The following is a 72,089-nucleotide window of genomic DNA, read 5'->3' as shown; positions in this document are numbered from 1 at the left end:
CTATAGAACCATAGAATTCCTACAGTGCAGAAGGAGGCCATTCGGCCCATTGTGTCAGCACTGATCCTCTGAAAGAGCACGCTACCTAGGAGCACTCCCCCGCACTATCCCTATAACACCGTAACCCCAGCTAACCTGCACATCTTTGGACAGTGGGAGGAAACCGGAGCACACAAAAGAAATCCCAGCAGACATGGGGGGGAGAAAGTGAAAACTCCACGCAGGCTCAAGGCTGGAATTGAACCCGAGTCCCTGGTGCTGTGATGCAGCAGTGCTAACCACTGTGCCACCGTGCTGCCCATTGCCCCCGTTCTCATTGAAGAACAGGACGAGGGCCAGAGGGTGGAGTCCAAAGCAGGGAGAGAACATGCGTTTGATGCCATCGCTCCTGTTTAGAGCTGTCACCCAAGATGATTTCTACCACATTAAATGAGGTCAGATGGCAGCATTCATATAGCCAATACAAGCTGCCTTCAGTATTTGACACGGCAAGTCTCTGATGGAAAGCTCACATTAGTGACAATAATAAATAAGAAGAACAGCCCTCCTGGTTCACGGGAGTGTCTGGATTTCTTTAAGCCCCAAGCATAATTTATTTTATCACACCACTGCCATGGGTTACATCAGCGCTGTGACATCCAAGTGCAGCCGTGACTCATAAATCTCACGCTTGTTAATCCACGGCCTTAAATTTTAGCACCATGTTGTGAAAAACAAACGTCTATAACAGGATTAAAGGAAGATCAGGAGGAAAGTCAAGGACGTGAAAAGGCCAGCCAGCTCCCCGCAACTCTCTCTGGGTGCCCTGGGTACCCCATTCAGCTGTTCGGTGAATGTCCGACCCTGAACTTGACACATTATTTTCATGAAGATATTTCTCTACTACTTGATCCAATTTATTTCAACTGGAATATGCCTCATCACCATTCATCCTTTTATTTACTTTAATCTGAAACAATATTTCAGATTGGCCCTGTTTAAAAAAATGGGATATTTGATGTATTTCATTGACCACACCTTGTTTATCAGCGCAGTAAAAGTGGGTGTGCGCGTGCACGCTGTTATACGGTGTATTGCTTCTATACTGTCCATGTGCTCAGAGCTTGTGTGTGTTATATACAACATGCCCTCAAAATGCTTGACAACCAGCGATTTACTGTTTTTTGAAAGGGACATGCAGTCAAAGCTTTTCATTTTGCATTCATCACGACAGAATCACAAGAATGCTAAATCTCAAGGGGAACAACAATTCATACTGCATGTTAAAATTGTACTGATTCAAACCCGGCAAGTTGATTCCAATTGGTCACGGCATTGCGATGCACCAGGGAACAGTTGTTCCCCAAGCTTTTGTTTAGTTTAAAGAGGCCCAATGTTTGGACATGTTCTTTTGTTTGCCAATGATAAGACCCTGCATGTGAATGTATCTAGCTTCTAATAAGCGTAAGAGGGCCACGCAGCGAACACAGCTGACAATCTTAAATTGATGTGGAGATGCCGGCGTTGGACTGGGGTGAGCACAGTAAGAAGTTTTACAACACCAGGTTAAAGTCCAACAGGTTTGTTTCAAATCACTAGCTTTCGGAGCATTGCTCCTTCCTCAGGTGAATCTTAAATTGGTTGTCATTATAATCTTAGCACATGGGCGGCACGGTGGCGCAGTGGTTAGCACTGCTGCCTCACGGCGCTGAGGATCCGGGTTCAATCCTGACCCCGGGTCACCGTCCGAGTGCAGTTTGCAAATCTCCCCGTGTCTGCGCAGATCTCACCCCCACAACCCAAAGGTTTGCAGGGTAGGTGGATTGGCCACGCTAAATTGCCCCTTAATTGGAAAAAAAGAATTGGGTACTCTAATTTTAAAAAATAAATAATTCTCAGCACAATCGGGATTGTTTAATAAGTGTAATTGTATCTAATGTTGAACACGATGCCTGAAATCTTCTGCCCTTGTTCACGGCTGGCGCTTTCCAGTGGCACTGATAGCGAATGGGGTTTCGGCTGGAAAATTCAGGAAGCGCAGCACGACACACACTCCCGTCTGCATCAATGGCTCCGAAGTGGAGATGGTCGCTAGCTTTAAGTTCCCGGGGGTCACCATCACCAACAGTCTGTCCTGGTCCACTCGCGTTGATGCAACAGTCAAGAAAGCCCAACAACGTCTCTATTCCCTACGGAAGCTAAAGAAATTTGGCATGTCTGCATCGACTCTCACAAACGTCTACAGATGTGCGATAGAGAGCATCCTATCGGGCTGCATTACAGCCTGGTATGGCAACTGCTCGGTCCAAGATCGCAAGAAATTGGAGACTGTGGTGAACTCAGCCCAACGCATCACACAAGCTCGCCACCCCCACATTGATTCTGTATACATCTCCCGCTGCCTCAGGAAGGCAGACAGCATTATCAGAGACCCCTCCCACCCAGGCTTTGCCTTCTTCCAGACCCTTCCGTCAGGCAGAAGGTACAGAAGTCTGATGACCCGCACATCCAGACATAGGAACAGCTTCTTCCCCACAGCTACAAGACTCCTCAACGACTCCCCCTCGGTCTGATCTGTTCCCTGTAAGAACACTATTCACGACGCCCTGTGCTGCTCTTGCTCATGTATTTGCTTTGTTTGGCCCCTTGTTCCGCACTGTAACCAATCACTGTTTGTCGATGTACCATTTGTCAATGTTCTCTGTTGATTATTCTTGTGTCTACTATGTACGTACTGCATACGTTCCCTCGACCGCAGAAAAATACTTTTCACTGTACTTCGGTACATGTGACAATAAATCAAATCAAATAAAATTTTCCATTGTCGATCACAATGGTCCTGCCATGAATGTGACCGGACAATCCTACCCTATGGCTGTGGAGGCGGTTCACTATTTTTTTTAAAAAATAATTTTTATTAAGGTTTTCACAGAATACCAATAACAAAATGAAAAATGAACCCAATAGGGTTAAGTACAAAACACAGTCCAAAAAAGCAACCCTCCATACCCCCCTCCCCCCTGACATAAATTAACACCCCGACTTAACACAAAGTAAACATAGCAAATATATACTCCCCCTCAGACCCCCCAGTGTAAATAAACAAAAACATAAATAAAGTAACCCCCCCCCCCCTCCCGAGTTGCTGCTGCCATTGACCAATGTCTACCGTTCTGCCAGGAAGTCTAAGAATGGTTGCCACCGCCGAAAGAACCCTTGTACCGACCCTCTCAAGGCGAATTTCACCCTCTCCAACTTAATAAGCCCCGCCATATCGTTGATCCAGGATTCCACACTTGGGGCCTCGCATCCTTCCACAGAAGAAGAATCCTCCGCCGGGCTACCAGGAACGCAAAGGCCAGAATACCGGCCTCTTTCGCCTCCTGCACTCCCGGTTCCCCTGCAACCCCAAATATTGCGAGCCCCCAGCCCGGCTTGACCCTGGATCCTACCACCCCCGACACCGTCCTCGCTACACCCCTCCAAAATTCCTCCAGCGCTGGGCATGCCCAGAACATAAGTGTGTGATTCGCTGGGCTCCCCAAGCACCTAACACACCTGTCCTCGCCCCCAAAGAACCGGCTCATCCTTGTCCCGGTCATGTGTGCCCTGTGCAGCACCTTAAACTGTATGAGGCTGAGCCTCGCGCACGAAGAGGAAGGGTTCACCCTCCCTAGGGCATCTGCCCACATCCCCTCCTCAATCTCCTCTCCCAACTCCTCCTCCCACTTACCTTTCGCCTCCTCCACCGAGGCCTCCTCCTCCTCCTGCATCACCTGGTAAGTTTCCGAGATCTTCCCCACTCCCACCCACCCCCCCGAGAGCACCCTGTCCTGTACTGTGTGTGGCAGCAGCCGCGGGAATTCCACCACCTGCCGCCTGGCAAACGCCCTTACCTGTAAATACCTGAAGGTGTTCCCGGGGGGGGGGGGGGGGGAGCCCATACTTCTCCTCCAGCTCACCCAGGCTCGCGAACTTCCCATCCACAAACAGGTCTCCCAACCTTCGTATCCCTGCCCTGTGCCACCCCAAAATCCCTCCATCTGTTCTCCCTGGGACGAACCGGTGGTTCCCCCGTATTGGGGTCCACACCGAGGCCCCAACTTCGCCCCTGTGCTGCCTCCACTGCCCCCAGATTTTGAGGGCAGCTGCAACTACCGGGCTCGTGGTATACCTCCTTGGAGGGAGCAGCAGCGGCGCCGTTGCCAGCGCCCCCAGACTCGTACCCACACAAGACGCCGTCTCCAGCCTCTTCCATGCAGCCCTCTCCCCCTCCATCACCCACTTGCGCACCATTGTCGCATTGGCGGCCCAGTAGTACCCATAGAGGTTGGGCAACGCCAGCCCCCCCTATCTCTACTCTGCTCCAGGAACACCCTTCTCACCCTCGAAGTCCCTCGCGCCCACACAAACCCCATTATGCTCCTGTTGATCCGCCTAAAAACGGCCTTCGGGATAAACACGGGAAGGCACTGGAACAGGAACAAAAACCTTGGGAGCACCGTCATTTTGACTGACTGCACCCTACCTGCCAAGGACAGCGGCAACACGTCCCACCTCTTGAACTGCTCCTCCATTTGCTCCACCAGCCTTGTGAAATTAAGCCTATGCAGGGCCCCCCAGCTCCTGGCGACTTGGACCCCCAAATACCTGAAGCTCCTCTCCACCCTTTTTAGTGGGAGCTCGCCAATCCCCCTCTCCTGGTCCCCTGGGTGAACCACGAACAGCTCGCTCTTCCCCATGTTGAGCTTGTACCCCGAGAAATCCCCGAATTCCCTAAGGATCCTCATTACCTCCGGCATTCCCCACACCGGGTCCGCCACATATAGCAGCAAGTCGTCCGCATAGAGTGACACCCTATGCTCCGCCCCACCACGCACCAACCCCTTCCAGTTCCTCGACTCCCTCAGTGCCATAGCCAGGGGTTCAATCGCCAGTGCGAAGAGCAGGGGGGACAGGGGACACCCCTGCCTCGTCCCTCGGTGCAACCAAAGTACTCTGACCTCCTCCTGTTCATGGCCACACTCGCCATCGGGACCTCATACAACAACCTAACCCACCTGACAAACCCCTCCCCAAACCCAAACCTCTTCAGCACCTCCCACAGGTACCCCCCACTCTACCCTATCGAAGGCTTTCTCAGCGTCCATCGCCACCACTATCTCCGCCTCCCCCTCCCTCGCCGGCATCATGATAACATTCAAAAGCCTCCGCACATTCGCGTTCAACTGTCTCCCCTTCACAAACCCCGTCAGGTCTTCGTGGATGACCTGCGGCACACAATCCTCAATCCTCGTGGCTAAGACCTTCGCCAGCACCTTGGCATCTACGTTTAGCAACAAAATCGGCCTGTAAGACCCACACTGCAGCGGATCCTTGTCCCGCTTCAGGGTCAAGGAGATCAGTGCCCGGGACATCGTCGGGGGCAATGAGCACCTTGCCTCATTGAGGGTCCTAACTAGCAATGGGCCCAACAGATCCATATATTTTTTATAGAATTCGACCAGGAAACCGTCCGGCCCAGGTGCCTTCCCCGCCTGCATGCTCCCTATCCCTTTGGTCAGCTCCTCCAGCCCAATCGGGGCCCCTAATCCCGCCACCAGTCCCTCCTCCACCTTCGGGAACTTCAGTTGGTCCAGAAAGCGGCCCATCCCTCCCTCCTCCAGTGGGGGCTCGGACCGATACAATTCCTCATAAAAGTCCCTGAAGACCCCATTGATGCCCACCCCACTCCGCACCACACTCCCTCCCCTGTCCTTAACTCCCCCGATCTCCCTAGCTGCGTCCCGCTTCCGAAGCTGATGCGCCAGCATCCGGCTTGCCTTTTCCCCATACTCATAAATCATCCCCTGGGCCTTCCTCCACTGCACCTCCGCCTTCCTGGTGGTCATCAGGTCGAATTCGGCCTAGAGGCTGCGCCTCTTCCTCAACAATCCTTCCTCAGGCACCTCCGCATACCTCCTGTCTACCCTCACCATCTCCCCCACCAGCCTCTCCCTCTCCCTCTGCTCCCTCCGCTCCTTGTGGGCCCTAATGGAGATCAGCTCTCCCCAAACCACCCCCTTCAGCGCCTCCCATACCATCCCCACTCGGACCTCCCCGTTATCGTTGACCTCCAGGTACCTCTCTATGCTTCCTCGGACCCGCTTACTCACCTCCTCATCCGCCAACAGCCCCACCTCCAAGCGCCACAACGGGCGCTGGTCCCTCTCCTCCCCCAGCTCCAAGTCCACCCAATGCAGGGCGTGATCCGAAATGGCTATTGCCGAATACTCGGTATCCTCTACTCTCGCTATCAGCGCCCTACTCAAAATAAAAAAGTCGATCCGGGAATAAGCCTTATGGACATGTGAGAAGAATGAAAATTCCCTCGCCCCCGGCCTTGCAAATCTCCAAGGGTCCACCCCGCCCATCTGGTCCATAAACCCCCTCAGCACCTTAGCCGCCGCCGGCTTCCTACCCGTCCTAGACCTGGAGCGATCCAGTGCCGGATCTAACATCGTGTTAAAGTCTCCCCCCATTATCAGGCCCCCCACTTCCAAGTCTGGGATCCGACCCAACATACGCCGCATAAAACCTGCATCGTCCCAGTTCGGAGCATACACGTTGACCAGTACCACCCTCTCTCCCTGCAACTTACCACTTACCATTACGTACCTACCGCCATTGTCTGCCACAATGCTCAACGCCTCGAACGACACCTTCTTTGCCACCAAGGTCGCCACGCCTCGATTTTTGGCATCCAGTCCCGAGTGAAACACCTGACCTACCCACCCCTTCCTCAATCTTACCTGGTCTGCCACCTTCAGGTGTGTCTCCTGGAGCATAACCACATCCGCCTTCAGCCCCTTCAGATGCGCGAATACGTGGGCCCGCTTGACCGGCCCGTTCAGTCCCCTTACATTCCAGGTTATCAGCCGGATCAGGGGGCTACCCGCCCCCCTCCCCCGCCGACTAGCCATAACCCCTCCTCGGCCAGCCACGCGCCCGCACCCCACGCCCGGCCCATTCCCCACGGCGGCAGACCCCCGTCCCAACCCCCTCTACGCGCTCCAGCTCCCCCTTGACCATAGCAGCAGCAACACGATTCCCCCCCAACCCCCCCCCCCCCCCCCCCCCCCCGGCTAGGACCCATCCTAGCTGCTTTACTCCCCCCATTTCACTTCCGCAAGTCAGCTGACTCCTGCTGACCCCGGCCACTCCCGCCTCTCCTTCGACTCCTCCCATTGTGTGACATACCCTCCTCCGCCATACCCCATCCGCAGGCTCTCCACCTCCCCCTTCCATCCCAAGCGCGGGAAACAACCCTCGCTTCCCCGCCCCGTCCCCGCCCCCTCCAGCCTTCAGCGCTGGAAAAAGCCCGCGCTTTCCACCTACCCAGCCCCGCCACCTCTGACGCAGCTCCTTTTACAGGCCCAGTCCCCTCACCCCCGACTCGGGCCTCCCCCGCCCCCGCGGGGCCCCATCTCACTGCCGGCCATCCACCCCTGTTCCATTTGCTTACACCCCTCCAAGAGACCCTCCAACCAACCCAACCAAAACAGTGCCCAACCCGCCCTAACCACCCTCACCGAACCAGAAAGAAAAACACAAGAGCAAAGGACCCCCCCCCTCAAAAAGTAACATATAAACCGCAATCCCCAAATGCCCATCCCGACCCTCAATCTGTGTCCAACTTCTCGGCCTGAACAAAGGCCCACGCCTCCTCTGGAGACTCAAAATAATGGTGCCGGTCCTTGTAGGTAACCCACAGTCGCGCCGGCTGCAACATGCCAAACTTCACCCCCTTCCTGTGCAGCACCGCCTTCGCTCGATTGTACCCGGCCCTCCTCTTCGCCACCTCCGCACTCCAGTCCTGGTATATTCGAACCTCCGTGTTCTCCCACCTGCTGCTCCTCTCCTTCTTGGCCCATCTGAGCACACACTCCCGATCAGCGAACCGATGAAACTGCACCAGCACTGCCCGCGGCGGCTCGTTAGCCTTGGGCCTCCTCGCCAGCACTCTCTGGGCCCCTTCCAGCTCCAGGGGCCCCTGGAAGGACCCCGCTCCCATCAGCGAGTTCAACATGGTGACCACATAGGCCCCCACGTCCGACCCCTCCAGCCCCTCCAGGAGGCCCAGAATCCGCAAATTCTTCCGCCTCGACCGATTCCCCATCTCCTCGAACCGCTCCTGCCATTTCTTGTGGAGCGCCTCTTGCGCCTCCACCTTTACCACCAGGCCTAAGATCTCGTCCTCGTTGTCGGAGATCTTTTGTCGAGCCTCGCGGATCGCCACCCCCTGGGCCGTCTGTGTCTCCAGCAGCTTATCGATAGAAGCCTTCATCAGCTCAAGCAGGTCCCCTTTAATCTCCCTGAAGCAGCGCTGGATAACCTCCTGTTGCTCCTGCGCCCACTGCATTCACGCTGCCTGGTCCCCGCCCGCCGCCATTTTGTTCTTCTTCCCTCGCACCTTCTTCGGTTCCACCACCACTTTTTTAGTCGCCCCGCTCCTGGTAAAAGCCATATACTGTCGGGGAACTATTGTACTGTCCTTCCCACAGTGGGAAACATTTAAAAAATGCCATTGGGGGCCCTGAAAAGAGCCCAAACGCCCATTTTGTGCGGGAGCTGCCGAGTGTGCGACTTAGCTCTGCATAGCCGCAACCAGAAGTCGAGGCGGTTCACTATTGGCCGCCAGTGGAATCTTCCGGTCCCACCAAAGTCAATGGCCACCTGTGATGCTCGACGGCCCCGTCGCCAGGGGACCGGCGGCAGGAGGTCACCTTCGGCAGGACCAGAAGACCCCACCAGCGGAAAGGGCCGGAAAATCCCAGCCTGTGTTCCGGGTTTGACAGGACAGGGCAGCACCTCGACCAATCAGAGTCCACTGGCCAACCATGCAGTTGTTTTCTTTGAAATTTGGCATTCTGGTGATTCTGTCCTGATGAATGCAAGGTGAAAAGCTTTGACAACATGTCTCTTTTTCCAAGCAAAAAGGTGTATTATGGGAAAAGATATTGCAGAGGACCAAATGAAATATGCAGATATTTTTCACAAGTAGATTGCTGTAAAACAAATACTTTACATATAACAACTGCACAGATATGATCCCACTCCCAATGCTGCAATTTACACTTTATCCACACTCTGAATTGTCAAAAAACCTGAATTTTCAATTTTCAATGCAGCTGGCTAGGAATATCAAGTGGAGCAAGGCTGCTGGAAGTTATTCTTTTAAAGAATACATTTAAAACAACCATCCATTTAAAATAAAATAACAGAAATGTATGACTCGAGGAATTAAGGGCTATGAGAGAGAGCGGGTAAATGGAGCTGAAATCAGCCATGATTGAATGGTGGAGTGGACTCGATGGGCCGAATGGCCTTACTTCCGCTCCTATGTCTTATGGTCTTATGGACTCTCATTCAACACAACCATTGAAAGAGGGTTGGGGAATTCTTGCCGATCCACCAGGTTTATTTTGTCCAACCGGAGACATTCCCTCCCTTTCGGCAGATATTCAAAGTTTGTTTTAAACTGGACTTTTCTAGAAACAAAAATCAACATCAATGCTGCTCCCAAATATTTGGCCCAGCATCAAACTGAAGCTCAAAGAGCATTGCAGATGTCATCGGTAACAATGTCTTTTATGCAAACAGTTCAATTGCTGTAATTCAAGACAGGGTCAGAGCAGACGCTGGCGGCCAGAAGGTCTCACCCAGTGGAGGAGAGAGGGGTGTGTGTGTGTGGGGGGGGGGGGGGGGGGGGGTCGGGGGTTTGCGGCATTTGAGGTCCACGTCGGTCCAGGTTTAACTTTCCACTGGAAACAATTACAGCATTTGAACCATAACCCTGACAAGGAATAAAGATGTTAACAGCATATAATGGGAGGAGCAGGAATATTCCTCCCAACCCATAATAATCATAATAATAATCTTTATTATTGGCACAAGTAGGCTTACATTAACATTACTGTGAAAATCCCCTAGTCGCCACATTCCAGCGCCTGTTCGGGTACACTGAGGGAGAATTCAGAATGTCCAATTCACCTAACAAGCACGTCTTTCGGTACTTGTGGGAGGAAACCGGAGCACCCGGAGGAAACCCATGCAGTCACAGGGAAAACATGCAGACTCAGCACAGGCAGTGACCCAAGCCGGGAATCAAACCCGGGTCCCTGGCGCTATGAAGCGACAGTGCTAACCACTGTGCTACCATGCAACCCAAAAATCGGGGAGGACTGAAAGCTGTGATCTGATGGTAAGGGAACAATTGAGAAACTTGCCCACGATCCTGGTAATCACCAGAAACACTTGATTTTTATTAAAATTCAAAAGGTTTCCAACAATTGTTAGGAACTGAGTTAATTTTACCAATTCGAGTAGGTAACTCCTTATCACGAGTATTATATTGCCTGGTGTAGGAGATATTTACCATGAACTAAAGTTACAAGTGCTTCAGATACTGTGAAGGAAAAATGTAGTGAGTCAAAATATTTTACTGATCCCATAGGTCACACACAAATTGTGTGGGGGAGGATGTGAATTACAAGTCACGTAAAAATGTCACCAAAATCCTACAAAGAAGCATGAAGCCTCTACTACCGTATGACTTATTGATTAACTAATAGTGTGTGATCATGTGGAGAAGACTTACATCTAACTCTATCCTTGCAGGATTTTCTGTTTAATGCGTTAGTGCAGAATGATGGATACTGCTGTCCAATATTGTGGATCTCAAGGTTCATTACTTCAAACAAGGTGACCAGACTTTCGAACTAAAAAACACAGCTAATATGCATGTATCGTTTTGATGGTCACACCTCTTCCAAAACCAGTACTTTCAATCAACCTCTCGGACATCACACAACAAGCAATCAGGATTGGGAGACAGACCCATTTTTTAAAAGTATTCTTACATGAGACATGGGCATTGCTGGTTGGGCCAACATTTATTGCCCCTTCTTTAATTACCTCAGCCTTTGTACCAAATGGCTTGTGACACCATTTAAGAGTCAACCGCATTGCCAGACCAGGTAAGGACGGCAGATTTCCTTCCCTAAAGGACATTAGTGAACCACATGAGATTTTATGACAATCGGCTACACTCATCGCTAAACCTTCACTTCACCGATTTTTACTGAATTCAAAGTTTCATCTTCTGCCCGGGTGGGATTTGAACCCGGGCCCCCAGAACATTACCCTGGGTGTCTGCATCACTATTTCCGTGACAGTGCCACCCTGCCACCCATCTGAGAAATCGTCCCAATTTAGTCGGGGAGTACACACAAAGACAGATAGAGACTGGGAATTGATGCTCTCCCCAGCAAGAACTGGAACGGAAAATGAGACAGAATGAGTGTGTTACATCTCCACCCACAGCATGAAGAATGACACTTTCATACCTCTGCCTATCTTTGTCAGGCATATTGAAAGGACATTTAAATGACAGAAGTACATCAACCAAAATTTTTTTTTTGTGATTTGAGGCTGAACAATGCCCACTCACCCCTGGCACCCAGTGTAACGATATGGCAGTAGGGGACAGTCTGGTGTTTAGAGTTTGAAAACTTGCTCAGTTGATCATGGAAAGGCACCCCAGGTAATCATCAATGTGAAGGTAAGGTAATGCTTTATTTTATTTCCGGTGCTTGTCCATCATATCTGATCACAGGCTCTGAAACAAAAAGTCAGTCACTTCATGCAGGGCTCTCCAAACTGAAATTAGCATCTTTTTTTAATTGACTTCAGGCGTTTACAGGTCACTCCAATTGCCTGGATTTACCTATTCAGGCCACTTTACCAGATGGTTCTATTGAACAGCTAAACATCACAACTGTGCTCGGCACACCAGCTTATGCATGAACCATGTCACAGGAGATCAGTTACTATTAATAAAAATATATCAGGTTCAGTGATAATGATTGTTTTCACTTTTGGGATCATATAGTTTTTCAGACACTGGGACAGAGGTCCTAAAGTATGTGTCAATATTAGTGTGCGGGCCTCCACAATATGTCAATATTAGTAAGGATAGCCAAGTATGTGTCAATATTTGCAACGGGTCCATAAACAGAAAAGTTTGAAAACCAATGGCCTAGACTGCTGAGTGGCAATGTCCAATGCGGCTCAATCATTATAATTAGACACAACTGCTCTAAAAAATGTAGTGACATTTATTAAATGACCTCCCATTTAGTGTCCCATTTGATTATGCTTCAGAGGGCCGCACGGTGGTGCAGTGGGTCAGCCCTGCCGCCTCACAGCGCCGATGTCCTAGGTTCAATCCCGGCTCTGGGTCACTGTCCGTGTGGAGTTTGCACATTCTCCCCGTGTTTGCGTGGGTTTCGCCCACAAAACCCAAAGATGTGCAGGGTAGGTGGATTGGCCACGCTAAATTGCCCCTTGATGTAATAACCACTAAAGCGAGGTTGTAGTCCAACTGAAGGCTTTAATAAGATAGATGTTTCCCCCAGCAGCTCAGGTACAGAATGAGGGCTGCTGGGGTGGCACGGGCTCTTATACCCCGCCTATCAGGACGGAGCTATTATACACTCTAGCAAATAGCAAGCATACAGATTCTACCAATGGTACTTTCGCCTCTCAGGTACCGTAATACCTATAATACCACATTCACCCCCTGTTAAAAAAAGTCCGGCGGAGTTGGTGATTAGAAACTACAAAACATAACAACATGGTATAATTAGTTTTGGAGGTACCGTAATACCTCCGTACAGTGTTTAGTAACTATTTACAAGTCTGGTAGCTATGTACATTTGGTGGGTTATATTTACGGATTACAGTTAAAATGAAGCAATCTGTCGATCGGGGGCCCTGGTCGTCCTCTGTGATCGTCAGAGCCTCAGTGGTGACTCCGGTGGAGGCTCGGGCGTCTGTGACTCTGGGAGCGTGGCTTCGCTCTCCATGGCAGCTTCAACACCCCAAGACGGCGCTGGTGGGGAAAACGGCTGACATGGGAAGGAAGCGCCTGCGGGGGGCATCGGTGGGTGGGGGGGGCCTAGACAGGGGTGTCGGAAGGACCAATCCTCCTGTAAGGTGCTGCGGTGGAGGGGAGGGTGAGACTGGTGGCTGGAATGTGCGTGGTGTTCCGGCGGGTGCCAGGTCCCGTAGGGAAATCGTATCTTGTCGGCCGTCGGGGTATGTCACGAAGGCGTACTGGGGGTTAGCATGGAGCAGATGGACCCTCTCGACCAACGGGTCCGACTTGTGCGCCCGCACGTGTTTTCGGAGCAGGATGGGTCCGGGAGCTGCCAGCCAGGTCAGGAGCGAGGTCCCAGAGGAGGACTTCCTAGGGAAGACAAGGAGATGTTTGTGAGGTGTCTGATTGGTGGTTGTACAAAGTAGTGACCGGATGGAGTGGAGGGCATCCGGGAGGACATCTTGCCAGCGGGAGACTGGGAGGTTCCCGGACCGTAGAGCCAGTAGGACGGTCTTCCAGACCGTTCCGTTCTCCCTCTCTACCTATCCGTTACCCCGGGGGTTGTAACTGGTCATCCTGCTCAAGGCGATGCACTTGCTGAGCAGGAATTGACGCAGTCGTCGCTCATAAAGGAGGACCCCCTATCGCTGTGTATGTAAGCTGGGAACCCGAACAGTGCAAAGATGCTATGGAGGACCTTGATGACGATGGAGGCGGTCATGTCGGGGCAGGGGATGGCAAATGGGAACCGGGAGTACTCGTCAATCACGTTCAGGAAGTACGTGTTGCGGTCGGTGGGGGGGGAGGGGCCCTTTGACGTCCATGCTGAGACGTTCAAAGGGACGGGAAGCCTTTATCAGGTGCGCTCTCTCTGGCCGGTAGAAGTGCGGTTTGCACTCCGCGCAGATTTGGCAGTCCCGACCTCCTCGATGGAGTAGGGCAGGTTGCGGGTCTTGACGTAATGGAAAAAGCGAGTGACCCCCGGGTGGCACAGGTCCTCGTGGAGGGCAAGGAGGCGGTCCACTTGTGCGGTGGCACATGTGCCGCGGGACAGGGCGTCAGGAGGCTCATTTAGCTTCCTGGGACGATACAAGATCTCGTAGTTGTAGGTGGAGAGTTCGATCCTCCACCGCAAGATCTTGTCGTTTTTTATCTTGCCCCGCTGTGCATTATCGAACATGAAGGCAACTGACCGTTGGTCCGTGAGGAGAGTGAATCTCCTGCCGGCCAGGTAATGTCTCCAATGTCGCACAGCTTCTACTATGGCCTGGGCCTCCTTTTCGACTGAGGAATGGCGGATTTCGGAAGCATGGAGGGTACGGGAGAAGAAGGCCACGGGTCTGGCCGCTTTGTTGAGGGTGGCCGCCAGAGCTACGTCGGACGCATCGCTCTCGACCTAAAAGGGGAGGGACTCGTCGATGGCGTGCATCGTGGCCTTTGCAATGTCTGCTTTGATGCGGCTGAAGGCCTGGCGGGCCTCTATCGACAGGGGAAAAACTGTGGATTGGATCAAGGGACGGGCCTTGTCCACGTAGTTGGGGACCCACTGGGCGTAGTGGCTAAAAAACCCTAGGCAGTGTTTTAGGGCCTTAGAGCAGTGAGGGAGGGGGAACTCCATAAGGGGGCGCATGCGTTCAGGTCGGGGCATACAATTCCATTTCGCACTACGTAGCCGAGAATGGCTAGACGGTCGGTGCTAAACACGCATTTATCCTTATTGTATGTTAGGTTAAGGATTTTCGCGGTCTGGAGAAATTTCTGGAGGTTGGTGTCGTGGCCCTGCTGGTCGTGGCCGCAGCCGGTGACATTATCGAGATACGGGAATGTTGCCCGTAAACCGTACCGGTCAACCATTCGGTCCATCTCGCGCTGGAAGACCGAGACCCCGTTAGTGACACCAAAGCGAACCCTGAAGAAGTGATAGAGCCGCCCATCTGCCTCGAAGGCAGTGTATTTGCGGTCACTAGTACGGAGGGGGAGCTGGTGGTTGGCGGACTTGAGATCCACCGTGGAGAAGACCTTATAATGCGTGATCCTGTTTACCAGGTTTGATATGCGGGGGAGAGGGTACACGTCCGGCTGCGTAAACCTGTTGATGGTCTGACTGTAGTCGATGACCATCCTATGCTTCTTCCCGGTCTTTACCACCACTACTTGAGCTCTCCAGGGGCTGTTACTGGCTTCAATGACCCCTTCCCTCAGTAGCCTTTGGACCTCTGACCTAATAAAGACCCGGTCCTGGGCACTGTAGCGTCTGCTCCTGGTGGCGATGGGTTTTCAATCCGGGGTGAGGTTCACAAACAGGGAAGGCGGGTCGACCTTAAGGGTCGCGAGGCCGCAGACAGTAAGGGGGGGTACAGGGCCACCGAATTGGAAGGTCAGACTTTGAAGGTTACACTGGAAGTCTAAACCCAGGAGTGTAGCCGCGCAGAGGTGGGGAAGGACGTAGAGACGGAAATTTTTGAACTCCCTTCCCTGGACTGTGAGGTTTGCTAAACAAAACCCCTTTATCTCGACTGGGTGGGAACCGGAGGCCAATGAGATTTTTTGATTAACGGGGTGGATGAGGAGAGAACAGTGCCTTACCGTGTCGGGGTGTATGAAGCTCTCCGTGCTCCCAGAGTCAATTAGGCAGGACGTCTCGTGCCCGTTGATGAAAACGGTCGTCGTAGCTGTTGAGAGTGTTCGAGGTCGAGACTGATCCAGAGTCACCGAGGCCAATCGCAGTCGTTGGGAATTCTGTTCAGGCAGTGTGTGGTCGGCCGAGCTAGGGTCCTGGGGGTTCATCCAAGATGGTGTCTCCCATAGGTCGCACATGGCCGGGGGTGCACAAAATGGCGGCGCCCATCTCTCAAGCATGGCGTCCGCGGAACAAGATGGCAGCACCCGGGGTCCGCACGTGGCCCTGGGATATGGGAGTGGCGGCAACCGCTGGCCACACGAGGCCCGTGGAGAAGTTTGTGGTGGCAGTCCGGATTTGCCGCTGGAGACCGTGGCCACCGCTCGGGCCTGACATACCCCCACGAAATGGCCCTTTTTGCTGCATCCCTTGCAGGTGGATGCGCGGGCTGGGCAGCGCTGGTGGGGGTGCTTGGCCTGCCCGCAAAAGTAGCAGCGAGGCCCCTCGGGGTTGCCAGGCCGCCTTGCAGCGCAGGCCTGTGGGGGAACGGGGGAAGTCTCGGGGTCGGCCGCTGCAGGATTCCACGCAGCCCAGGGCGCTGCTGCGCGGTCAGGCACGTAGGCGCGGGCGTTCCTGGAGGCCATGTCCAGGGAGCCTACAAGGGCCCGTGCCTCCCTGAGACCCAGGGTGTCCTTCTCTAACAGGCGCTGGCGGATTTGTGATGAATGAATACCTGCCACAAAAGCGTCTCGGACTAAAAGTTCCGTGTGTTCGCTCGCTGAAACCTGCGGGCAGCCGCAGCTTCTGCCCAGCACCAGGAGTGTGCGGTGGAATTCCTCCAACGATTCCCCAGGGGTTTGCCGTCTTGTTGCAAGCAGGTGACGGGCGTAGACCTGGTTTACCGGGCAAATATAGAACATAGAACATAGAACATTACAGCGCAGTACAGGCCCTTCGGCCCTCGATGTTGCGCTGACCTGTAAAACCACTCTAAAGCCCATCTACGCTATTCCTTTATCGTCCATATATCCTTTTAGCAGCTCGATTGCTGCATCAAAGTCTTCCGCTTCTTCGATGAGGGTGTAAACCTCCGGACTCACCCTTGAGTGCAGGACGTGCAGTTTCTGCTCTCCCGTGGGTGCGTTTTCGGCCGTCTCGAGATACCCTTTAAAGCACGCCAGCCAGTGCTTAAAGATTTCCGCAGAGTTCGCCGCATGGGGGCTGAGTTGCACACACTCCGGCTTGATTCGGAGATCCATCCTGTCTTCTTAAAAATCTAGCTTATTAAATTGATGCACGATCAGTGACCACTAAAGCGAGGTTGTAGTCCAACTGAAGGCTTTAATAAGCTCGATGTTTCCCCCAACAGCTCAGGTACAGAATGAGGGCTGCTGGGGCGGCACGGGTTCTTATACCCCGCCTATCAGGGCGGAGCTATTATACACTCTAGCCAATAGCAAGCATACAGGTTCTACCAATGGCACTTTAGCCTCTCAGGTACCATAATACCTATAATACCACACCCCTTAATTGGAGAAAATGAATTGGGAACTCTAAATTATTTTTTAAAAGATTATGCTTCATATTCCTTCATGGGCTGTGACCATCGCTGACAAGGCCAGCATTTATTGCCCATCCCTTATTGCTCTACAGAAGTTGTTGGTGAGCTGCCTTCTTTAACCGCTGCGTCCATGGGGTGTAGGTACAGCCACGGTTCGGACTGTCAGGTTTTGTACTGGCATCAGAAGGGGAGGCGGTGGTGTAGTAGTGTTGTCACTGGACTAGTAATCCAGAGGTATTGCTCTGTGGTCCCGGGTCCGAATCCCACCAGGGCAGATGGTGTAATTTGAATTCAATGAAAAAATCTGGAATTAAAATGACCATGAAGCCATCGCTGATTGTCATAAAACCCATCTGGTTCACTAATGTCCTTCAGGGAGAGAAACCTGCCGTCCTTACCCGGTCTGGGCCACACACCAAAATGGTTGACTCTTAACTGCCCGAAGTTTATATTGGCATCAGGCAGCAATGACCAGCTTTGGGTTCTGACAATGGACCCACAGCTGAAATATCAACTCATTTGTTCTCTTCACTGGTGTTTACTGACTTGCTAAGCGTTTACAGCATTTTCTGCTTCAGTTTCAACAATTACATCATTTAGTGTCCCATATTTTCCCAATAGTTATGACCGTAAAACACTCAGTTGTCTATCTGCCCATGTAAGTTGGCGTTCTGGCATGCTGGAATGTGTTGACAGTTCGAGCCTCAAGAACATTTGTGCATGAAGGTCAAATAGTTATGACTCTGCCACTATTTTTGTCTCTGCCCAGCAGATTACCATCATGGCTGCTCCCACCCACCAAACATGGAGGGTAGAAGGTGGGCGTCAGCCTTGTCCATTATGAGCAACCAATAAAGAGATCCTTCGCGAGAGTCAGGGAATGATGTATGGATCTCATTCCAGCTTCCATTCTGAGGCTCATTCCATCAGCCTTAAAAAGTGTTACATCCCGCATGGGTCCAATGGAGTGCCTGTCTTCCCCATGCTTCTCGCAGAGTACGAGCTCTCCTGCTATGGGCGGGGTATCTCGTTAACCGCTGTGTAAAAGGTTGGCCAGTAAGGCACCAACCAGAGGAGAACCTGGTGAGGATCTACGGGGTCGTGTACATATCGTTCTTGTAAATAAACTTTGTTTCTTATTTTACTCAGTGTGGACTCCCCGTGTCCCTATTAGGGTGGCGACGAAAAGTAAACTGGTTTGCTCTGGACGCTGCGATCTACCCAGCTGAGCCGTCACCCTCATTTCTGGCCCCAGGTTTGGATTTCTTTGACTCACCGTGCCTCTTTTGGACGGTTAGATACATTTGACGCTGGTGTTGAAGACCGGAACCAATACGCTGAATGATGGCATTATTTCTTTCGGGCCAACAATATCTCGGAGAACGAGTGCCAGACGGCCATACTGTTGCCGGCCTGTGGACCGCATACATTCGCGGTAATCCAGGGTTCACGTACCCGGTGACGCTGAATACACAAACATTCGACCAGCCCGTGACACTTATTGTGCAGCATTTTAGCCCAACATCGTCGATATTCATTCAAAGTTATTGGTCTAATACGGCGGAAAGATCCACCAGTGAGTCTGTCACCAAGTTCATATCTCGGCTTCGGAAGAGAGCCGGGTTTTGTGAGTATGGAACTGTTTTGCCTGATACGCTCTGCGACGGTTTAATTTGCGGTGTTAATAACATGGAGACGTTTGGGTGATGTCTCCTTCACATTTAGCAGATCTCCCTGCCCCAGGAACGCACGGAACGTGGCGCCCAAGATATACACGGTACGGAGGTGAACGTTTTAGGGCGTCGTCCCTCACGTGGTGTCCCCACAGCTCGGACCAAACGCCACTGCGGTTCCCGTCTCTGGGCAAAGAATCTGGCCACTGTGCCTCATCCCCGGATTGGGGTGAGGGCAACTCTGGCCCGTGAGCGACATGTGGACGCGAGTCTCGGTATTCCCGCTGGTCTGGGTGTCCCTGCATACAGCTGGAAGGCCAGTGCTCCAGGTGCCCTGATCAAGGTAGGTGTCAGCCCCAGGGGCCGAGCCCTGCATTTGGATGACCCAGAAGAGGGAGCGGATAAGGCTGGGATGCTGCTGAGCTATTCGGGCAGCGCCCCTTGCGGCCCCTATTCGCGTTCCGATACGAGTGAATGGTCATGTGCTCCAAATGGAACTGTTATGGGAGCGGCCATTTCTGCGGTGGTGCAGAGCACCTTTGGTCTTATCAAGCAAGGAGCGCATACTTTGGACGCGATTCTCCAGCCTCGCTACGCTCTCGCTCAAGGAAAACGAGGCCGGTAGATAGCAGGAGAGGCTGAAAGCGAGACCCGCGCCAGGCGGTTTGCGATGCCTGCTCCCCCAGGTGAAATTGGAATCTTGCCATAGCGTGGCGAGAAACCAATTTTCACTTCCCAGGTCACCATCGAGTAATTGCGCATTTTGTTTTTCACACATGGAGTCCCTGAGGGACTGTAACTGATAATGGTACCTCTCTTACAAGTGAAGAATTTGCTGCTTTTGTAAAAAGCACCAGTATTCGCCATATCCACACCACCCCATACCGTCCGGCATCAAATGGTTTCGCAGAGTGGGCCATGCAGACGGTTAACGGGAGCTCAAGAAGCTGACGTCCGGCAAGACTGGCAAGACTTTTATTTCCGTACCGACTGATCCAACCCACACATAGTGACTGGGGTTTCCCCCTCGAAATGGTAATGGTTCGTAGGCTTCACCCACGGCTGCGTTTGATTATACCAGACATCAGGGCAAAATAACGGTTCGGCGCCGTCCTCTTCGATACTTTGCTCCTGACGATGCGGTGTTCATTCACAACTTCAGTGGCGGGGCTCGCTGGCTCTCTGGCATTATCGTCCGTCAAATGGGACCAGTTTTGTACCAGGTTCAGGTCCAAGGGCAACTAATGCAACGGCACCTGCCTCACCTTTGCTCGAGGAGGTTGCTCCCTCGGAAGTGCCTCGAAAGGAGCCTGCCCGGGATCTTCCAGCTCCATTTCCAAACCAGATGCTGTGACTCCTCCAGCCTCCCTCGATGCTGACATGTCCGACGTCATGTCTCCTGACTCTGTGATGGCGGGGCAGAGCTCTGAAGTCTCGGACGCCGACTCTGTAGTTCAGACACGTTCTGACGATCGTCCACCATGATGTTCCTGTTGTAGGCGGCATCTGCCTCAGGCAGTGTTCACCAGCACGGTAAACAGCGACTGATCCGGCATATCAGCTTCATGAAGACTTCCCGGAGCTGAAGTCTCCGCCTGCTTCTCCTTCTCCGCCTCATCGCTCGTTCACCGGGTCTTCAGACTTTGGGGGGGAGGAATGTAATATCTCGCACAGGACCTACGGGTGGAAATGCTTGTCTTCCCCGTCCTCCCTGTGGAGTGCAAGCTTCCCTCAGGAGGGGTGGGGTATCTCGTTAACCGCTGTATACGTCAGGCAGTAAGGCACCAACCAGAGGAGAACCCTATAGGGAGCTACGGGGCAGTGTACATATTGTTCTTGTAAATAAACTTTCTTTTTTATTTTACTCAGTGTGCACTCTACTTGTCCTTATTAAAAAAAAGCTTCAACATTTAATTTTCTCACTGCATTAAAATCTCCGTTAGTTTTGCCGGCTGTTCCAAAATGGTGATCCTTTCATTGTAGTATGTGGTTGGTCTGGATTCCTGAAAGGAAGAGCCATAGGTAAAACTACTTAAAACTAGTTTATTTACACTATTTACACTATTTACAGTATGTACAAAGTGAGTTATAGGGAGGGCACATTGCCCCTCAGGGCTGCCTGTCTGCTCTCAACAGGACCTAGCACATGATTGTTGACATCATCATCACAGAATAATACAGAACAGACCCTTCGGCCCATCGAGTCGGCACCGACACATGAAAGGCACCTGACCTGTCTAACAGTTCCCATTTGCCAGCACTTGGCCCATAACCTTGAATGTTCTGGCGTGTCAGGTTCTTTAAAGGATGTGAGGCAACCCGCCTCTCCCACCCTCCCAGGCAGTGCGTTCCAGACCCTCACCACCCTCCGGGGAAAAAAGATTGATCTCAAATCCCCCTAAACCTCGTGCCCCTCACCTTGAACTTGTGTCCCCCTCGTAACTGACCCTACAACTAAGGGGACCAGCTGCTCCCTATCCCCCCTGTCCATGCCCCTCATAATCTTACACACCTCGATCAGGTCGCCCCTCAGTCTTCTCTGCTCCAGCGAAAACAACCCGAGCCGATCCAACCTCTCTTCACAACTTAAACGTTCCATCCCAGGCAACATCCTGGTGAATCTCCTCTGCTCCCCCTCCAGTGCACTCACATCCTTCCTATAATGTGGCGACCAGAACTACACACAGTACTCCAGCTGTGGCCTCACCAAAGTTCTATACAACTCCAACCTGACCTCCCTGCTTTTGTAACCCATGTCTCAATTGATAAAGGCGAGTGTCCCATATGCCTTTTTCACCACCCTATGAACCTGCCCTTCTGCCTTCTGAGGTCTATGGATAAACACACCACGGTCCCTTTGTTCCTCGGAACATCCCAGTGTCAGGCCGTTCATTGAATATTTCCTTGTCACAATCCCCCTTCCAAAGTGTATCACCTCACACTTTTCAGAGTTAAATTTCATCTGCCACTTTTCTGCCCATTTAACCATCCCGTCTTTATCTCTCTGTAACCCCAGGACACTCAGCCTCACTGTTTTTTTTAAATAAACATTTTATTGAAGTATTTTTGGTATAGAAACAACAACAAAATAGACAAGATGCATGAAACCATAAATATAGTGTAAAAGCCATTTTACCTTTCATACAGGTCCCACCCTTATTACCCCCCTACTCTAACCTAAACTACTCCCCCCCCCCCCCCCCCCCCCTGTCTGCTGATGATTAATTTTTCTGCAAGGAAGTCAACGAACGGTTGCCACCTCCGGGCGAACCCTAACAGTGACCCTCTCAAGGCGAACTTAATTTTCTCCAAACAGAGAAAGCTAGCCATGTCCGATAGCCAGGATCCCCGACTTCGGGGGCTTTGGGTCCCTCCATGCCAATAGTATCCATCTCCGGGCTACCAGGGAAGGAAAGGCCAGAACATCTGCCTCTTTCTCCTCCTGGATTCCCGGGTCTTCCGACACCCCGAAAATCGCCACCTCTGGACCCAGCGCCAGCCTTGTTTCTAATACCGTGGACATGATGTCCGCAAACCCCTGCCAAAATCCCTGAAGCTTTGGACATGTCCAAAACATGTGGACATGGTTCGCTGGTCCTCCCGCGCATTTTGTGCACCTGTCCTCCACCCCAAAGAATCTGCTCATCCGGGCCATTGTCATGTGAGCCCGGTGCACAACCTTAAATTGTGTCAGGCTGAGCCTGGCACATGTTGCGGACGTGTTGACTCTACTCAACGCGTCCGCCCATAGACCATCCTCCATCTCACCTCACAGCTCCTCCTCCCACTTACGCTTCAGCTCCTCGGTCTGCGTCTCCTCCGACCCCATAAGCTCCTTATAGATGTCTGAAACGCTCCTCTCCCCTACCCACCTTCTGGAAACTACCCTGTCCTGAATCCCCTCAGCGGTAGGAGAGGGAAGGTTGCCACCTGTTTACGAAGGAAGTCCCGCACCTGCAAGTATCTGAATTTGTTTCCCCTCGCCAGCCCGAACATTTCCTCCAACACCCTCATACTCGGAAAGCTCCCCTCTATGAACACATCCCCATCCTCTCAATCCCCGCTCTTCGCCATAACCGGAACCCCGCGTCCATACTCCCCGGGGCAAACCGGTGGTTATCACAGATTGGGGCCCAGACCGATGCTCCCACTGCTCCCACATGCCGCCTCCACTGGCCCCAAACTCTCAAGGCCGCCACCACCACGGGGCTGGTGGAATACCGCGCCGGCAGGAGCGGCAGAGGCGCAGTTACCAGCGCCCCAGACTGGTGCCCTTACAGGAAGCCCATACGCACCCACGCCTCCCCCTCCCCCACCACCCACTTCCTGATCATGGCTATGTTAGCCGCCCAGTAATAATTACTAAAATTTGGCAGCGCCAGCCCGCCCTCTCCCCGGCTCCACTCGAGCATTACCTTCCTTACCCGCGGGATCTTGCCTGCCCAGACGAAGCCCATGATCACCCTGTTGACCCGTTTAAGAAAGGACCGCGGAATAAAAATGGGGAGACATTGAAATACAAATAGGAACCTCGGGAGGACCGTCATTTTCACCGTTTGTACCCTCCTGGCCAGCGACAACGGGAGCGCGTCCCATCTCCGGAAATCATCCTTCATTTGGTCCACTAGCCGGGCCAGTTTCAATTTATGCAGCCGGTCCCATTCCTGAGCCACTTGGATGCCCAGGTACCCCCTACTGACCTAAACGGCAGCGTCCCCTCAACCTCACTGTTAACCACTCAGCCAATCTTTGTGTCATCCGCAAACTGACTGATCCTACCCCCCACATAGTCGTCTATGTCATTTATATAAATTACAAACAATAGGGCGCCCAGTACAGATCCCTGTGGTACGGCACTGGTCACCGGCTTCTAGTCACTAAAGCAGCCGTTTGTCATCACCCTCTGTCTCCTACAGCTAAGCTTATCAAGTTTCCCTGTGCATTTACCTTCTTTATAAATCTCCCATGTGGTACCTTGTCAAAGGCTTTGCTGAAATTCATGTAAACAACATCAACTGCACTACCCTCATCTAGACATCTGCTCCCATGCTCAAATTGGTTAGGCATGACCTCCCTCTGACAAAGCCATGCTAACTATCCCTGATCAAACGCTGCCTCTCCAAGTGGAGATAGATTCTCTCCTTCACAATTTTCTCCATTAGTTTCCCTACCACTGACGGGATAGTGGGACCACATTAGCTGTTCTCCAGTCCTCTGGCCCACGGCCAGATAGGATTTTAAAATTTGGGTCAGAGCCCCTGCAATCTCCCCCCTCGCTTCCACAGCATCCTGAGACAAAATTCACGTGCCCCATAGATAAACATTTTCATTCTTTTAATCCTTCACTTTACTCCCAATATGTTCACCCTTCTCCTTAAGGTACTGCTGTCTGATGGTCCTTCAAAACCAACTGTCCTGTTCGATTTCTGACCCCCACCCCCCACCCACCCCACCAACCTTGCTCCCAAACCCCTCAACCCCCAGATCAACAACCAGACCAGGATTCTCCAAAATCCCGACTAAATGTTGACGGTGGCGTAAACAACGGAGTGTTTCATGCCGGCGTCAACATGCCTCTGGGCCCAGCGATTCAGTGGCCCACAGGGGACCAGCATGGCGCCGGTGAGCTGCACGCAGCTCTGGCTCCGATACGCGGCCCTGCACTGCCGGCGCTGGTCCACACACACATGTGGTGGCTGTTTCCGCGCCGGCGCCACGCAGCACGATGGAGCCACACATCAGGCCTGCGCGGAAGGAGCTGGGCCCCCCTCCAGATCGTGCGCGCACGCCGATCGGTAGCCCCCCGATCGCGGGCCTGGCCATCGTGCAAGCCCCCCCCCACCAGGACGGCCACTGCAGCCGCGGGTCCAAGCTCCCGCCGGGTGGTACCAGGTTGGAACCACGCCAGTGGAAGTCGCCGGGACCTCGGTCAGTCAACCGTGGAGAATCGCCGTGGTAGCCATTGAAAACGGCCCCCGACCGGCGCCACGTCGACCACGCGCATGCGACTGGGTCTGATTCTCCGGTCGCCGGAGAATTGCGTCCCAGCGTCAGAGCGTGAATTTGTGCTGTGACCGCCGATTCTCCGACCTGGCGCAGGCTCGGAGAATCCCGGCCACTGTCTTTCACCTTGGCAATTCAACAACTATTGTCCTGCCTGTCTCAATGTTTATTTGGGATATTTCAAGTCATTTCAGATCTGCGTGCATGTTTCATCGTGTTACCTGCTTCGTCCGACTGTTAAATTGACACTAATCTATGTGACGCTCCCAAATCATTGGGGATAATTGCATTGCCTCTTTTCTACAGTCAGTGTTTTATGGCTTGGCATTTGGAACACTTGTGAGGTTTTTGCTTCTGCACAGATATGTTGGAATTCAGGATCCTAGCTGAAAATGTCTGGCGAGGTGCTGCCTGACAACTGTTACATGAACATTTGTCACTTTGGGTTTTTAATTGCAAAATTTACTAATTGGCAAAGAAGAAATTTATCACCAGGTTATCAAAAACTTAGCCTGTGACTTAGAGGCAGTCAGGGAGAAGTGAGTAAATACTACCGGTACCATTTCTGTTACAGTCATTTTTCAGTCTGAATCTAGAAAATATCTTTCATCCGCATGCAGTTACATTCAATTAGCAACTTTGACCATTCTCACTCTTCTATTCATTCTTGGGATGTGAACATTGCTGGCAAGGCCTGCATTTAGTGCCCATCCCTATTGCCCATGGGAAGGGGGGGGGGGGGGGGGGGGGGGGGGTTGAGTCATCTTCTTGAAGCACTGCAGCCTGTGTGGTGAAGGCACTCCCACAATGCTCTGAGTTTGGACATTAGGGGTAATCAAGTAAAGATGATAATTGTGCAAGCCAGCATGATGTGTGATTTAGAAGTATCCAGAGGGTCATCACAAACAGTCTGCAGTGTCATGCTCCAGTATTTTGTGAACTTTCTGGGAATGCTTTTAAAATGTTGGACAGTGTTAAAATGGCCACTGCAAACCATGTGACCTTTGCCAGTGTGAGCCAGACAATCCTGAATCCCAAGCAAACATCAGATTGAGAATGGACATTCACAGTCAGCTAGGTAATCAACACCCCCCTTCGTGTCAGGATGGGCAGTCAACAAAGAACTAGAACAGTTCAGCCGACTCATCTTTCTGTTTTACCATGGGACAAAAGAAACATTAAAACTCTATGCATGTTTTAAAAGAACAATTATTTTATTTTTTCCCAATTAAGGGGCCAATCCACCTACCTTGCATCTTTTTGGGTTGAAGGCATCCGGGCGGGGCAAGTGTAAGCTAATAAATAACCTTCTTTATTTTAAAGTTCACAAAAAAGCTTGCTGCTGGAATTATTTAAATTGGGACGCTCACTCTGAGGGTAAGAAAATACACTCACTTGACAGACAAAACACATTCATCGCGCGGACAGTAAGACAACACATACATTATATTTGTGATAGCAGGTGCAGCAAGTGATTTGAAAGACAAATGGAAAGTTGCCATTTAATGCATGGGGAATCGAATATTAAAATATTGAAGTGCTGCGACAGCTAGACAGGGCTGAGTGAACAGTATCTGGAGTGCTGTTTGTAATTTTGGTCCCCTTCCTTAAGAAAGGATATCATTGCATTAGCTGTTCAGGAAAGGTTCACTCGACTGATTTCTGGCATGGAAGACTGAGCCAATGAGGAAAGGTTAAGCAAGTTGGGCCTATAGCTATTGTAGTTGAGAAGAATAAGAGGTGATCTTATTGAAATATATAAGATCCTGAGGGGACTTGACAGGGTGGATGCACAGAGGAGGTTTTCCCTTGAGGGGGGAGTCTAGACCTAGAGGTCTTCCATTAAAAGCTGAGATGAGAATTTTTTTTTTCTCTGAGGATCGTTAGTCTTTGGAATTTTCTTCCCACGAGAGGTTGGGCCATTGTTTATATTCAAGGCAGAGTTGGACAGATTTTAGATTGACAAGGGAGTGAAGGGTGATGCGCAGCAGACAGGAGTGCAGTTGAGGCCACAATCAAATCAGCCATGACCTTATTGAATGGCTGAGCAGTTCGATGGGCCGAATGCCCTATTCCTACTATGATTTATTTTGCTCCTTAAGTAAGACTCTAGCTTAGAGATCCCGAGATGTGTCAGCTGTTAAGCCGATGAGTGAATTTGGTCATCGATGTGCGTTGGCCTTGGTTGGAATGCTATAGAATTATAATAATTTGTTACTCGGCACCTTAGGGCTCAAGAGGGTTTGTGTTCCAATCCCCTGAAGGGAAACCTGTGATGGCAGAGCCAATATATCAGTTTCAGCTCAGGTCAAAAGTACCTCAGCTGTGATGCCCATGGTAAGCAAATACTTGCTGGCACACATCTGGGCTTGAACACTAAGGGTGGCTACATGGACACGTGCGAGAGGAAGGGAGGAACAACATCTTTGGAGCCATGTTCACATAAAATATTAACACATCCAGAGGTGGAATTGACAGAAAAAAGGGAACAAAATAAAACTGAATTTTGACCGCTGAGCAATAGGCCGTGCGGTCCATAGCCACACCTAACAGACCAACTGGGCAGCACGGTAGCACAGTGGTTAGCACAGTTGCTTCACAGCTCCAGGGTCCCAGGTTCGATTCCCGGCTGGGTCACTGTATGTGCAGAGTCTGCACATTCTCCCCGGGTCTGTGTGGGTTTCCTCCGGGTGCTCCGGTTTCCTCCCACAGTCCAAAGATGTGCAGGTTAGGTGGATTGGCCATTCTAAATTCCTGTTAGTGTCCAAAATGTTTGGTGGGGTTACTGTGTTACCGGGATAAAGGGGATAGGGTGGAGGCGTGGGGCTTAAGTAGGGTGCTCTTTCCAAGGGCTGGTGCATACTCGATGGGCTGAATGGCCTCCTTCTGCACTGTACTGGATCCGGTTTCGGTGATGGTCTGTACTGACTACCCTCTCCCAGCTGACATTCATTCTGTGGGCTCTGTCATAATATCCACTCATGTATATAATGAGATGCAGACAGGCAGTGATTGACACATAGGATGAACAGTAAACACACAACACAGCACAGCCAATCACCAGACAGGACACTACCACTATAAAGCCAGAGGGCACTAGGTTTCCCGCTCTCTCGGGACCCAGCCACTGAGACAGTCAGAGTCCACGAGCTAGCAAGTGCAAACACCATGCGGCAGCTAGTAAGTCTGGTCAGGCTACTACAAGGTCACTAGTCAGATCAGTATAGTGTCGACCCACAGCTGAATATGTATATCAGTTCTATCATTGAATAAAAGTGTTTGATCTTCTCCAGTGTTAGACATCTGTTTCTAGCTTCCCTGCATTGAGTGCAGTCTACATTGAACCTACCTGCCTAACACATCAGGCTCCTGCATTAAGAATGAACACTTGGGCAAGGAATGAGGGATGATGATCTGGCCTCCTCCCCAGCGGGAGTCCGTGCTTCCAGAGAGTAGGAGGAAAGGTGGAGAAATGTTTTGCCATTTATACGCCTATGGATCATAGTGGGTACAGCGTCACTGTATCGGTATGTTCCATTTCTGATAGTTACACATATTCCCTCATAGTACGCAGTTTGAATGAGTAATATTTTGACACGCCCATTGAATCACATGGAGATTGCAACATGGAAAACAACAATTTAGCCCAACCAGCCCACACTAGTGTTTATCCTATCAGTGAGTCGTAGTTTAAACTCCGTGTGCCGCTCTGTTCCTACTAATCCACTTATCCAACCTATCCTTGAATGTTGACACAGGCTCTGCCTCAATCAGCAAGTCTGGTAGTGCATTCGACAGCTTCACACTGCACAATGTAAAATAGTTTTCATGTTGTGTCCGGCCTAAAGTTCTCACTTCAACCATGTTCCCTGATTCTCAATCCTCTCAGTCACTGGAAACAAGGTCCTCTGTCCCAACGTAACTTTAAACACCTCACAACTCATTCCTTCACCTCCTTGCTTCTAGTATAAATAAGCCAAATTTTGCTAAGCCTTCTTTGTATGTTTTGATAGTGAGTGAGCACCTTACATTCTGTTGCCTCAACATCCCTAGTGTGGAGCTCAAAACCACATACAGTACACCAACTGTATTCAAATAACTAATGCTTTATTCATATTTGAGATATTCGAGCATTTGTATTCTGCATCTCCAGATATATAAGTCCAGTATTCTATCCACATTCTTTGTGACCTTACCCGGTTGAGATGCTGCTTTCAGAGATTGATTAACCTTAATGCAGGAATCTCTCCCCTCTTTCATCTCACAGCTTTTTTCCTTTTGTAATATTATTGCTATTATTTTGATCAAAATATTCCATCTCAAAGAAGTGGTCATCAAATTCTATCAATTACCTTTTGTCCATTCCACCATCTTAACATTCGTCTTTCGGGCTTCTTAAGTGTCTAAAATTGTTTACTTAACCCTCCTATTTTAGTATCATTTCAAATTTGAGCATCAATCCCGGTATCCCAATATCCAAATCATTGATGTACATAGTGCATAGAACCAGTCCCAAAACCCTGTGGGACAAAATACCAACTTCCAAATTATAAAATGGACCTTAACTCCGCCTCTCTGTTACCTTCTAACTAGTTTTTACTGCAATTTGCTACCTCCCCCTAATATGGAATCCTCATTATTCTCCAACAAATTCCTGTCCGGCTGCACGTCATAGGCTTTGTGGAAGTCTAAGTACGTCACACCCCTGGTTTTTACTCAAGTGGGTTTTGGTCGATTGGGGCAGAGAGGGTCGGGTTTGATACAAGCTCATTAACCTGGATTTCCAGCTCAAGTATTTTAACTCGCAGATTCCACTTATATTCTGCTGGTCCATGTCCAATCGAGGAGGGAAGATAGTGGGTAAGAATGGGCGGCTGAAGGAAGGCCCGTTTCCAGATAAGTGTACACCTGGGCCCCTGCAAAGCAAGGTTGACACTTAAAACTTAATTTCTTTTCTCCTTCACAGCCAATGTATACATTCTTTTAATGAACTGGGGCGTCATTCTCCGACCCCCCGCCGGGTCGGAGAATGGCCGTTGGCCGCCGTGAATCCCGCCCCCGCCCCCGCCGAAGTCTCCGCTCCCGGAGATTGGGCGGGGGCGGGAATCCGGCCGCGCCGGTTGGCGGGACCCCCCGCTGGATTCTCCGGCCCGGATGGGCCGAAGTCCCGCCCAGGAATTGCCTGTCCCGCCGGCGTAAATCAAACCTGGTATTTACCGGCGGGACCAGGCGGCGTGTGCGGGCTCCGGGGTCCTGGGGGGGGCGCGGGGCGATCTGACCCCGGGGGGTGCCCCCACAGTGGCCTGGCCCGCGATCGGGGCCGACCGATCCGCGGGCGGGCCTGTGCAGTGGGGGCACTCTTTCCCTTCCGCCTCCGCCACGGCCTCCACCATGGCGGAGGCGGAAGTGACTCTCCCCACTGCGCATGCGCGGGAAACTGACAGCGGCCGCTGACGCTCCCGCGCATGCGCCACATTTCCGCGCCAGCTGGCGGGGCAACAAACGCCATTTCCGCCAGCTGGCGGGGCGGAAATCCCTCCGGCGTCGGCCTAGCCCCTCAATGTTGGGGCTAGGCCGCCAAAGATGCGGAGACTTACGCACCTTTTTGCCGGCGCGATGCCCGTCTGATTTGCGCCGGCTTTGGCGCCAGTCGGCGGGCATCCCGCCGTTGGGGGAGAATTTCGCCCCAGCTTCAAGATAGCGGTGTCATGGTATTGTCACTGGACAAGTAATCCAGAGACCCAGGGTAACGTTCTGGGGACCCGGGCTCGAATCCCACCAGGGCAGATGGTGGAATTTCAATTCAATAAAAATCTGGAATTCGAAGTCTAATGACGACCATGAATCATTGTCCATTGTTGTAAAAACATATCTGGTTCACTAATGTGCTTTAGGGAAGGAAATCTGCCGTCCTTACCCAGTCTGGCCTACATGTGACTCCAGACCCACAGAAATGTGGTTGACTCTGAAACGCCCTCAGGGATGGGCAGTAAATGCTGGCACAGCCAGCCTCGCCCACATCCCATGAACGAATAAAGAAACTTATTACAGACATTATACATTAACAAAGATTGATATAGCAACAAAGGTCACATCAATTTAGATCTTATGAGGCAACGCTAAATGGTAGGCTTTTGATTGTTGCATTCCAAGAATTGGGATGGTGAAATCACTCATGACTTTCAAGACACGAGTATTCTACGATCTGAAATATGGTTGGGCTGGTAACAGACAAATTGAGATTATTGTAGCTACTTACAAACTGATCAATGAGGGCAGTTGAACTGCTTGTAATCTTTTGGCACCAGTGCAATGCAAAAATTAAGAGAATAGAATTCAAGTCAATGAAGCAATGTGATGTTTTCCAAGTCTGCCTGATCTAAAATTCCAAATGGGTCCAGTTCACGGAGCACAATACACTGGCCCTCAAGTTAAAGGATTCTGACTCCATTCCAAATCGTAGGACTGCAAATATTAGCGTGGCCACTCTACTTACCCTGCACATCATTGTGTTGTAGGGGTTAGATCCACACAGACATGCAAACACCACACGGACAGTGACCTGGGGCCGGGATCGAATCCGGGTCCTGGCCGCCGTGAGGCAGCAGTGCTAACCACTGCGACGCCCCCGACATGTCAATCTTGACACAGAGATCAGAAGCCCAGGGTTTCCCCCCTATTGATAAATGATTGGGCCAAACTGCAGACACCAGTCTCGATTTTCCAGTTGCTACTCCATTTCTGCGGAGTCGGTAGCTACATGGCTGGTTACAGCAGCTAAAGTGCAATTGTTCTGCATTTTTGGTCAGCCCGTCAATCCTTCTTGTTAAATTAAGTAAACAGAAATCAAGATCAATCAAAAGCTTGTCAGTGCATTTTACAGAAAGTGCTCTTCAGTCTATGGCAATCAGCTTGTTCTCATTTTAAGGATTGTTATGCATTTTACACAGAGGTCCATTTAATTATCACTAAGGTACCCAAAAGATATTAGTTGGTAAATGCATCAGTGTGAAACAGAATAGGAAGATCCCGGTTTTGTTACCCACTCACAATATAGGACAAAGATTATATAATCAGTGTTCTGCTTTCCACTTGCTGTCGAATGACTCTTGAAAATGAAATGAAAATCGCTTATTGTCACAAGTAGGCTTCAAATGAAGTTACTGTGAGAAGCCCCTAGTCGCCACATTCCGGCGCCCGTTCGGGGAGGCTGGTACGGGAATTGAACCGTGCTGCTGGCCTGCCTTGGTCTGCTTTCAAAGCCAGCTCTTTAGCCCTGTGCTAAACCAGCCCCATACATCTTTTGGAAGTACATCCGGTGAGGAGTGGGCGCACAGATGGTTTTGCCTCCATAACCTTCCCAACACCATCTTGGCTCAAAGAAAAAAAATGGTTTTGCCGTCAGCATCTTCAGGCAGAGGGGAACAAAAACTGGAGAATAAAGAATGTGCAATATTTAAAAAACCACAAAACAAGGAACAAGGCGTATGTTTATCACCAACATTTGGTCTTTTATTATTATTTATACCTGTGGAGTCGCTTTTTCAAATGCTATACAAAAATCTAATACAAGTTTGTACATGTTCAGATTACCACATAACAACCAATTACTGTATGTCCCACAAACCATTGTCAAGTCCTAATGATACATGCATGTAAGTTTATCTACATACCAATACATTATAATTTACTGTTTTCTGCTTCATTCCAATGCTTAGGGTGACAGTGCGTCCACCCTTTTGTCTTGCCAAGTGTGTAAGGCAGAGGTAAATGCAAAATCCCAAGTGACAAGAAAAGTTTGGTTACATTTAACTAATCCCATCCCAAGTGAACTACAAGGCCCATTCCAAGTCACAATGAAATATATTGCTTAGGATAATGGAAACTGGTGCAGATTCCATGGAGGAGATTGCATCAACCCTGGCCATGTTTAAGCTGTGATGTTGTTTTTCCTCCAAACTTTCAAATGCACAAATAAATACCTAGTTCACAGTCACCATTTTGGTTTATAAATTAATACAGTCACATTTGTGCTACACCAGCCTAGCTAGAACATTGTTTTTTTTTTTTTAAATTGGCTACAAGAATACAGAATATTTAAATGAGGTGTTCATATATTTAATCCCCACCAACAAATTGGTGAATTAATGCATCTTTACGTTTTCTTTTAAAACCAGGATAGGGGCACAACGGATAGCACACCATACAAAGTTAGTTAAATATATATATATATTTATGTATATATATAAAAAACCTACAGTAAATACGAGCAGGAGGTTCACAAACAGAAGTGGGATGTTACAATATGTGTGCCTAGTCACAACGATACAGGACATAACAGAGGTCCAGATAGCACACACCATAACATCTGGATGAAAGAACAGTTAGTTTGGAGAAGAGTGTTCCGACATTTTGTTTTGTACAGTAGCGAGCATAAACAGGTTTCAGTTCTATGACAAAGACAAGGAATGCAGCAACAAGAGAAAGATGGAGAAAAAAAAATGGCCTCCCCACAGACTGGAAGGTCACAGGTGCAAGAGGAGGGGAATTCTCCTAGCCGACAGGCCAAGGACACAGAAATAGACTTGGGAACAAAAAGGCACTTCTGTTACTGAGACTGGTGAGGAAGAGATTGGGTTGTGTATAATATTGTGACATCACAGTATTGCTATGGTAGGACCCTGGAAACCTCACCGACATAAAATTGCAATTGCAGTTTACCCTGCCAAATGAGTATCAACCCAATTACTTCAAAAACTAGAAACACACTCCACACGCACTGCATTGTGCTCTCCGCTTAGCAATTCCCACATTTTTAAAATTAAATCCAAACTGGGCTCCACTAAGGATCTCTAAGCTAACACTCAGTTTGAGGATATTGGGCCATTTGGTAACAGTAGCCAATATTGTTAAGAACTGAATTTAATAAAGATTATATAGGCTTATGCAGCAAATTTTGTTTTAATGACCACCCCTCAGCCCCCACACGTGCACACACCCCACAATACAAATTTATTTTCAAAATGATTATTGGGAAACTCTGCCCATTTCCTCAGAAAATTAGAAATTGTACCATTGGACTAAACAGATATCATCTGCCGAGTGTAGAACAAACAACTAAGAGGTTTTGTGCCAACCAAGGTCCACATTACAAGAATTATCTTCGCTCCCAGGCCTAGTTCGATGCCCATTGCCTGGACTGCACTGAAAACAGAGCCTACATGTCTTCCGTCTTCTGCTAAGCAAAGGTGTGGTATGCAAAATGCAATGAGAGAGAGAGAGAGAGAGACAAATCAAGTGATGGATCTCACAACTTATCTACAGTCTACGCTAGCTAGTACTGTACCATAAGTGTACCTCTAAATGATCTGCCTCAGTTGTGTAGGGGGAAAAAAATTACCCCCCAAAAAAGACTTTTATTGGACCTGTGGATAGATTCACCCTTTCCCTCTCCCCAGAACAAGGCAAAAATGACTGAATTTATTGCCACGGGTTGCCCAGAACTGTTCTACTTGTGCCAGCAATTTAAGCCTTTCCTCCTTTGATACTGGCCATCATTAATATGATGCTGAGAAAAACTGGCCATCCTTCCCCCCACTCCCCCACCAAAATCCAGAGCTTCATCGGGGCTGACAAGACACGTGTGGTCATGTACACTTGCAGTCACTATCGGACAAGCTTGCTCAAAATGAAAAGCTACCTGTTGTCACGCTGTTAAAAATTGTGCAAAATTTCAGTAACTGAATGCTTTTGAGAGTGTCGGTGAACAATGCTACATACAGTTTTTGTTTATAAATGACTTCATTTCTTTTCCGTCCGATAAAAGTGTAGTACCCCCATCGGCCTTCAATGAAGTGAAGAAGACTGAGATTGCAGCTCTCCTGCTATCTTCGTGTGAAGAACAATGCAACCATGGCAACAAGCAGCTGTATCGCGCAGTTTTCACCACCATCAGGAAAGGCATGCTCGTATCTGGACATGCCAAGTCTTCTCCAATCTCCGTCATAATTGACCATTTTGTAACACAGCTGCTTATTGATACTGCAGGCACGACAAATGCTGTTTGTTAGATCCACTTAATCCTGTCACTTCTTTCCATCTTGAACTACAGATGGCATTCTTTGTTTTTTTTTGTGGGAATTAAAAGTTGTTTTTTTAAGATGTACAGTCCTGATTTCAGGAGACCTTGTGCTTGCTCGCTCTCCCCCTCTCGCCAGCTTCCGTAAACTCCATCTGCAACCCTCTGAAAACTCGCTCAGAGTACACTGGGTCGCCGAAATCAAAAGTGAAGTCCTGTATGTCACCCTCCCTTACCAGGTAGGTCTACGCCACAACAAATTCAGACTTCATGTCAGCTTTGACCTCAGGTTTCCACACAGAGTCTTCAAAGTCTAAGTCTAGGCTGCCATCACTGGATACACTGCTGTTGCTATTTGTCCGGCTGGACTTGCGGTTGGGCAGCCACTGGTATGGTGCCCTGGCATCACGTCGGGCCTTCCTGCGCATCCTCTTCTGCTGCATCAACAGCTGCAGACGCTCAACCTTGCAACGGGTAGCACGGTTTTCGGTCTGTCTCAGTCGGTCACCTGCATTGGAAGATGGGAGGGAAAAAACCGTTAGAAAATTTCACAATGGAAATATCCTCTCATTCCAGTGGGTTCCATTATATTTAAATGGGCCAAGACTGGTTTTGTTTCATCAAGTTGACCCAAGAGAATGAGGGTGATCCAAGTTTGGATTTTGTTGCACATTTCACAAACAGTCCCATCTTAATTATCAAGTGGATCAGCCTGGCCGCACCAGGCTGGGATGTGTCAATTATCCGCACGACTAGAGGCTGCTCTTGACTTTTGAAACATGAAAATGAAATGAAATGAAAATTGCTTACTGTCACAAGTAGGCTTCAAATGAAGTTACTGTGAAAAGCCCCTAGTCGCCACATTCCGGCGCCTGTTCGGGGAGGCTCGTATGGGAATTGAACCGTGCTGCTGGCCTGCCTTGGTCTGTTTTAAAAGCAAGCGATTTAGCCCTGTGCTAAACCAGCCCCTCCCCACTATCATGTCAACTCTATATTCCCGGCCATAACAAATATCCGATCGGTTTCTATATTTTAGTTATTAATTCACAGCCCAGAGCCTTTGATTTCTTGAATCGGTTTCATTGTTGCGTTTAATTCCATATTGATTGGGATGCTTTTCCAAAATAGACCTTCAGTCTCAATGGGATATCTTGGACCTAACCAGCTGGGAGAGAGTTAAAAAGCCAGTCGCTAAATGAGGGCGTATTAGTCACTGCTGACCAAGTCATTATTTCAAAGGTCAGGCTTCACCCCACCGAATGGAATAATACAGTGCATTACAGGAGATAATCCTGCAATACAAACTCCTGGGAATTGTACTGATTAAACATCAATGGTAGTGCATTCATTCATTACCATGGGAACAGACGGTTATCCCCATAGCTTCTATTAGATCTTTATTTGACAGAATACGTAAGCTATTGGAAATTCAAAGAACCAGCTGGAACCCCAAAATCTCAATTCCCCTCAACTTGCTTTTAGCTTTTGTGGCGATGTGAAATGGAAGGAACAGCTGTTTCCAATTGATTTGGAAAGTATGCAAATGCCACACTGTAGAAAGAATTGGGAGGTTAACTGTGTCATTGAGAATGCATCAGTTTTCGATTATCTTGGAGGGCAGGGATAGATTAGGAAGCATTTGCTTTTAGAAGTAACGCAAAGATACTTTTTCTGGAATTATTTCCATCCAGATTTCTAACTCCGCCCTCCTTCAATGTCTCGGCTGGTTTATTTAGAGTCCATGTTGCGGAATCTTCCAGGGTAGGAACATCCAAGGTGTGATTCCCAATCGGATTTTGGCCTTGCTGATCCCAACTGTATGAACATTACAATCAACTGTATCACCCAAGTAACAGAAGGATAAACTAAACAGCCTTTCCACTCGTGAACAAAATCCAGTGATCCGTCTGCATATGAAATTCCCAAGTGAGGCCAGGAAGGAGCTATGATGCTGACTAATGGCTGGAAACTGCCTTCAGGGGTATTTTGTCGAGACTCGCGTCGGATTGTTCTTTGGTGAGTTACTGAAAGGCGAACATTATACATCCGAGCAAGGAGGAGCTGGCTACATCCCAATTGCAGGACAGGTCTTTATTCACCAGTTTTCGGGTGAACCAAAAGCAAAGTGAAAATCTTAACAGAATTGTGCACGCATGGATTGGCCCAAAGGTCACAGCCACCGAGCAATGCTTGATGTACTGACATCATGATCTTACTTCATAACGCCCCTCCCATGAAGAAATGAGGAAAGCCAGAGATAAAAGGAAGCTTACTGCCGCTGGAACAGGATCTTTACTGGGGAGAAGTTATCCTGGAGCAATTGCCAAGTTCCAGGGAGAGGCTCCCACCTCACTGTCCTTTCAAACAAAAAAACGCTCGGCGAACTTAAGTCTGCAGTTGCCACCGCTGCCCAAAAGCTGCCAGTACGAACCACTGGCAAACAAAATATAAAAAACTATTCAACCCCTGATTTGGAGGATACACCCCCCGTTCACTTACACACCCCATTTAGAAGGAGTACCTTGTGAGCACAAGGTCTTCGTCAAATTTTTGTGTTACAGCTTACCCCAAAAGCGCCCGTCAGACAGAAAAGGATTCCAAAGATTTAAGTTAGAGTAGGTTATGAAAACATTAATTTCCTTTTGTATCGGAACTCATGCTAGAAATGAGCTAGCCGGATCGGACTTTACAATTTCACTGTGGTCTTGTTGCAATTTTGAAAACTAACAGAGGCAGTAATTTCCTATTGCAAGCTCGGTCTTGTATCTATTACTGTGGCAACTGTCTCATCATCAACTATTTTCCTCATTTATCAGTGTTTAGGGACTCTAGTTCACATCACCAAATGGTGAGTGACCACATGAGCTCACTCAGGCGGTCAGGTAGAGTTTTTACATTCATGTTGCACCTGGACACATCTTCAGGATATCTCAAAGCACTTTGACAACTAATGGACCATCTTTGACTTAAAGTCACCACTTCTACAAAATGCAGCAACAAAAATGGTGCACAGCTGGATCCAAAAAGAGTGATCAGACCATCCGATTTTCTAATGGTGACACTGGTTAAAGGAAGAATTACAGGCCAGGGTCCCAGGTCACCACTTCGAGCTCTCTTGCATCAAACTGCGCAGCAAATGGGATCTTGGTTTAATGTCCAAAAGTAGAATCATAGAATTTTGAGTCCCGAAGGAGTGTAATTTGGCCCATCGAGTCTGCACCGGTCCTTGGAAAGAGCAACCCATTTAATCCCACACTTCCACCCTATCCCCATAACCCAATAATCCCACCTCACCTTTTGTGGCCACTAAGGCAATTTATCATGGCCAATCCACCTAACCTGCACATGTTTGGACTGTGGGAGGAAACCGGAGCACCCGGAGGAAACCCACGCAGACACGGGGAGAACGTGCAGACTCCGCACAGCCAGTGACCCAAGCCGGGAATCGAACCAGGGAACCTGGAGCTGGGAAGCAACTGTGCTAACCACTCTGCTACCGTGTAGCCCCAACTGTAATTGAATAATATTTGGCTGGATTCTCCGTTCCTGAGGCTAAGTGTTGATGCCGGGGCACAAATTGTGGACTTCCACAACAGCAAAACTGGCGCTGCACCTGAACCCATTTAGCGACTGTTAAGGGGCTCACCCCCGGCGCCACGATTCCAGTGAGAAACGCTGATGGATTTGCGAATGACACTCAGGAGGCCGATAAGCTGCAGCCTCATATACACACTCCCCACACACACCATCCCAACCAGCAAGATAGCATTGGTTGTGCTGGAGCGTGCCCATATGGCTGGTGGGTCGGCTGGGGCCGGAGGACACCTACAGGGGTGGCCCGGGAGGGCCACCCATATGACCTGTGGCCCGAAGTTCACAATGGGCAGTCAGTCAGCGGCATGCATAGCTGCATGGTTGCCTTGCATGCTGCGGCAATGGTGTTCCATGCCCGTCCCCCCCAACAGCACACCTACTGCCCCCCCCCCCCCCCCAACCCCTCAAACGACACAACTGTCAGTAAACTATGGTGATGTTGGACACCTTCCTTACCCCCTCTCCCTCCCTCATCAGCCCACGGTGCCCGTTTCACAATTTTTAAAAGCACAAGTGAACCTCGCCATGGGGATTTCACCCCAGTGGAGGCGGAGAATACTGGGTCAGGCCCCGCTAATGATATGCCAACGACATTTACCGTACGTACGTTCTGGAACTCATTGACTCCGTTGTTGAGGTGACGGGAGAATTGCGATTTGGCGTGAAATTGGCGCCTGCCGAGAATTTGGCATCGGAACTAATTCTCCGCCTAATCGCGTATCCAGAATCCGCCGTCGGTCGACAGAAAATCCCGCCCATTATCTTACGTCATATAAACCAGTGTCAACATCTGGGGCGAGATTCTCCGACCCCCCGCCGAATTCTCCACCACCGGATATTCGGCGGGGGCGGGAGTCGTGCCGCGCTGGTTGGCGCCCCCCCCGCGTGATTCTCCGCCCCGGATGGGCCGAAGTCCCGCCGCTAAAATGCCTGTCCCGCCGGCGTAGATTAAACCACCTACCTTACCGGCGGGACAAGGCGGCGCGGGCAGGCCAATCTGGCCCCGGGGGGTGCCCCCACGGTGGCCTGGCCCGCGATCGGGGCCCACCGATCCGCGGGCGGGCCTGTGCCGTGGGGGCACTCTTTTCCTTCCGCCTTCGCCACGGTCTCCACCATGGCGGAGGCGGAAGAGACTCCCTCCACTGCGCATGCGCGGGAATGCTGTCAGCGGCCGCTGACGCTCCCGGGCATGCGCCGCCCGGAGATGTCATTTCCGCGCCAGCTGGCGGGGCACCAAAGGCCTTTTCCGCCAGCTGGCGGAGCGGAAATTCGTCCGGTGCGGGCCTAGCCCCTTACGGTTGGGGCTCGGCCCCCAAAGTTGCGGAGCATTCCGCACCTTTGGGGCGGCGCGATGCCCGACTGATTTGCGCCGTTTTGGGCGCCAGTCGGCGGACATCGCGCCATTTCCGGAGAATTTTGCCCCTGGTCTGTAATGAATTGGCCGGTCTCAGCCACCATGATGGTCCTTTAATCGGAGCGTTACTCACCACCGCGACAGCTTTAGAAAAAGAAGCACTCTTCAGATAAACCTGGAATAAGTGGAGCTTCAGATGCTGTGCCCTCCCCCCTCCCACTTTAGTCTACAAGAATCAGAAATCCTTAATTATACATTATGGCAGTTTCCATACAGTTGCAAACCACTATAGCTGCTGCTGTGGCTGCCAGAAGAGCAGACAGCATCAATTAAACCCCAGTGCTTACATTCAGCTGCTGCTGAAAAAGCAATTTCCTGTTTGGCTGCCGCAGGTTTAAAAATACCTGGCAGGGTCGGATAGTGCGTAACTGAGCTAACACCTGACAACAAATATAAAAAAAGTCTTCCAACCATCAGGAATCCAAGGAGGGCTGTAACATTCCTCAATATTGCCCAATAACAAGTCAAAATCCTACTAATCCTTAGCAACAGTTCATTGTCCGTGGGCAGACGTGTAAAATAGGTCTGAGCGCTGTGCAATTAGGGCACATAGCCTAATGTGCAGGCCCATGAATATATGAATGGTGGTGGGAGGGCAAAAGGGAAGGAAGTTGTTACCAGCTCGATGAATTTATTATACTTTTGTCCTCTGCCAAATGTGTGTGTTTGTGCTCAGGCAAGAGATAAACAGCCGATTACACAGTGAAACCAGTTAACTTCAACTAGTTAACTGTTAAACACAATGGTATTCTTTGGTACAAAAGCCTGAGCTGGAAACCACAAGGTATAGCACAGCTAAACCATACACAATAGCTATGCTCTCCTGCACCTTCCTGTGCCAACTGCCCTCCTCCTCCACCCCCACTTCCCCCCCACCCTCCCCCCACACACACCCTGCCTGTGCAAACCACCTTCCGTCAACGCCACTGCTACTGCCTGCTGTGTGGGCGGATAGAATGCAAATATCGAGAAGCTAGCCCCTGCAGGCACACACATCTGCCAAAGTGAAGAAAATGCTCCATTGTTCCCCTTCCTTCATGGCTCCCATCTAGGCATTGACTTCGATGTGAAACAGACAAGAGTTTAGGCCAACGCAAGAAATGCAAATCTGGACCCAAATTGCTTGCATTTCAAATTACTTTCCTACGGGTACATTTTAAGCAAATCGTCAAGGCAGGGAACTTTAACAATTTTGCTGCAAAGGAGCTACTTTCTCTTCCTTATTCTATTATTGCAGCTTTGCAAATGTGAGCAAAGATAAAGAAGTGTCTGCACTAACAAAAACAATTGTCACTGGTGAACTAGCTCTAGTTCCAAATCATTCAATTGTATTTGGTTATGCGCCTCTCCAAACCTTGTACGGTTTCCATTAAGAAACCAATGCACATTGGCAGACCGTCGGGCGGCACAAGCAAAGAATGCACATTTATTCCAGAATCTTACTGTTAATAGACTTTTGATTCCCATGTCGACCTGGGTCTGTAGCATGGGCAGGAGGCTGTTCCTCACAATTAGAGTGTGAATCACTGCCATCTGCTGTGTTCGAGATACAAACATAGCCTCAAGGTCCACTGTCACAGACAGTTGCTGCAAATGAACTTTCATGAGGTGGGTGCTGTGTTCTTTGTTATTACGTAGGGTTGAAAGACTCCACTGTTCCTGTAGCTGCACATTCTGCTACCAGGGGCACCAACAAAAGGTCAGCAAAGATCTCCTGTTATTGAAGCCGATTCATTTATTCCATTTTAACATTTAAGATGCTGGAACAAAGTGTGTACCCATGATTTATTTCATTTTAATTCATTTACTGCTTCACAGCAAGGCTGTGAACTCTGGCACCGTTGTAATCTATTTCAGTAACCACACCTTTGTGTGGCTGCCATCTCCCCAGCAACGCTCCCTGAAAAGTGCAAGCACAAAATACACAGCAACTCCAAAGGCAGTGTCTAACCACAAAAATCAGGGGGAAGCTTGTTCACGTGACTGTCCAAAGTCAGGAGGGTAAACCCACAAAGGGCTTTTGTCCTGCTGAAGAACATATAGTTACAAAAAATAAACGCAATAGCGCATTGTACTGGATACCACATGATTCAAGAGTAAAGGAGGTTAGGTCAGGAGGCAGTGATTATTCGAAATACTACAACTGCTGTTTACTTCATTTAAAAGCCCAGACTGTAGAAATTTATAAAAGGTAAGTTGTTGAAGAGTCCTGGGGTCATAAGAGAAAGAGGAGGGGTTCAGAACTGGTCTGTGGCGAGGAGGAAGTACATGGTGGAATTCAGAGGTGCAATGATCACAGTAATTTGGCAAACAGAGTAAGACAAGTGGACCGGAGAGTAGCCCATGACAGATAAGCTTGCACCTCGAGCCCGTTAAGAGTGCAAGGGAAATCTCTCCAAAAATGTCTGCAGCATTAAATCCTTGGGAGAAACTTTGCATTCAGAGCGTGGATAGAGAGCAAAAAGAAACTACCCCCTATCTTGAACAATGTTTGAAATGTGTGGCATGAGATTTTCATCTGAGATCAGAGGAGGTAGGCAACATTGATAGATGCAGAAAGAACCAAAAGTGGAGCAATCAAGCAACAGCATGGAGACAGACCATATGCAAACAAGTCAGGCAAAATACAAAGTTCAAGACTTAGCATTAATAGAAAATGTGGGGAGGAAGAGGGAGCATAACCTTCGTTTAGATCTAGGCTACAGACTAACCAATGAATACTCCAATTGATACCAAGAAACAATTAGGCTCAGAATTCTTTCTAAAAATAAAAAAAAAACTGCGTGGTTGTGACTGTGCCTGCTACATTGACTGCAAAAGCATCATTGTAAAAAAATCTTTCAAGAAGGTTTAAATTATTCATGGCTGTATATGTTGCAGTCAATGGCCTTTCCTGCAATTTCCTCATTCCGTTCCAAGCTGCTGACCTCTCTCTGCTACAATGTCAGCTATTTCCACATTTGTCTGAATATGTTGCCTTGTTTGGGTCTTTAAATAGTAAAAGAATACACAACAGTCCATGCTTACCACCAAGAAAAAAAAAAAATCCAACAAATTCTCTTCCACAATTTTTTTTCTGTTATTTACTATCCGTGGTATCACACTGAATGAGATACTTTCAGCATGAAGTCACGGAGACGCATTAAGGGGTCCTCCTCTCCCTTCAAGTGACAGATGTTCCAAGAAACTTGATAATTGTAGCCCTGGTTTGGGGGGTGGGATGAGAGAGAGAGAGAGAGAACAGCCCAGGTACAAGTTCAATTTATGGCCAGCCTTTAATGCAGCTGCAATCCCGGGACACCCATTCTCGTTAATTCTTCCTGTTCCCAAGTGATGTTTGTTCTATCTGGTTTGACTTTAACAACAGCTGCTGTATACCAGAAAAAGCACAAGCTAGCATGACTGCTCGCAGTCTCTGCCTAAAACAGCCCCTGGTAAGAATACATTGGAATAAAAACTGCCAAGTACGGAACATTTAAAGTGAACATCCTGCTCGTAAAGTGCTGTGCGAGCCAGTGTAGCATTTAGTCAACATTCTGTTCCAACAGATTTCCTCATACTTTTGCCCTCTCTCGCCCCTGACTCCATTAAGTCACTCTGGGCGATTGTTTCCCCAGCACCCTGCCCCTCAATATAGAGTAGATTTTGGTAGTGGTTTAACCAGCAGGGGTAGGCATTTTTTTCAATCTGCATTTGCAGACATAGACTTGTAAGCAGGGCCAGAGAGATTGTGGACAAAAATATATCCTCTGGCCAACTTCCTTTATTTTGTAGGCAAGAGATGCTGGAATTACCCAACAATGCACAGAATACAGACACTCAAATCTTACTTCATATGGTTCCACTCAGGGCTACTTCAGAATTACTCTTAAGGCCTGTACTATTTGTCACACGATGCATCTGAAATGCAAACCATTTACTTTTCTGGGAAAAATTAACAAGATTGCGAATATAATTACTAGAATTATTTTGCACTTCCTATTTGTCCAATGAGTATCTCAGCACCTTAGGAAGGGACAAAACAGACAGCCAGCCTTCCCATACCGCTGGAAATGTGTGCACCTTGACCCCAGTTGACAATGTGCGAGTACAGACCTCAGCCAGTGGCAGGATGGACCCTGCCTGTGCTGTTTTGTGTGTGTAATAGCCCTAACGCTTGCAAAATTAAACTAATTCAAGTAAATGGGAACAAAGTCCCATAGTGAGCGTTTAGCCTCATATTTCCGAGCGCTCGCAGTGCCGAGAAACACATGGCTATTCAACTGGACTCGCGTTAAATAAGGGACTTCAGCGGGGAACGCATGACCGAGGCCACACACAACCCCGCTTTCTTCACTGAGGAGCTGCGCTCACTGGATCTCCTCAGTGTAGCGAGAGATCGGGGCACCATTTTTAAATCTCCAAAGTCCCCCCAAACCTCCCCAAGCCCCAATGCACTGTGGGATGGTCCCCGCCCACCCAACACCCACGCAAGGCACCCCGGTGCCATCGCCAGCACAGAATAAATGTCAGCTTGGCACTGTGGCAGTGCCCTGCCAGCTGGCATTGCCACTGGGGCAGCTTGGCAGTGCTGGGCTGGAACTTCCAGGGTGCCCAGGTACCATCCTCCCCAAAAGGCATGCACCAGGGGGCCTCCAATCCCCTGGGAGACCCCCAGGAGTGCAGTTTTGGCTGGTCTTTGCTTGTGGAAACCTGTACTGAATGACGCTCACCCGAGGTCTCCGAGACGAAGTGGATAGATCCCACCTCGGATACCTGCACAAATGAGGCTAGCTGCCTCGCTTTAATATGCAGATTTGCTAAAAAGTGATCCTGATCACAATGGGTGGGATTCACATCGCAACGTCTCGCGAGACCGCGTTGTATCTCGCGAAGCATTGCGAGCTGGGTAGATCCCAGAAGCGGGGTCTCCCGGCTTCTATCGGCCACATTCGGGTGCAGAGTGGCTGTTGGATCAGGCTCAGGGTCTATCAAAGTTATAATTCGACTAGAAGTTTTGGCAGATGGGAGGGAAGGAACTATATAAGCAGTAAAACAAAGATTCACTGAACTCAAAGTGCTGCAAGCAAATTTGCTGCAATGTTTCCTACATTATAAAACAATGACTAAAAGTACGGCGTTGGTGCTGAGACTGAGGTCATGAAAGGTGTCTATAGAAATGCAAGGACTTTCTTTTTTTAAATAAATACAGTGCCCAATTCTTTTCTTTTCCAATTAAGAGTCAATTTAGCCCGGTCAATCCACCTACCCTGCACATCTTTTTGGATTGTGGGGGTGAGACCCATGCAGACACGGGCAGAATGTGCAAACTCCACACGGACAGTGACCCGGGGCCGGGTTCGAACCCGGATCCTCGGCGGCGTGAGGCAGCAGTGCTAACCACCAAGACCGCCCTTTAACATGAGTATTTCCAATCAAACTAATCTGACTTTGTGGCAACCAACAGGAAGATTTTGAGCTTTGGATACAGACTTGGATCAAGTGAGTTTGTGGGCTGCATACCACCCAGAGTTTTCTGGCATTCTCGGATGACTCACCACTTGACTTGCACATCCTGATCTGGCTCTGGCATTGGACAAGGGAGTGCAGCGGTTGCGGGATCGTGTCTTCAGAGGTAGTTTTGTTTGAGCAGCCGGGAGAAGGTGGCGAGGCTGATGGCGTGTTGGGCGCACACTGCGTCTGGCAGCGCAGTTGTGTTAGGGACTGTGGCATCCCCTGGTAGTGACGGGTCGCACTCAACAGGTCGTTCAAGATTTGCAGGATGGTGGTGATGTCACGCCGGGGCCTTCCAGTGCTGTCCTGGCAGTTTGGGTGCAAAGTGCCTGGTTTGAGAAGGAAATAAAACAACAAATGAATGAATGCAGACAGGAAGAGTTTCACGGCACGATTATGCCACAGCCCACCAGAAATACCAGAACATTTCCTTCTGTTGCGACAGGGAAACCAATTAAATTCATTTAACTGCCACAAGCAACAAACACGGATTGAGCACATTTTCCACATCCTAGGTATAATAAAAAGCACAAAAGTGGCAGGGGAAAGAAAAACTGCACCGCACTTGATGTAGGGAGTACGAAAATCAAACAAACAGAAAAATTAACAGGTATAGTTCCAGCCAACACCATTCCTTACAGAACAGCAAACTTTGTTATTTTTCAAAATAAATCCCCCCTCTCCCCGTGTGACTATTCAAATGCATCCTTCCAGCTGAAGGTACGGTTACACAGTGGTTAGCATTGTTGCTTCACAGCGCCAGGGACCCGGGTTTGACTCCTGGCTTGGGTCACTGTGCGGAGTTTGCATGTTCTCCATGTGTCTGCGTGGGTTTCCTCCGGGTGCTCCGGTTTCTTCCCACAAGCCCCGAAAGACGTGCTTGTTAGGTGAATTGGACATTCTGAATTCTCCCTCTGACCCGAACAGGCACCGGAATGTGGCGACCAGGGGATTTTCACAGTAACTTCATTGCAGTGTTAATGTAAGCCTACTTGTGACAATAAAGATTATTATTATTTGAACAAAATGCAAGAACGTTGAATTACCAGAGAACGTTCCTGAGAAAACCCCAGGTGCATGGTTGACAAAACTCTCAATGATGGCACCTGGCTTTCGAGACTTGCTTGAAGTAGTTGGGCTATTGCTTCTCGTACTGCAGTCACCCTGAAAAAAGACGCACAGTAATTATCTAATGCTACCAGAGCCAGAAACGAACGAAAACTGAGAACGCCAAGTGCCCAGGTTGATGGATCTAATCTTTCACTTTCTCCATCTTTTGTCCTTTCCCCAACTGTTTTGCAATCGATGTGTTACAATCGTATGAAGTTTGTTGAACTATCTGGCACATTTACAAATCAATAGCCAAGTGAATGATAAACTGGAAGTCGTTATTTATGGATCATGTTTAACAACAAGGAACAAAGTAGCATTCACCAATTTTATATTTACAAACTGTTTACCCTCCAATCCCTGCATCCAATTAAGCCAACGGATAGAACTCTCTGTAGGTTGCACTATGTGTTACTGATATGTCACTCTTTAACGGAATGCAAAACAGGAAACTGGAAGAACGGAAGACTTGCAGATAAGCTGAGCAACAGCATACATCCCTTCTTTCTTCATAGGGACAAGGTTTCCTGTCCCTGGTTACACATGGCCAATTGTATTGCTCTACCTAATCTGGCACCTTTCCTCCTCTCAACAGTTTTGAACCGTCTGAAGTATTCAATGGTTAATTGAGCTGATTAACAGGGCCGACCCTGTGCTAATGCAAAACTATATATCACCAGTTAAGACAACAGAGTTTGCTCATGGACCCATCTGAGCTGGTCATTACGGTTAATCAGGGAAAGCTCCGCACTATAATAAATTATCTTAATTTCAACTCAGTTAATGTTTTTGGCAGGCAGAGAATAAAGACAGCTCTCTATTCCCAAAAGATATCCTAGATGCGAACCTGGCCATCAGAAATGAGATATTAATAAAACATTTCTGTTGCATTTTGAAACAACAGGGCGTCCCAGTAGAATCAGTTCATTAATATTTCTATCATGTCCTTAGAGTGCCCTAAAAGTACAATATTGATCATAACAGAGGATCACTGGCCCCAGATATCATTGCCAATTATTATATAAACATTGTTCTATAGATTGTTTAAGGGGAGAGGAGAAGTAACATTATGTTTTCAGTAATAATATTGCTGATTTTGCCCCAAGGAACTGAGATTTTCTGTTTTAGTGACATGTTCCTTTCTAAAACAAAGAAAAAAATAGCCAATTGCCCTGGCCCTGGTCCTCCAGCTTCCATATTCCCAATCTCTCCTGAAGGTTCAAATTTCTGTCACATATGCATAAGCCATCAGGCATGTGTGAGTGTCAGCAATGTATTGACCACAGGAGACATGGAGCCTGATTCTGTCATCACCCATGTTCACACATGAACCTCCAGCAGCTTTGACCAGACAGCAATGAGAACTGGGAACTTCTGGGAAATGTGAACGCCCCCTCTGGCCCAGGGACACAGAGCCTAATTTCAGCTATCCCAGCTGAGGTTAAGTTATCAAGTCAAGTTTGGGTGAACGATTGTAACTATTCAAAACAAAAAAAACAAAAGGTATTAAGGTGTGGTTGTATTCTGTTGCGCAATACCACCATGACCCATTATCGTACCTCAGCGCAAGATGAAGAAGCAATGTTGTGGCTGGTTGTTGACGTACTGGCCCCATGTGAGCGGAAAGATCCCGCAGTGACTGAAGGTGGGCGAGTTGGGCTGAAGCAGGTGGTGGCTGCTGCTGGGCCAGGGCTTGCCATTGCTTGCTGGCAGGCCGATATGTGGTTACAGTTTGAGGCTCCAACAGTTTGCCTGTGAAGTCCTTGAGCATTGGCAAAGCTGGGCGCTGCTGCCCCTCCACGGCTCTCCCGACTGGCTATCACGTGCCGGTGCTGGAGCTGACTGCCAGCCTGCTGGGCTGCCAACTGGAGCTGAACAAACATCATGTGATCTCCAACCCGCAGGGCAAGTGTCAAAGGTGACCGTCCTGACAGAAAGTCATTGACCTGAAAGGAAAAAGAATGAAGCGGGCGTGAAACTTTGATCTTATATCAGGCATGTTAACCCCCTCACAGATGAAAGTAAATGAGTTATGAGCTTAATGGAGATGAAAGTAAATGAGTTATAAGCTTAATGTAGAATGGAAGTACTTCAGCTAAGTTCTATTGCGTGACTTCACATCAGAAGATCCAGTGAAGCTTAATTGCTCTAAGTGGAATTATGTTTAACTGAATTATTTATCAGAATTCGTATTTTTTAAATTTGAAGTTGCCCATGCACAATTCAAGTCCAACTCAAATTCATTGTTGTACAGATGCCAAAGGAAATTAAATCTCTGCAAATTCAAAATGGCAAAGGCAGCTACAGTAAGAAATAATCGTGACTAAATGCCACATTAACAATTGAATCCTACTGTCAAGAGTCTAAAGCTCCAGGAAAGTGGCAAACTTTTAGTTGGTGAAGCAAATAAATTATTTTGCATCTGTTTTATGCAACAGAGATATTAAGCCTGAAGCATTCAAGCACTTTCTACTTTCAATTTGCAGAGTTCATCATGGAAAATGGAGATTTGGCACATATCTACTTCATATTCAAGGTGCTATTCCAGTACTTTATTCCTAGCAGTGTTGTACTTGGTTAATCTGCATGGCGCAAGAACACATATCAAAATGGAGAGCACTCATATTGAAAGCAGAATCGGCCACATTTTGTGGAGTGCCACTGCTTGCCACAGTTGCGAACTAATGCACAGAAATCTCAACTTGGGAGGACTTGTAAAATTAGAGCTCTTGATTAATTAGTTTCATTGAAAACACTTCCTTTGGAAAATGTGAGCCTTTTCTCTGCTCCTCTCCTGAAGGGTTCAGCGGAATTCAGAGCTAGGTTGAGAAGGCGGAGCCTTCATCAGTAACCTCAGCAGTACGGGAATTGAACCCATACTGCTGGTCTCGCTCTGCATCACAAACCAGCTATCCAGTCAACTTGAGCTAAACCATTGTAACACCCCTATTAGTGACAAGAGACAATCTAACTTCGATCTAAACCACACTTTTATTGGAAAGTTTTGAACTAGACACATTGGGTGGGATCTACCAGCCGCGTGGCACAACGTGACCGGTAAGATCCCCCTTCCGGGATCTTCCCAACTCGCTATGCCTTGCGTGATCTAACGCGATCTCACGATGTGAATCCCGCCCATTGTGGATAGGGCAGGATTACTTTCCGGCAAATTAGAGCGAGGCAGTTAGTCTCACTCTAATATCTGTTACCCGAGATCTAACCAAGGTATCGGATCTAACTCCCTTGCCTTGGGAGGCCTAAGGCAGGTGCTGTTCAGTGCTGGTCTCCACAAATGGAACAACACTTATGGGGGTCTCAAAGAGGATTGGAGGCCCCCAGATGCATGCCCTCTGGCAGGTTGGAAGCCTGACACTGCCAGCCTGGCATTGCCAAGTTGACATTTTTTGGTGCGGCAGTGATTGGGCCAGGGGGTACCCTGTGCAGGTGTGCGTAGGTGTCCGCGGACCCCCTTATAGTGAGCTGGGGTGGGGGGGGGGGGGGGGTCGGAGACTTGAGATGATGATGCCACCGATCTCTCGCTGCACTGAGGAATTCCGGTCAGCGAAGCTCGTCAGCAGAAAACGGGGCTAAGTGCAGGCTCATCGGGGTGTTCCTCGCGGAAGCCCCCAATCTACCCAGATGGGCTCAGAGCGCTGGGAAACACCTGGCTAATCTCGCAGTATGGGACTCTGTCCACAGGGACATTTGGGTAGATCGCACCCATTGTTACACTTTTATTTTTAGAAAAATGGGTCAAAGTTGATTCGAATCCCTCCCGACATCAATGGTAACAAAGAATGCTTACCTTTGTTTAATTTTGTGCTTGGAGAGACTATATGGATTGGTGTCTGACAAAGGCTTTATGCTCTTTCCAATGTTTATGACAGTAATTAATTCTGTATATTTTAATGTCAAAATCACCTACGTGCCTTTACAGCCTGCACTCTAGGGAGTTAATAGGCTGATATTGCTGGTCTCTGTACATCTGCAACTCTGGGTATTTAAATTACACTGTTGTTGGCTGCAATGAGTGTGCATCACTCAAAACTGCATCACATATTCAGATGATGCGCCCGCTATACTTTTATATCTAGTCATTTATTTCTACCAGCTGTGATATTTACATTTCTCACTTGCGTGCTCAGAGTGCTCGTCACATGCAGTCGAGGAGAATGACTGAAAAAATGAAATGTTGGAGAATATGAATTGGAAAAGGTAGAACAATTAGTTCTATGCCTGCTTCAATCCAGTCTGCACACCAAAGCGTTGGAAAGAACCAACACCAAGAGATAATGCCAAATGGGTTTCTGTACACACCCCAAGTCCTTCTGGCTCTCCACTTGACATCTCCAAGAGCCCTCAAATCCTCTGCTTTCCCCTCAGCACTTGAGCACTTGGTGCTGTATCCAAGCAGCTGCACTCCACTATGACTATGTTTTAAGCCTCAATAACAACTACCAAGCTGGCAGGGAATCTAAAGAATTCCACTGACTGATGGCAATTCATCTCCAACTGCTGAGCTCGAGCACCTGATTGTTAGGGAAACCAGATGGCTAAGATCGGAAATATAATCCACTTTGGCAGAGCAATCTTTCAACGTCTATCACAGCCACTCGAGGGAAGAGAAAGTATAGTCACAGTCTGATGGGTCTCTCAGCCCCTTGCTGGTATAGACTGCCAACCTCCACAAGAGGTTGAGACAAGATTTCAAAGCAACCTTGGGGCACATTCTTTACATCATTGTGGCTGGATGGAAATTGAAGATCTATATTCAAAATGTGGAAAACGGAACAGCAATCTCTGGAAGACATTGGTCTGCATCCAAAGCTATTCTGTAAAATATGGATTTTATTAGAGGGGTGAATTTTCAGAAACGGTAAACTGAAGATTTAATCTTTATACAAACAATATCTTCAGTCTCATAAAAATGAAGCTTTTGCTCGGAGCTCTTGTATATTTCAGTCCAAGCTACTTTTGGTTTTGTTATTCACCTTTTCTCCACTTACTAATTTGAATAAAATCCAAGAAATGTTCATTTTAGACACTATCTTGGTGCAATATCAAATTAGGCCTCGATATTAAATGCGGGGTTCACGATCGCTCCAGCATTTGGCATCACAGTCCTGTGGTTGTTCACATTACCTGTTCCACAGAACAACGACAGTACAAACGGCACACTAACAATGGGGAAGAGAAAGTATAGTCACAGTCTGATGGGTCTCTCAGCAGACTGAACGTTTATGCACACACACTGTCGTAACCATATATGGTGATGGATTCAACCTCCTCAATAAACCTGAAGAGCTCTGCATGCTCTGCCACGGAACTATGCTATCTCAGCTTCAGGAGCTAAAACCCAACAGTCATTCAAAATTGACAACATGCAACTTATTTCAAAATAAAACACTTTCAAACACCTCCTATTCACAAGGAGAATCATATAATTTACAGTGCAGAAGGAGGCCATTCGGCCCATCGAGTCTGCACCGGTCCTTTGAAAGAGGACCCTATTTAAGCCCACACCTCCACTCTACCCTGTAACCCCACCGAACTTCTTTTTTTTTTTTTGCACACTCCAAGGGCAATTTATCAAGGCCAATCCACCTAACCTGCACATCTTTGGACTGTGGGAGGAAATCGGAGCACCCGGGAGGAAACCCACGCAGACACGGGGAGAACGTGCAGACTCCACACAGACAGTGACCCAAGCCTGGAATCGATCCTGGGACCCTGGCGCTGTGAAGCAACAGTGCTAACCCACTGTGCTACTGTGCCACCCAGGAAGAGGAGATAGACTTGGGTCTCAACTGAAACTATACATTCTTAAATTATTACCTAAATCTACTCCCAATTAGGAACATATTGGCTGCATAAAATGTCACAGGCCGCTTCAAGTGTTAATGAACATTAGGATATGATCCACACGCCTGGGCAATTAGACAAAAAGTGTTTCAAGCTTATATATCTCAACAAAACAAATAGATGCGTCCACCAGGAACTATGCTAATTTAACATTATAGTTAGACATCTACACGTTTATACCCCAAGCTTTTTAGCCACCAAAATACACTAGCAATTTAATGATTTGCAGTATACATAGTAAACCTCTACTCAACCATATTTGGCAAAGAAATTGGGGAGTGAAGGGTTGCTGTTTTGAAATAAAATCTAAGCCTAGTTCATTTGCCCCTCCTGTATCCCATCCCTTCAGCCAGCGCATGTTTAATCAGAGCCACATATTTGTTTCCATGTCCTGTAAATGAGAAATAATTTATCAAAACATCATTGGTTTGGATCCAATGACAAAAGTAATTGTTCGTTATCCACATCCCAATACTGGATGTTTTTCATTATTGTGCCATGATTGTATTATGATTCATCATAAGTGTTTCCCCCCCCCCCCAATATGAGCATCTGTGGTCAATGTCAAAACACCAATGCATTTTCGGAAGAATTCTCACAGGAAAATAATTTTTTTTAAATCAGTGTGCTACAATTTTTTTTTTTGCATAGAACCGTAGAATTAAATTTATTAAACCTTCACAGGGGCAGTGCGGTGGCTTCACAGGCCAGGGATCCAGGTTCAATTCCGTCCTTGGGAGACTGTATGGAGTTTGCACTTTCTCCCAGTGTCTCCTCCGGTTTCCTCCCACAGTCCAAAGATGTGCAGGTTAGGTGGACTTGCCATGATAAATTGGCCCTTAAGTGTCCAAAGATGCACAGGTTAGGTGGGGGCCCTGGGGATGGGGTGCGGGCGAGGGAAGAGAGAAAGAGAGTGCTCTTTCAGAGGGTCAGTGTAGGCTCGATCAGGCTAGGTGGCCTCCTCCTGCACTGTAGGAACTCGATGGTTCTATGGGCAAATCTGACACTGTTGCAAAGACATAAAAGCACTTCATAATATGGGAAGATGCCACATTAGCCCCTAGCCTGTGCGGTTATGCCTACCTACCTGAGCCTGGGCGGCGGTGGGCCCTGACAACTGGTTGCAGCAGTCTAAGCTACAACTACTATTATGCCGCAAATCCTTCGGAGTATGAATTTGATGGGGCCCTTGGTGATGCTCTGACTGTAGAATCGGTCAGCAACACTCCAAATGTCTGGCTCACCCATGAAGGAAGGCCAGTGTTGTCTGAACCATAACAGAGTGTGACTTAAAGCTTTCAAGATCAAAACGGTGGTTGAGGGGTTAAAATTTAATTAAAAAACATTTAATAAATGAAACAAATTTTCAAATGGTTAAGTGGGACAGACCAACAAAATAATGTAGAGCCGAACAGTCTTGTATAGTGTTAGCTGAATGAAGAATGTCATTTCAATATGTCATTCCCAGAGATATTGAATGGGTGGTTAAGCACCCTGTAGTTGCGCTCGGGGCTCAGTAAGAATTTATATGAGCTGGGGGCGGGGTTAGGTTTTACAAGCAGAGTTCAGAGCCCAGGGACAGAGGAAGGCACAGCACAGGGAATGATTTATTTTATTTCCAGCCAACAGATAAGGTGAAGATTGCCTTTCTGCCTGTACGAAAACCCAATCCCACCCACCATAAAATCATCCAGCCATGATTACTGAGGGGGTTGGATGAGGAAATTAGGAGTGCCTTTTAATTTTAAAAAAAACAAGTGTGGGGAAAGTGTGTGTCATTTTCCTAGTGCTCAACTACACAAAAAAAAGTGATGACAAATTATGCCCCTAAATTCAGTTTTAGATCAAGGGGCTCGATAAACAAAATTTAAATGTAAAAAAAAAGAGGCTAATGTTAAAGGAAGTACTCGAGTCCAGGCAGAGTGTCATCAGGAAGTTAAAAGTTTGAATGAGTTTAAACAGTTTCACCACCTACTGACGCCCTTGTGCAATGACACTATCTTTTTTATCGGAAATAGAAATCGCATTAGTCAAACTGATCTTGCGTTATCCTGATCTCTATCCTCTAGATCCAGAAATGAAAAAACCTTTGGGAAGCCAGGAAAAATAATTCAAACGTTATCAGGCTGAGGAACTGGAACATCACAGGTACTCATTACCCGAACTGCAATTCCCAGCGCACCTTTTTCCCCCTTATGCAAGAGGTTAGATTTTAAAGCACATTATTTGCATGAAACATGTTTTATACAATCTAGAAATGACTAAGAGATTTGTATGCATCACAGTCAATGAAAAACACTACCCTCGTTTAGAGGTTAACTTTCCTCCAATGTTAGGGACAAAATCTGAAGCCTTCTCTTTCTGCGCTGCTGAAATAAGCACAGATTAAAGTGGAAATGTTTGCCATTCAGAATACTTAATTCCACTTCCAAGTTTGTGATGAGCTATAGAACCCAAAAAGCCTGACCTTAACTAAACATGCAGGGAGCAGCGATGTGCTGCAACCTCGACTGCTCATGCAGTCCCGACAAGTCAAAATCATAAATCTCATCCCATCTGCTTTATGGAGAGGGCTCTGGAATTTGCAGTTCTTGGCCTCTCTCTGATTCCCCCTCCTTCTCAGTCGGGGAAAAACAAAACTACTTAGAATTAAGCATGCTGCGAAACTTAAGTACCCTGGAACGAATTGATTAAGTAATGTAGACGCGTACCAATCCCAGACCAGTGTAATTCAGGCTGATAAGGAACGTGGCCTAACCTCCCCCTGCATCTTTGAAAGCCATCTTGGCTTTTTCAACCTACCAGCTGCCAACGACTAACTGAAGGCTCTTTGAAATTTAAGATGCAGACACTGACTCTCCTGTGCTTTTCCTTTTTCCCCCCCAAAAAAACAGCAGTAACAAAACACACGAACAAAATGCACCATATGTAACTGCAGTCATGATGCAGCATCAGCTACCTGGTTAGTTAAGCCAACAATCAGCTTTTAATTGGTCACAGGCCCACACTAAAGAGTTTTTTCTCCTTTTTCATGCACGTAGCCAGCAGCGAAAACTCATAAGTGCTGTTGGGACAAAAACCTTTTTGGCAAAGGATTCCTTTTTTGGTCCTGGGGTTATTCAAACCATGTAAAAACTGCTGTGGAAGGTACACCAGTGTGCATCCATTTGATGCATGGTGCAAGTGACACTAAATGAAGAGAAATGTTGGTGGTGAAATAGCATTTGCCACACACAGTAGCCACTAAAATGTGAAGGACACATTTTAAAACTCCGGTTCTGTATGTTGGCCTGTTTCCCCACTGGAGTCCTGGTTTCATCTTATTTTGACTGTAAATTGCGCCAGCGGTAATCAAATTGAAAGAAAAGCTGAAAAGCATATATTTGCAGCCACAAAGCATCAAGTCTGCTCAACTACAGCCTTCTGAAAATTCACTGCTGACAGACCCATTTATAGAGGTCCCCACAGTTCACAGAAACACATTTGCAGCCAGTGTATTTCAGTACTCATTGGTATGTAACCGCTCAACACACAAGACCATCTCAGTTCCCAATATTAGTGTACTTTTCTTCTGTATGCTCCTAAATTGCGAATCATATTAGTCTTTTCCCACCATACAAAATACCAGCCACAAGGACATGGGTAACAAAGTGGCATCTTTTTTATTAAATGCCTAAATAAAGAACCAAGTCATACTATTTATTCATAAATACACAATCAAAAAATGTTTTTTTCTAAAAAGAGAGCCATTTTCCTTAGCTGAATGGATAAAAGGCAGCCCTTATTTCAAAATATTTTCTTGGAATTCATATATTGTGAACCCATTCATTGTTTCCAGCCGCATTACAATAAAAACCACAACCACAGGCCCAGTGCTAATTGGATCTTGAAGGTGCTCCCCTGCACTCTAATCAGTCACGACTCAACCCACTTCACTCACAAAAGAGGTGCAGTATCAAACTTTCAGGCGTCACAATTGCAGATTCTCCATCCGCCTCAGATGTAAACCCATCAGGCATGTAGACTCGCCCCCGCATAAAAACAAAAGAATTTCACATGCACCTCTCTCTCGCCACCATATATAGCTACCTTAAGAGCTCTAAAAAAAAACGTATTGCCACAAAAGCCCTTCAGCTGCCCGGATACAATGCCACCATTTCAATGTCTCCAGTAAGAGCCTTAAAAGGAGTGAATGGGCTTTTTGGGCTTGCTTGATGTTAATTCAATGAAAATTTATAGCATTCATGATGCTTTAAAATGCAAGGTTTACATGTACAATAAACAGAGCACAAGCTGGAGTGAATAATATCAAAAGAACAAAAGATGCTCAAAATTTAGTTCCATTCTATAGAACATACTAATTAGCAATTGAAGCGAAGATAGAGGTTCCAATGACCTAGCATTTACTGGAGGATCAGAGGCAAAATAAGGCTCCTGCATAAAAGACAATATATGACAGTAGGTCCTCATTCCTGCTCCACTCTCTCAGTTTGACACAATTTAAAATAGGGCAGGACTTCAGTATTCATTTTAAAATCTCCTTTGTAGTTTAAACATCATATAAACATCACTGAACCCCTCAGTTTGTATTGCTGCTGTTCCAACAATGGCCATTTTAGATGTATGGAAGAGGGAAAAAAAAATATCAGTATTTTGTGTATATGCATGTTTGTCTCTTTTAACCTTGCATCACAGCGAGTAATTTAAAATGCAGCATTTCCTTTTAAATGCCATGATTCAGTTGAGTGCTCTATTCCCTGGCCATCATTAGCTGAAGAAAAGAAAGAACTGCAGCCCACATACCAGCACAAACTCATTTTTCATTCATACTCTAGCTGCTAAAAATAATCCATACCCTGAACGCAATAATAGAGGGGAGACAAAAAAAAGAAATCTTGCGTTACTTGAAAAGGCCACAGAGACTGGATATAAAATCATATCCTGAAGTCTAATTAAATGAGTGCTGCGTGCAGACTGGATCTTCCTACGGGTAGAAGTGTTCCTTGATTAACCTCTGTACCTTGCAATGTCTTAACCCAAACAGAAATGTTTTCTGAAACTAATCAGGAGATTAGCCAAATGTTTAAAATGCATATGCAACAACTTAAGTTTTTGTATATACACATACTTTTAATGCAAGACACCTCACAGGAGTATTAGTAAATAAAATTTGACACTTGAGCCTTGTAACAAAATATTCAGACTGGAAGTTTTAGTCAGGGGTTAATCTGAAAGATTATCTTTTTAAAAATAAATTTAGAGTACCCAATTCATTTTTTCCAATTAAGGGGCAATTTAGTGTGTTCAATCCACCTACCCTGCACATATTTGGGTTGTGGGGGGCGAAACCCACACAAACACGGGGAGAATGTGCAAACTCCACTCGGACAGTGACCCAGAGCCGGAATCGAACCTGGGACCTCGGCGCCGTGAGACTGCAATGCTACCACTGCGCCACCGTGCTGCCCTCTGAAAGATTATCTTAAAGGGGGGGAAAAGGGAGAGAATTCCTGAGTTCAGGGCCCAGGCAGCTGAAAGCGTGGCCGTCAATGGTGGAACAATTAATATGGAGATGTGTAAGAGGCCAGAATAGGGGGTAGTGATCTTGGGAGGATTGTAGAGCTGGAGGAGGTTATAGATGAGGAGTGATCCCACTCAGTTGGATATTACAGGAGGAGTGGTGTTAGGGATGAATTGTGTGGTCAACGGTGTCAAATTCCTACAGATATGATCTGAAACAAAATGGTACAAAGCCTTCTTGGTGATGGTGCCATAGAAACATTGTTATTACATTGGATATACAGCAAAATGTCTTTCAGCACAACAATTATGCCAAACTCAAGCCTGCTGCCATATTTCCTCATCTAAATCAACCATACATCTCTATTCCCCACTCCCTGATATACTTCAATGGATACAGAGTCATGGTGGATAAACAAAGTCAAGATAGATAGCTCGGATCTAATTGAAGGGTGGGCAGGTTCAATGCAGAGGACCAAAAATGCATTTTTCACTTTTCTTTTAAAAAAGAGAAAAAAATTCACCACTTGAACCTTTTGGCCAAATAAGACTGGTCGGTCAGGTCAATCAGAAACATTGTTCAAGCATTTGGTTTATCTCCTTTCTAAACAAAGTGCTCCTCCATAACCTTAAAGTAACTCACTTTGTGCTGTTACTCAGTATACTGGCCTCCCTGAAATGGGAGGCAGCATCAGGGCTTTGTTTGACCAGCTTTCAAAATAGTCCACACTCAGCAGAATGGTCTTCCGCTCAACAGGAAGAGATACAAATGAAAAAATAAACAACTGACGAGAGTGAAGGGGGTGGGGGAGATTTAGTTTAGTGAGGCAAGAGACTCGCTCACATTGCAGCTTTACTGGATTGGGTATTATTTTTTGTAAAAATCAGACTTTAAATTAGAAAAGGCTCCCCTGACCAACCACGTGCTAAATCTCAAGGACTAGTTTCATGAACTGGACCTTTGCGCTTACAAAATTGCAGGTGAGTAAAAGCGCATTTAAACTAGGCTATTGAATGGTGAGCCAGTTATCCAGAGTAGTGACATTATTGCACATGTTAAAACTGCCGATGTCCCCCAGTTAAATGCATTGAAGTGTGACTGAGCTGGAGCAATTGATCACCTAACTTTTCCCCATTTGCAGCTGAGCTAAATGCCATTTCTTAATTAATACTCCAATTCGTACTCGGGCATGGCTGATCAAAACAACCCGAACTTGGGTTTGCACCAGAAAATGCCCACATTTAACCAGGCAACGTAAACTGTCAAATCATATTTAAGGTTGGTGAAAATTAAAACACGTCACTTGGCAAATGTTGTAATTAGCACCAATACCGGAGCAAGCCAGCGTAATCCTTTGTATGAGGTGATTATTTTTCCAGTTTTAAAGGAGGTGGACTTGTTATCCTATTCCACATATATGTTTGACAACACAGTGTGTGTTTTGGCAACTCTGACGCAGCTACAATCTACGTCATTGTTATGCCTCTGCTATTCTGGATCACAAATTTCCAGGATGTGTGTCCTTCCCGAAGGGAGAGGAGGCGGAGTGGGAGGAAGGGGGAGGAGAAATCTGCAGCTTGCAATAAAAGGAATTCTACTCGGAATTTAATGTTCTTTGACTCAGATCCATAAAATGCAAGAACAAGCTGTGATGCCAAGATTGGCTGGTGGTAGCTCAGCTCACACACACGAATAAGGATCATGATCAGGGTGGAATAGTAGGCCCAGTTATAAGTACATGAAGAGGTCACTTTATACTGACGGCCCTGGAACAAAGCTATTTTCAGTGGCCATTATTCATGCAATCATTAAGACCATGTGGTGCACTGGCTGATGAGGGTTTGACTACAAGAAATGTGCTTCCTCCACCCCATTCCATCAGTGTGACTTTGGTGATTGAAGACAGGATTTCCAGTTTAAAAATACATACTCCCCAGGAAACCAAGGCAATATGCTTATCTACAATGGCAGACCTGTCTGAGCAGTGTTGAGAGAGAGAGAAATTATAAAGCTGAAATTGCTTGTTTAATATTCCCTGTATCCAATCGGCAAAATATACATTAAGTATTGAAATGCAATGGCTGGCAGGATTTAGATTTGTCACATAACCAGCTGGCCCCAGAGACCCTCATCACCTGTATAAATAAAACATTACAATTGATTCAGAGGATGCTACAAAGTCATTGGCGGGTGCCTCAGTCTGATCTGATAGTACTGTAAGCCAATTAAATTCAAACAAGATTCAGCTGTTTATATTTTTAAAAAAGGAATCAACTGTGGGCTTCCAAATGTAGCTTATACATGGCAGAACAGCTCGTTAACCCTGATACCAAACAATTGCACAAATGGCAGAGGTTTTATTTTATGTTTAAAAAAAAAAAGCAAAATGCTGAGGATGCTGCAACAAGAAACGAGAAGGCTGAAAAAACACAGTAGTGTCCAGATAGCTGGCTTCAAAGGTAAACTGTTACACCTCCTGATCGCAGTCTGGAGCTGCTTTAGCACACTGGGCTAACGAGCTGGCTTTGAAAGCAGACCAAGGCAGGCCAGCAGCACGGTTCAATTCCCGTACCAGCCTCCCCAAACAGGCGTCGGAATGTGGGGACTAGGGGCTTTTCACAGTAACTTCATTTGAAGTCTACTTGTGACAATAAGTGAATTTAATTTCATTCATTTCAGATCTGTCAGTATCGACCAGGGCAGGAAATAGTTAACGCCTGGAGTCAGTTATCCCGATCTGCTGAGATTTTCCAGCCTCCCCTGTCCCCGATCTACATGATATGAAATGGATGATCAGTTTGAGTTTAGCTGACATTTTGTTGTTGGGATTGTTGTGTGGGTGTGGGGGGCGGGGAGGGGGTTGGTAGGAGGGGAGATAGAAGAGGTCAAGATTGAACTGTTGGGTTAGTGGGTGCGGAGCCTAGCCCACTGGGCTACAGATCTGGCGCTGACCTGGAACAAAGGAGAGGCTTTGAGCATTGAGGAATGTGGCAGACAGCTTGGGGGCGGTCTGACAGTCTGTCTGGGTGGCAGCAGGGAGAAAGCACCGCCCAGAGTCACCGCCCCATCCCCGGGTTACAGGACTTCAAAAGGAAATATCCCAGCAAGCAGGAACCCTTGCAACAGCCAACAGCGTTTAGTCTGGGGTTGTCTCTGCTCTTGTCAAGGATTTTTTTTTAGTTATCAGCAGTTAGCCACTCCGAACCTTCAACAACAATGAAAAAAAAGTCACACTCATTGGCAGACGAATTAGTCAGCAGTCCCACTGTGTAGGGGGCACCGATGGGGGTAATTGGGATGAGAAGAGTAAACATTATGGACAGTGCTGGTAATTCCACGGTCCAGGAAATCTAATGGAGGGAGAGAGAGAGAAAACAAAAAGGGGAGAAGCTTGTGACTAAGGGGTCAGGGCTACGGGAGGTCTACACGCCGTCACTAGAGGGAGGAGTTTGGGGGGCGAACAATATTCTGTGTGTAGATTAAATACTGGGCTGTCGCCAAGGAGCTCCCAAGTGTTGCATGAAACACGCACAGCCGAACAATACGGGGGGGGGGGGGGTCTCCGGGCTTTTTGAAGAGTTGCTTTGTAAAACATTCAGACCCATCCGAGAGGCTGAATTCACAGTGAAATTATCATCGCGATTGGCGGAAATGTAGTTGCAAAAAACACCAATAAACCTATCTGACGGAATCGAAATTATTCTCCAACAACGTTACTGTAACATGCACACATTTTTGTTAATAAATGTGAAACTAACACGAATCCATTCTCATATAAAAAGGCACCTTATAAAAGGTCCAAAATGCAACAGAGATATCATTTCGGCAGCCTGGCAAGTTAGCGTTTAATTTCCAAACAATGATATGTATTCAGAATGTGACATTCGCTGACGATCACTCGCGTTGCATTTGCCTTTAAATCTCACCTGAGTTTCCGTTAAGCTTTCCAAAGCCTGCATTACCGATTGCTCCGGACGAGAAGCTTGAGACTTGGGGAGACAAAATTAAAAAAAGGATTTAATTATAGCCCAAAGTGTCTTCACACAAAACGAAAAAAATAAATGCGACGGCAGATGCTGAACGCATCGATATTGGATAAAGCAAACCAGAGCTTACCATGAGTCCAGCTTCCACGGTGGGGACAAGGGTTAGTTTGCTTCCTTCTGCTATCCCGTGGTCCTGTAGCTTCCCCGAATTTAATCGCCTAAAAAAAAGTTAAAAGCTCATAAATACACCTCCATATATGGAGCATTTAAATGGCATAAACACAGGAAAAAGGCACAGGCTTCACCAGTGAGTTCAAAAGTACATCCTAATGGAAAGTTTACATCGCTCACTACCATAAACTAACAAAGTTAACACTGGGTTAGGAATGACGACTGCTTGGCACACAAACCGGTCATGGAAATTGGGGTTGAGGCTTTGCTTCAGAGAAAGGGCTGTACGTACGTCTCTTTGTGCAAGAGGACTAGACGCTCCTTGGCAACCTTCAAACGCTGCGATAACCTCCTTTTGAGTCCTTCCACTGTCTCGTCTACTGGAACAGAGAGATCATACTGGGCTCCAGTCGTCGTATTGATCACTACACGCATTGAAGGCTCGTTTTGATGGGCCTCGCAAGTTGGGGCTCGGCTACAGCTCCTGGTGCTTGTATGGTCCATTCGATTACCTTTGATCGGTCTCGCACAAAAAAAAGTCCCTCAGACACTTAAAGGAATCAATGCAACGCGGACTGGAGAGGAAGAAAATCCCAACGCTCTGCTGTCGGAAGATGAACCAAGTGGGGGCGATTTTCTCACTCCGTTTGGGATCCTCCGGCTTTTTTTCCTTTTGTCTTGGGAAGGTGTCTGGAGTTTAAAAAGGCAGAGGCGGGGGGGTGGGGTGTTGGGAGGGGGATCAATGCACAGAGTGATGGAGTGGGGATGGGGTAGCGGTGCTGTGGGGGTGAGGATGAGAGTGCCGCCTGTCTGTCTGCCCAGCCAGCCCCGGTGTGGGCGCCTCCAGCGCGATCGCCGCCAGAATAATCCCGCACGGCGGCTCTGTAACAAAGAAAACACAGCGTCAGCCAATCAGCGGCCGCGGCCTCCCCGAAAGTATCCACCTGTTCCCCGGCACCAACCAATCGCCCGCCGTTCCCATTGTGACGTCACGCGCCGCCTCGGCCCGCCCACTCCTCGCTCTCGACCATTCAGAAAAGAACGCCCCCCCAAACCTCCCCACACCCAAATCACCCCAACCCCCACCCCTCCAAACCACCCTCCTCCCCATCCCCAAACCTCAACCCCCAAACCCCTTCCTCTGCCCAAACCCCCCTCCTGCCCCCAAACCCCCTCCTCACCCCAAACCCCCCTCCTGCCCCCAAACCCCCTCCTCACCCCAAACCCCCCTCCTCCAGCCCCCAAACCCCCTCCTCCCCCACCCCGAAATCCCCCTCCTCCCCATTCCCAAACCCCCCTCCTCCCCACCCCTAAAACCCCCTCAACCTCACCCACAAACCAAACCTCCCAACCCTCTCCTCCCCCCCCAAACTCCTACTCCCACCCAGCCACTCTGGACCTGAATTGAAATTCGCAATGAATCCAGAGACAAAAGCTCCTGTTCCCAGGGAGCCGCAAACCTTCTGTAACTGCCGCGAAAACACGCGTCTCCCACCCACCCCCCGCTCCCAAACAGCCAGAGTTACTGAGGGTGTCCATAACCCCCCCCCCCCAAAAAAAACAGCCAGTTACTGAGGGTGTCCATAACCCCCCCCCACAAAAAAAAACAGCCAGAGTTATTGAGGGTCTCCACGACCCCCGCCAAACAGCCAGTTATTGAGCATGTCCACAACGCCCCCCCCTCCAAAAAAAGAACAGGCAGAGTTGAGGGTGCCCCCCCCCCCCCCCCCCAGGTTGCACCGACTGTTGGAAATGTCGATTTTCCATTTGTTGAATGCCAACATCACAATAACCACGTATTTGAGCTTGAGAATGAATCAAACGCACCCCCCCCCCCCACCCCCGGGAGAAAGCAGATGCATTTGTAGCTGAAACACTTCAGCAATAACACTCCGTGCGTGCAATTTCCATCGCCAACCTCTGACAATAGAAATGATTCTTTTTGTCCCCCGTCACCGAGCAAATGCTAATTTTGTCCAATTCATAAATGCAGCGAGAAAGCTGGAGAAAGCAAGCGAGGCGTTTTGCCAGCCAGGAATGTATTAGTCCCGAATCTGGCCGGTAAACCGCTTCAAAGGAAAGCGCTGAATCTAAATTGGACTTTATTCTAATGTAATCTAGCCCGTTTTAGCTGGGGGAGAGCTTTACTTAAATGCGGGGCCACTCCTGTGTGTTAACCATTAAACAGCCGGAATAACCCCCCATTTAGACACTCCAGCTTCGGGAGTGATCGTAGCCAGAATTAGAAGCATTCCGGTGACTATTTATCGGTGCATCAGGACTATGAAAGATATTAATGAAAACCTCCGCCTGCTGTTATCTAACTCACACACACACACTAACTCACACGGGCAACGACGCCTCCTCCTGACAAAGTGTGGTACTGCCTCACCGAATCAAAAGCGACGATCGGTACATGAATGAAAATCGCTTATTGTCACAAGTAGGCTTCAAATGAAGTTACTGTGAAAAGCCCCTAGTCGCCACATTCCGGCGTCTACATATGGCCCGGTCCTCATCAAACAAATGCCTCGAACTTTCATCAAACATTTGGTGCTGGAAGAAGCAACCGTGTAAGATCCCGGACAAGGGATTTGGGCTAACAACAAAAATATGTAGATTGGGGGGGGGGGGGGGGGGGGGGGGCATTCACGCAATAGTTAAATGGTGCAGCAAGAAGAAGGCCCGCAAGCTTATCCCATACTGAATCGCCACAGCACTAGTAAAACAGTGCACATTCTGCCCCTTTCTATGCTGCACCAAACTAAATACGGATGTGTTTCGCCACATCAATCTTTCACGCGACTAAAGTGACCGGCCAGTTACAGAGCAATGACATTCTGATGACTTACCAGTTTTGTTCAAATAGCGCGTACTGCTCAGCAGTCAGCTCGCTTCATTAATAGGCTCCTGTAGCCGGGGCACAGATTGTAAATCCCTTTAAGGTCGGGCGGGTAGGGTAGAAAGCAGTTCCCCTGAAGTTGCTGCTTTAAGTGCTTGGCTGGGGGGGTTGTCTCGGTATTTAAGCAGATAGACGTGACGCTGACGCCGGGGTGTGGTGGGAGTCTGGAAATGCAGGAACCGCTTGGCAGAGATCAAGCAGCAAAGGCGGGGCCAGAATAACCCCCCCTCCCTCCCCCCGTCCCAGCACTAGCAGTGTTTCACTTTTGGAAATCCGCGAGTAAAGTACATTTCCCAAATCCCGGCTCGATCAAAGCAAAAGTTTGCCCCTCCCACTCCCCCTCCCCTCCCTTTGCAATGCTTGGCGGCGAGCTCCCTGGTGAGAGCTGCCACCTCGGGGCACTCTCCTGGCACAGAGGTACGCGATTACGTGGTTAGCTGGTGTCATAACAAACGGTTTCTAATCAACAGCAGCGAGACCTGGCACATTGAGTAACGCACTTCTCCGCCTTGTGCGCTGTCAGCGTCACCAAACGTACATCCCCCCCCCCCCAAATAAAAAACAAGTCAATTCTAATTAAGCAGTGGCGTTACACTTACTGTTGTTAGTCTGCTCTTTCCGATAAAAGTATTTAATGTCGGATAGACGTGACTGCCTGTCTGCAATTCTAATGATCAAATGCATCCAATGTACTATTCTAATTCCAGCGCAGAATTAATCCCACAGGTTTAGACAGCAGTGCGGATCAATAATGCTTATTAGCCTTTAGACTCTGACAAACACAGATTTATTGAATCATCTCCGATTTGCATAAAGTACTAAAGCAAGGAGCTGGAATCATGTTTGTGCACTCGGAGTTGATGCTCTCAAAACAGTACATTAATAATCTGTCTCAGGGTTTGTCAAAATAACTTTCTCTCTGACTCATAGTTACTGTCATTCTAAAGTCAGCACTTTGGGGAATGACTTGAGCAAAGAAGCCGTTCCTGTTACCGGCAGTAATGCCTCACACAGCAACACATTTTTCACATTATAACATCACTGCACTGTTTGTATTAGTGAGCTGCTTTTGGACGAAGCTTTTAAGCTATGGGTTCGTCTACAAAACCCGTGCACTGGGCATAGTTTAAGGTTGAATCGCATGCAGGACAGGAGGTGGGGATTTATCCAATCCAAGCTGCATTGTTAAATCAATGGTGTTTGAAGCAAAAGTTTTTTTTTAAATTTAAAAAAACTTAATTCTCATGTTACAGTGACCAAAGAGGCATGATCCTGAAATGTTATTTTAGGGAGGTTGATAAATGTCATTCTCTCCTGGTTAGAATGTCATCCCTGAGGTTGTTCCGGGATGAGGCGGTCAGCTATGGCTGTGACCCTGGGTGCTTCAATTTGTGTGTCGTCCAAGAACCTGGAGTGAAAGGTAGGCTCCTCATATTGATTCGCAGGAAACTCCTGTTAGCAGATGGAGAAAGAATTACAGAGGCCAAATTCTGTCTCTACAAACATGTAACGAGATACCGAGCACATAGTGTGCCCAATGGATCACCGGCTGCCAGATCGGCGCTGACTCAGCCAGCTGCATCTGCAATTCCACCGGTGCTGATGTGGACACAGTAGTGTCTCTGTGGTGAAATGCAGAGCCACAGGAAGTGACACATCTGGGAGAATGCTGTGCCTCCACAACAACCTGCTAAACTGGTTTGTGAAGGAGGGCACAGTGGCAGAGCTGGGTTTTTTTTGGACGAGACAATCTTTGTGAATTCAGAATCAACGGGGAGTTGGTCACGGCGTACATAGTTCTGGGAGCACTATTGCCACTCAGTTCCATGCCTATCCCTCCCACTTCTCTTTATTCAAACTCTGTGTGATCAGGACTGTGGTCATTCTCACCGTGGCCATGGTACAGTCGAGCCCTCCTACTCCAGTACCTCTTACTTGGCCTACTTCCATCTTAAATTATTCCTGCTCTACTTGTCCCGACATACCGGGAACTTATCCAGGGAAAGCTGGATAAATACAGCACAGAACAGGCCCTTCGGCCCACGATGTTGTGCCAAACCTTTGTCCTAGATTAATCATAGATTATCATTGAATTTACAGTGCAGAAGGAGGCCATTCGGCCCTTTGAGTCTGCACCGGCTCTTGGAAAGAGCACCCTACCCAAACTCAACACCTCCACCCAACACCAAGGGCAATTTGGACATTAAGGGCAATTTATCATTGGCCAATTCACCTAACCCGCACATCTTTGGACTGTGGGAGGAAACCGGAGCACCCGGAGGAAACCCACGCAGACACGGGGAGGACGTGCAGACTCCGCACAGACAATGACCCAAGCCGGAATCGAACCTGGGACCATGGAGCTGTGAAGCAATTGTGCTATCCACAATGCTACCGTTCTGCCCTTAAGAACAAATAAATCTACACTATATCATTTTACCGTAATCCATGTACCTATCCAATAGCTGCTTGAAGGTCCCTAATGTTTCCGACTCAACTACTTCCACAGGCAGTGCATTCCATGCCCCCACTACTCTCTGGGTAAAGAACCTACCTCTGATATCCCTCCTATATCTTCCACCTTTCACCTTAAATTTATGTCCCCTTGTAATGGTTTGTTCCACCCGGGGAAAAAGTCTCTGACTGTCTACTCTATCTATTCCCCTGATCATCTTATAAACCTCTATGAAATCGCCCCTCATCCTTCTCCGCTCTAATGAGAAAAGGCCTAGCACCCTCAACCTTTCCTCGTAAGACCTACTCTCCATTCCAGGCAACATCCTGGCAAATCTTCTTTGCACCTTTTCCAGAGCTTCCACATCCTTCCTAAAATGAGGCGACCAGAACTGTACACAGTACTCCAAATGTGGCCTTACCAAAGTTTTGTACAGCTGCATCATCACCTCACGGCTCTTAAATTCAATCCCTCTGTTAATGAACGCGAGCACACCATAGGCCTTCTTCACAGCTCTATCCGCTTGAGTGGCAACTTTCAAAGATGTATGAATATAGACCCCAAGATCTCTCTGCTCCTCCACATTGCCAAGAACTCTACCGTTAACCCTGTATTCCGCATTCATATTTGTCCTTCCAAAATGGACAACCTCACACTTTTCAGGGTTAAACTCCATCTGCCACTTCGCAGCCCAGCTCTGCATCCTATCTATGTCTCTTTGCAGCCGACAACAGCCCTCCTTACTATCCACAACTCCACCAATCTTCGTATCGTCTGCAAATTTACTGACCCACCCTTCAACTCCCTCATCCAAGTCATTAATGAAAATCACAAACAGCAGAGGACCCAGAACTGATCCCTGCGGTACGCCACTGGTAACTGGGATCCAGGCTGAATATTTGCCATCCACCTCCACTCTCTGACTTCTATCGGTTAGCCAGTTCGTTATCCAACTGGCCAAATTTCCCACTATCCCATGCCTCCTTACTTTCTGCATAAGCCTACCATGGGGAACTTTATCAAATGCCTTACTAAAATCCATGTACACTACATCCACTGCTTTACCTTCATCCACATGCTTGGTCACCTCCTCAAAGAATTCAATAAGACTTGTAAGGCAAGACCTACCCCTCACAAATCCGTGCTGACTATCCCTAATCAAGCAGTGTCTTTCCAGATGCTCAGAAATCCTATCCTTCAGTACCCTTTCCATTACTTTGCCTACCACCGAAGTAAGACTAACTGGCCTGTAATTCCCAGGGTTATCCCTAGTTCCTTTTTTGAAGAAGGGCACGACATTCGCCACTCTCCAATCCCCTGGTACCAACCCTGTTGACAGTGAGGACGAAAAGATAATTGCCAACGGCTCTGCAATTTCATCTCTTGCTTCCCATAGAATCCTTGGATATATCCCGTCAGGCCCGGGGGACTTGTCTATCCTCAAGTTTTTCAAAATGCCCAACACATCTTCCTTCCTAACAAGTATTTCCTCGAGCTTACCAATCTGTTTCACACTGTCCTCTCCAACAATATCGCCCCTCTCATTTGTAAATACAGAAGAAAAGTACTCGTTCAAGACCTCTCCTATCTCTTCAGACTCAATACACAATCTCCCGCTACTGTCCTTGATCGGACCTACCCTCGCTCTCGTCATTCTCATATTTCTCACATATGTGTAAAAGGCCTTGGGGTTTTCCTTGATCCTGCCCGCCAAAGATTGTTCATGCCCTCTCTTAGCTCTCCTAATCCCTTTCTTCAGTTCCCTCCTGGCTATCTTGTATCCCTCCAATGCCCTGTCTGAACCTTGTTTCCTCAGCCTTACATAAGTCACCTTTTTCCTCTTAACAAGACATTCAACCTCTCTTGTCAACCATGGTTCCCTCACTCGACCATCTCTTCCCTGCCTGACAGGTACATACATATCAAGGACACGTATCACCTGTTCCTTGAACAAGTTCCACATTTCACTTGTGTCCTTCCCTGCCAGCCTATGTTCCCAACTTATGCACTTCAATTCTTGTCTGACAACATCATATTTACCCTTCCCCCAATTGTAAACCTTGCCCTGTTGCACGTACCTATCCCTCTCCATTACTAAAGTGAAAGTCACAGAATTGTGGTCACTATCTCCAAAATGCTCCCCCAGTAACAAATCTATCACTTGCCCTGGTTCATTACCCAGTACTAAATCCAATATTGCCCCTCCTCTGGTCGGACAATCTACATACTGTGTTAGAAAAGCTTCCTGGACACACTGCACAAACACCACCCCATCCAAACTATTTGATCTAAAGAGTTTCCACTCTATATTTGGGAAGTTAAAGTCGCCCATGACTACTACCCTATGACTTCTGCACCTTTCCAAAATCTGTTTCCCAATCTGTTCCTCCACATCTCTGTTACTATTGGGGGGCCTATAGAAAACTCCTAACAAGGTGACTGCTCCTTTCCTATTTCTGACTTCAACCCATACTACCTCAATAGGGTGATACTACTCGAACTGCCTTTCTGCAGCTGTTATACTATCTCTAATTAATAATGCCACCCCCCCACCTCTTTTACCACCCTCCCTAATCTTATTGAAACATCTATAACCAGGGACCTCCAACAACCATTCTGCCCCTCTTCTATCCAAGTTTCCGTGATGGCCACCACATCGTAGTCCCAAGTACCGATCCATGCCTTAAGTTCACCCACCTTATTCCTGATGCTTCTTGCGTTGAAGTATACACACTTCAACCCATCTCCGTGCCTGCAAGTACTCTCCTTTGTCAGTGTTCCCTTCCCCACTGCCTCATTACATGCTTTGGCGTCCTGAATATCGGCTACCTTAGTTGCTGGACTACAAATCCGGTTCCCATTCCCCTGCCAAATTAGTTTAAACCCTCTCGAAGAGTACTAGAAAACCTCCCTCCCAGGATATTGGTGCCCCTCTGGTTCAGATGCAACCCGTCCTGCTTGTACAGGTCCCACCTTACCCAGAATGCGCTCCAATTATCCAAATACCTGAAGCCCTCCCTCCTACACCATTCTCCAATCTCAATGGTAGATCTGAAGTCTGCCTACCACCAGCTCCCGATCCGCCCGGAAGATCGCCACTACACTGCTTTTGAAGCAGCCGGCCGACTCTTCCACTTCCTCAGGGTCCCTTTCAGCGTCACTAATGGGGTCTCGGTCTTCCAGAGAACAATGGACCGAATGGTGGACCAGTACGGGCTGCGGGCTACATACCCGTACTTGGACAATGTTACCATCTGCAGCCATGATCAGCAGGACCAGACGCCAACCTTCAGAGGTTCCTCCAGGCCGCCCAATCCCTCAACCTCACAGATAACAAGGAGAAGTGCGTTTTCCGCACAACCCGGCTGGCCATCTTTGACTAGGTCGTGGAAAACGGGGTCCTAGGGCCCGACCGCATGTGCCCCCTCATGGAACTTCCCCTTCCCCACAGCCTCAAGACCCTCAAACGCTGCCTGGGCTATTCTCCTATTTCGCCCAGTGGGTCCCCAACTATGCGGACAAAGCCCGCCCATTTATCAAAGCCACTATATTCTCCCTGATGGCTGAGGCTTGCTCAGCCTTCTGCCGCATCAAGGCCGATATCACTAAGGCCGCGATGCACGCGGTGGACGAGTCCATCCCCTTCCAGGCAGAGAGCGATGTGTCAGACGTCGCCCGGGCCACCACCCTCAACCAGGCGGGCAGGCCAGTAGCCTTCTTTTCTAGAACCCTCCACGCCTCCGAGATTTGACACTCCTCTGTCGATAAGGAAGCGCAAGCCATTGTGGAAGCTGTGCGGCATTGGAGGCACTACCCAGCCGGTAGGAAGTTCACCCTCGTCACCGACCAACGATCGGTAGCCTTTATGTTCGACAACACACAACGGGGCAAAATTAAAAACGACAACATTTTGAGGTGGAGGATCGAACTCTCCACCTATACTTACGATATCAAGTATCGTCCTGCGGAGCTCAACGAGCCCTCAGATGCCCTGTCCCGCGGCACATGCGCCAGCGCGCAAGGTGACCGACTTCGGGCCATCCACAATGACCTCTGTCACCCGGGGGTCACTCGGCTTATCCACTTTATTAAGGCCCGCAATCTGCCCCTCTCCACCGAGGAGGTCAGGGCCATGACCAGGGACTGCCAAGTCTGCACGGAGCGCAAACCGCACTTCTACCGGCCAGACAAGACCCGCCTGGTAAAGGGCTCCCGGCCCTTTGAGCGCCTCAGTATCGACTTCAAAGGGCCCCTCCCTTCCACCAAACGCAATATATACTTCCTGACCGCCATTGACGAGTACACCCGCTTCCCCTTCGCTATCCCATGTCCCGACATGACCTCGGCCACTGCTATAAAGGCACTGCACAGCATTTTCACCCTGTTTGGCTTCCCTGCCTACGTCCACAGTGACCGGGGCACCGCTTTCATGAACGATGAGCTGCGTCAGTATCTGCTCAGTAAGGGCATCGCCTCGAGCAGGACTACGAGCTACAACCCGCAGGGAAACGGGCAGGTGGAGAGGGAGAATGCGACGGTATAGAAGGCCGTTCTTCTTGCCCTTCGGTCTAGAAGTCTCCAGATTCCCTGCTGGCTGGAGGTCCTCCCCGACGCGCTCCACTCCATTAGATCGCTCCTCTGCACAGCCACGAACGAGACGCCTCACGACCGTTTGTTTGTCTTCCCTCGGAAGTCCATCTCCGGGGTCTCACTTCCATCCTGGCTGACAACTCTGGGATCTGTCC

The 72,089-nt window shown here is 48.2% G+C and overlaps 1 protein-coding gene across 1 annotated transcript; it reads right to left on the bottom strand.

The window, feature by feature from the left end:
* Positions 1-32,244: 32,244 nt before the first annotated feature.
* On the bottom strand, positions 32,245-65,005 carry midn (midnolin). Its single transcript, XM_072482069.1, has 8 exons — positions 64,840-65,005; positions 62,280-62,869; positions 61,947-62,034; positions 61,757-61,819; positions 48,007-48,393; positions 46,384-46,501; positions 45,382-45,666; positions 32,245-35,344 (listed from the first exon to the last, which is right to left on the bottom strand). Exons 2-8 carry the CDS (start codon positions 62,489-62,491, stop codon positions 35,082-35,084), a joined length of 1,416 nt encoding a protein of 471 aa, XP_072338170.1. The 5' UTR covers positions 62,492-62,869; positions 64,840-65,005; the 3' UTR covers positions 32,245-35,081.
* Between the last annotated feature and the right edge of the window lie 7,084 nt (positions 65,006-72,089).

The sequence above is a fragment of the Scyliorhinus torazame genome, chromosome 18, assembly GCF_047496885.1.
Source record: "Scyliorhinus torazame isolate Kashiwa2021f chromosome 18, sScyTor2.1, whole genome shotgun sequence".
Taxonomy (NCBI): Eukaryota; Metazoa; Chordata; class Chondrichthyes; order Carcharhiniformes; family Scyliorhinidae; genus Scyliorhinus; species Scyliorhinus torazame.
This window is presented reverse-complemented; position numbering and strand designations above follow the sequence as displayed.

Excerpts from the sequence above, each read along its gene's own strand:
- midn (XM_072482069.1), bottom strand. The coding sequence starts at position 62,491 with ATGGACCATACAAGCACCAGGAGCTGTAGCCGAGCCCCAACTTGCGAG. Across the intron at positions 62,035-62,279 it reads GTCCTCTTGCACAAAGAGAC|GCGATTAAATTCGGGGAAGC; the intron begins GTACGTACAGCC and ends ACTTTTTTTTAG. Across the intron at positions 46,502-48,006 it reads CTTCTTCATCTTGCGCTGAG|GGTGACTGCAGTACGAGAAG; the intron begins GTACGATAATGG and ends GTCTTTTTTCAG.